The sequence below is a fragment of the Sceloporus occidentalis genome, unplaced genomic scaffold (assembly GCF_023333645.1).
Source record: "Sceloporus occidentalis isolate IW3139 unplaced genomic scaffold, rSceOcc1.0.p SCAF_17, whole genome shotgun sequence".
In the NCBI taxonomy this organism is placed as follows: domain Eukaryota; kingdom Metazoa; phylum Chordata; class Lepidosauria; order Squamata; family Phrynosomatidae; genus Sceloporus; species Sceloporus occidentalis.
This window is the reverse complement of record NW_028316997.1, coordinates 16,045,981-16,106,954: the sequence shown is the minus strand read 5'-3', so window position 1 is coordinate 16,106,954 and position 60,974 is coordinate 16,045,981. Positions and strand designations below refer to the sequence as shown.

The 60,974-nt window shown below is 41.6% G+C and overlaps 1 protein-coding gene across 1 annotated transcript; it reads left to right on the top strand.

Annotated features, from left to right (window-relative positions):
• Positions 1 to 35,563: 35,563 nt before the first annotated feature.
• Positions 35,564 to 59,172, top strand: LOC149302900 (histone reader KMT2E-like). Its single transcript, XM_089482064.1, has 24 exons — positions 35,564 to 35,634; positions 36,306 to 36,420; positions 37,690 to 37,913; positions 38,254 to 38,334; positions 39,263 to 39,321; positions 41,058 to 41,230; positions 41,593 to 41,631; positions 42,231 to 42,461; positions 42,629 to 42,759; positions 43,958 to 44,075; positions 44,529 to 44,638; positions 46,222 to 46,483; positions 47,127 to 47,225; positions 48,426 to 48,590; positions 49,121 to 49,441; positions 51,103 to 51,354; positions 51,605 to 51,749; positions 52,245 to 52,498; positions 53,127 to 53,183; positions 53,339 to 53,902; positions 54,928 to 55,229; positions 55,785 to 55,873; positions 57,563 to 57,674; positions 57,723 to 59,172. Exons 1-24 carry the CDS (start codon positions 35,564 to 35,566, stop codon positions 59,170 to 59,172), a joined length of 5,424 nt encoding a protein of 1,807 aa, XP_089338190.1.
• The last annotated feature ends 1,802 nt before the right edge of the window (positions 59,173 to 60,974 follow it).

The following is a 60,974-nucleotide window of genomic DNA, read 5'->3' as shown; positions in this document are numbered from 1 at the left end:
ACATAAAATGTACATGTCTCAGAAAAGTATCTGAATTATTTATGTTCTGAGAGTTTCTTTTGCTCTCTAGTGATTATGTTAAAATATTTAGAACCTTACACATTTTGCCCAAAAAGAGAGACTTCCTCAGAGGGCCAGAATTCCTCCACAGCAATGGCAGTTATCACAAACATCTGATTGCAGTTGTTGCCCCCAAGGGTGGCACAACCAGTTATTAGGTTTAGGGGGCATTCATTTTTCACATGGGTGATCAATTAAAAGCTGCATTTTGTGTTTACTCATGTTGCTCTTTGTCTTATAATACAGTTAATTGGATGATCTGAAACTGTTAAATAACAAATAATTAAAAATAGAAGAAATTGGGAAAGGACAAATACCGTATTTGCTTGATTATAAGACAATGTTTTTTCCAGAGCAAATTCTCTGAAAAATACCCCTCGTCTTATATTCGGGGCCGTCTTATAATCAGACCTCAAATATGTCTGACTATGAGACTAAGATCCAGATCCCCCGCAGCGATGCAGGGGACCTGGATCCTCCTGTGTTATGCCCCCCCAACTTACCGGTGCATCTGAGTCCCTGGTGCTTAGTCCGGGCAGCGTGTAGAGCTCTACGCGATTCGCGTAGACAACTTCCGCTCAAATGGAAGTTGTGTACGCGAATCGCGTAGAGCTCTACACGCTATCCGGACTAAGCACCGGTACGTTTGGAGGAGAGAGGGGGAGGTTGTGTTAAACGGAGGGCATAAGGCATTTCTGGAGGCAGAGTGCTCTGTGAAATGCCTTTTAACCCCCTTAATGCCACTCTGCCTCCAGAAATGCCTTTTAACCCTCTATACGCCACTCTGCCTCCTGAAATGCCTTATACCTCCCTATATGCCACCCTGCCCCATAATATGCCTTTTAACCCCCTAAATGCCAGAGTGGCATATAGGGGTATAAGGCAATTCTGGAGGCAGAGTGGCACATATGGGGTCAAAAGGCATATCATGGGGCACAGTGGCATTTAGGGGGTATAAGGCATTTCTGGGGCACAGTGGCAAGCCTGGGGGCAGATGTGCATAACTGGGGGGGCAGGTTGTAAAAAAAGGAAATAAAAACAAAATATTTTTCTCAATCATAGCTTTTATTAACAAACAATTGTTCACATAGTTTGCATGAATTAACATTTACTGGTAAAACTTTTTTTCCTATACGGTCGTCTTATTTTTCTTTTTTTCCTAAATTAATACTCAGATTTTGGGGGGTCGTCTTATGTTCGAGCAAATACAGTAATTTCACAGCACTGTAACTTTTTTGGTTCTTTCAATTTTATCCTAGATGGTGATATGTATCCTAGAAAGGGTGTAGTTCTCCTTTCAAAACACATTTCTCTGCTTTTGTGTAAAAACCATATATTCTTAGCCTACCAACACTCTTCCTATGTGGTTCCAAAGATTAAGAATAGAAACGTATACAATGGATGTACAAAACCACTGTGCAATCAGGTAACTCTCACACTTGATTGGTGTGTTATATTCAAAACGGCATCACCAGATATTCATTGTGTCCGTATTTTGTACACTCACCTGTTCTTATACGTACTAGGTTATAGGCACCTCTTAAGTCAAGCTTGAGAAAAGCTGTAGCACCCCTTCACTTCCACTTCTTCACAAACTATTGGAATGGTTGATACCTATGTTTAATAGTGACTTTATTTGTCAGTAACCTATGACTGGTCTTAAGGTAGAATTTTTGTTTTGTAGCCCTCCTTTCTCTTATATGTCAGTCTAACATTATGGAGTTTTATAAGGGCTTCTAGAGTTCTTAGTAAACCAACCCTGGACAGTCTGTCCTTTATATTACCATGTAATAGAGTACAGAATTGAACTTTTTTTAAATTCCTAGTTATAATCCTCTACAGGACTCTTCACTTGTACTAGGTGTCTTTAATGAAATTAGGTTTTCAGTTCACAATGTGAATCCTCATATAATAGGTTCATAAGCTCAATAAAAACTACCAATATCAATAGCGGGATCCTCCCTTACTAGCAATGAATGGGCCCATGCCATAGTCGACCCCTTAAGGAAGTTCAGCATTTTAAAATGATACTGTACTTCAGAGGTTTTTGTGTGAAAAGTAAATGACATGTATTTATGAAGAACCTCTTTCAGAATGATTTGCCTGGGAAAGGAACCTTAGGGTAAGGGTGAGAAGTAGTAACTGAATCAAGGAGAAGTCAGTTCTGTGTCTATCTATAATTTCTGCAACCCCCACTGCATTTGTGCTTGATGAGACTAACTCATGTATGCCGTAGGTGAGAAATTCAAGCGTTGTGTAAGTGTAACCTGTTTGGTTTGCAATTTTGGACCATAGCCAGGTAAAAGTACTTGAGAATGTGAAATGCAGTTTCTCTTTAACAAGTAATTAAATGTCACTGGCTGAGAGGGCAATCATGTTTCCGTAAGTAATAGTAAGGTTTTGAGCAAAGTAAATGTATATCTAACCTTTGTTATCGTTCCAAAACTCGTCTTAACTGGTGTAACGGTGTGTGATCCAGGCTACTTTCCGAAAAATGCAGCCGGCTCCTCCAGGTGATGTGACAGCAGGTTAATACAAAGAATAATCAAATAATCCAGTCGAAATACAGTACAAGCCGAAGTTGAAATCATCAAAATATACAGTCCATAAAGTTTAAAGGTCAGGTGAAACAGAGAGGTTATCACTGCAGCTTCAATAACCAAGCACTGCACAGAGGGTGAGTGTTCGTCAAATAGCCAAAATAATCACCACAAAAAGGCATCTTAACTCTTACATGCCACCTGTCATCTAACTTAACTCATAACAGGCTAGTGTGTGGTTGTAATATTTGGGCAGCAGGAGGTAGATATGTTGGAAAGGAGAGGCAGTGCAACATGTTTGTTGTAGAACTTTAAGCTCATGCAGGCTCCAGTAGGTTGTGATAGTGGAATGGTTGGGGTATGGTAGAAGTTAGGAGGTGGTAGTTAGACAAAAAGAAAAGAAGGGGAAGTTTGTGAAATGGCAGGAAGTACAGAGCTAAAAGAAAACCAGGTTGATTTTGTGGCCATCATGGTGCATGGGAGAGGTTGTCCGTAGTGTGAGAATAAAGAATTCTCTACAACAAAAAAATATATAATAATTCTGTACTTCAGCAAAGCTGGACATTGTATTTAGTAATTGGTTTCCCTTTAACTAGATGGATCAATATAATGCTGAGAATACTAAAACAAAGTATTTTATGATTACATTTAACAAAAACGATTGTTTTGAGTCAAATACTTTAGTCTATCTATTGACTAGTACATTTTAATCATCCAATCATGAACATTTCCCATTACTACAATGAGGTGGGCATAGGTTGTTCCCATTGCAATTCATGCAGTGTTTTCCTTCCTGTAGCTAGTAAGATAGTTAACGCAGCAGTGCAGACTGCCAGATATCAGATGGACTGACCTTCAAGCAAACAATGGGCAGAATAGAATTATGGTTAACGTAAACCTATGACTGATAGCAAACCGTAATTAAACTTATTGCACAGGTGTATCATTCCCTAAAGATGGGGGTATTTTGTTTACTTGGAATATAGTGTTCTCATTTACTAATTATGGCACCACAACCATGGGCTGCCACAAGGCAAGTGTCGGGAGAGCCCAGAAAGGGAAGGTATCATGTCGAACCAGGGGTTTCTGTAACGCTTAGGGGGTTTTTTATGGTGCCTATCACTGCGAATCAAAGATGACTTTTTTTTTTTTTTTTTTAATAATGCATGTATGTAGTGTAGGAAAGTTCATTCATGATATAGGCATTTTTTGAGGGACTCCGAATATATTTTGCTATTGTAATATATTACACAGATACACACCTTTCATATGGCGATAATCCACTTGTGGTCTATACGGACCTTGCAGGTCTCTACTGAAAATTTTCCTATAAATGCTAAATATGAGCATTTTTCTTGGAAACAGGCTTTACATGATCTTGTTGGACTATTGTGATGGTCAATGGAACAGGTAATGCTGTCCTAACTATTCTGATCAAAAGGAAGCAATTGTCATCAGTTGGGGCTATCTTTGAGAATGCTAACCAATTATTACATTAAATGGACTGTATCGCCAAGAAAACTGCATGAACCTATTTTAACTTCACTACAGTCTAAAAAAAAAGGCAGATTTTACATTTAAATACACACATTTTATTACTAAAAACGTCCCTGCCATTTTATTACATTTCTTTAGACAAAGCTTGTGTGTTATTTATCACACACTGGACTCCTGGAGACCCACGCACACACGTCTACAGAAGACACAGATTTTCACCTTGAATACATATCTAAAAATGTTACTAATATAGTTGAGTTGTGACTATGTTATGTTTTATATGCATATAGCAAGTTATGTACTTTTTTCATTGTATGGACGATATAGTTATCACTCTCCCATGGTAGTTACAATGGAATTAAAATCTCTTAACCTATACATATACCACACAGCTGTCAAACTGTGTTTAGCTGCCAACTACATAAATCAGATATTCTGAGGGCTTTACATAAAGCCTTACTATATTCAGGGTCAGATTAATGGCAGTGCACTGTTGGGCCCTGCAGCATTCTGACCGTCCACAACTTTTATTTATGCCACAAAGTGTCAATCTGACCAGTCCTCCCACACTGACACTGCTTTCTTTTGATACCATTTTAGATATATAGTCCAACATTTAGGATGAATACCACATTAATATAATGATTTTTTTCTGTGTGTGTGTGTGTGTGTGTGTGTGTGTGTGTGTGTGTGTGTGTGTGTGTGGTGGTTGCACTTTAATATCTTTAATATTCTATGAAAACCGTCCTCAAACTGGTTCAGTTCAACAAAAAAACAAAACAAAAAAAAGCATAGGTTGTGTGTGTTTTTTGGAAGTTAAATAAAATATAACATGCCCAAATTTTTTTTTCTGAAGCCTATGTCTCATTTGGGACCGTTTAGCAGGACACAAGCGCAAAATACCCCCCAAGTATTTATTTTTGGAGTGAAGGCAGGATGTTTCTCTAACAGAACGATAACATTAATTTTCATTTTTTCCTTCACCACCCATGTTTACTAGGAGTGTATGCTCATATTCACAGAATACCCCTTCTACATGCATAGGTTTTTTTTGCATATATATTTATTTATTTTTTAATCTAGAGGGTGCAACAGCAGTCAGAAAAAGGCAAGGTAGGCACACAGAAAATAAAGGATTAAATAATAGATTTTCAGATAGGTCAGCCTTTTGTGTTTCTCGTGCACCCGGGTTTGTGGAACACAACTTCTCACCCTACGCAATAAAAATACCTTAGACCAGCATTTTTAAAAATCAGTTATTTGCAGGTGGGGGTGGAGGCGGGCTGGCTGTACTATAAAGTCTGGTGCTCTTTCTGGTCCTTTTTTTCTGCACGTTATGGGGTAATAATTACTAGTAGCGTTTTGCCATTTCGAAATTGGCCCGAATATAGGCCACACTTTGAAGACCTAAAGTAGAGGTCAGGCCTATATTCGGGGCTTTACCCCAGAACATTACAAATGCTAGTATTTTAACTAGTTCTAATTCTACCACCAGTCTTTGCTAAACTTTGTGGGTTTTTTTTCCCCCACACACAATCCAGGTATGAACAGACATGTATTCAGCAACATCTCCCAAGTACAGTGATACCATTCATGGGTTTGCCTGGCTGTTTGAAAAATGAGCATGCCCCAAATGTGGCCCTTTTACCCCCAATGTGGAACTTTGACATTTGGTGATCCTGTGCCCATTCCCTATTTGGTAAATCTTTGAGCTTGGCCAATTCAATGTGCCCAATGAAACAATATATTTCTGAAAACTAGACACCCCAGGGTATTTCAAATGCTGGTACTTCACTCTTTCCATGCACACATTTTGCCACCAGCCTTTGTCAAATTTGTCAGTAGTATTTTGTGTATTTTAATTGGGACATGTTAAACATGGCCAATTCAATTTACCCCATCAAATCATACATTTTATTATTATTTTTTAAGGTAGACAGCCATTGGGCATTTAACATGCCAGTATTTTAACTCTTTCCATGTGAAATCTCTGAAATATAGCACTAAGGACTTGCTCATAAATCTTATATATACATATATATAAAAAATTCTTTTGGCCTGTTTTGGAACTGGAAGGTTCCCCTGATGGTGACATCAGTGGATAATTATTTCTGCATGTTACCATTGTAATATTTTTTATTTTACCAATCACATTGTGATTAAAAAGCTTGGCTTCATTGACTTGCATGGTTGAATGCAGAGTTCTCAGGAGGGTCTGGAGAGACCTCTTGGAAACTTTAAATGGCAATATCTCTGCTTCCTAGGGTGAGTGTTCTGTGTCACTGAATGCCTCGCTATCGACAGCCTTGAATCTTAGGAGGCCATTGTTGAATGCCTCTTAAGCTCTTCTGAAAAAGTGGCGGATGTTGACGCCCCAGGAACATGCGTCCCTCAAGTTCAGCTTGCATTACAGCAACACCATTTTGGTGAAGAAAGCAACAGTAGATTGCTTTCTACAACCGATTAAGGTCATGAGGTGCCAGGCACATCAATTGTCATTAACCGACATGCGTGACATGTGTGACATGCCTGGACCGTCACATGTTGTCAAGGGGTTAATGTCTTAGGATTTTTTTGGCCACTTTTTTTTTTTATGGACTGCATGGAATGTCAAGGGTTTTAAATGGTTAAAATGAGGTTCTATTCTGAAGACATAATGTTGCTAGTTTGTCTAATGTGGCTGCTTGCTACCATGGTAACCAGTTAAAAAAACAAAACATTCTGGTTTCTATTGTAAGCCTGCAAACATGTAGTAATTGCAATGTCACAGGTGCCCCCCACTGTGAAATGCTCTCCCATATAAAGAAAAAACAAAACATGCTTTCATCTACATAAGGGGAGGTTCCGGGCTGGTCCTCACACTTGTGTCAGACCACAAATCACATTGACACAATCCTTGAAGTTTATGGCTTGGTTGCAGAATTCCTAAATTCCCCCCTTCTGCACAATGTTCGTAGGGGGAAAACACAGATTATGCTACTTGATTACTTCAAAATCAGTCATCCTGATACTACATAGTTGCAGGCAGTAAAATGTACCTGGCACTTTCCCAATCCCACCATTTTACAGATCAGTATATTTTTCTGACTTTACACAATCCACCAATAATGAATTCAGGTGTTTGAATCAGACCCAGTGCCACAGGTGTATACAATCAGGCGCCTATCCATGCAGTCTGCATTTACAAACATTTTTCAAACAAATGTGTCTTCTAAAGAGCTCAGTGAATTCAAGTGAGGTACTGTGAAATTATGCCACCCTCTGCAATAAAGCCAGTTCTTAAAATATATTGCCTGCATGGTCAACTGTAAATGGTATTATTGAAAAGTGAAAGCATTTAGGAACAGCAGCAACTCACCCACAAAGAGGAAGACCATGTAAAATCAGAGCGTGGTGATGATATCACCACAAAAACTATGCAGTGGGAGCTTCATGAAATGAGTTTCCATGGCCGGGCAGCTCCATGCAAGCCTCATATCACCAAGTATAATCCCAAGAGTCAGATCGAGTGGTGTAAAGCGCGCTGCCGTTGGACTCTGGAACAGTGGAAACGTGTTCCGTGGAGCGCCAAATCATGCTTCTACTTGGAAGTCTAATGGGCGAGTCCGGGTTTGGCGGATGCAAGGAGCCTATCTGACTGCATTGTGATAACCGTAAAGTTTGCTGGAGGAGGGATAATTGTATAGGGCTGTTTTTCAGGTGTTGCGCTAAGTCCCTTTCTTCCAGTGAAAGGAAATCACAAACAGCAGGACACAATCTATGACACAGACATCTACACCAGGATGGAAATTCCACACTGCATTGTTGTTGACACCCCTCTTAGTGTTTTTGCCCCTTGTGTACTGATGCCTCAGCCAGAACCCTTTTTAGTATAGATTAATGTGGTGCCCCCACACCCTTGTATGATCTCCTCCAGCCAGCACTATTTGTATTAATGCCCCCAGCGAGCCCCTCCCTTTATTATTGATTTATGTGATGGCCCCATCACATATATGCGTTAGACATGCATTTTTAACTATCATAATAAGTACTTATCACTTGAAATTGAAATATGATTTCAAAATAACAGCTGAACTGGCAGTTTCTTTAATATATTATTTATTATATATATTAATATTAGGCCCTGCCGCCGATATATATATAGATATATATAGATATATATATAGATAGATATATATATTAGACCCTGCTGCCTATAGCAGGTATAGATCCACACATTAACATACAAGCCCAGCTTTGCATGTATAGATCAATTGAAATTCACTTGTGAACTCAGCATTGAGGGTATAGATCAAATAAACAGAATCGGACATAAAAATCCTTCAGGTATACAATTATAATGTATGGAAACATAGCATTGCAGGTATAGATCAACTGCAAATCACATGTAAACTCAGCACTGAGGGTATAGATCAAATAAATACATGGAAACAGCACTGCAGGTAATGATCAACTAAATATGATATACAACCCCTGTATTTGCAGGTATACATAAATAATGTATAGAAACATAACATAGCAGATATGGATCTATAGAATAACACAAAAGCACAGCTTTGTGGGTATAGATCAAATGGAATTCACATAAAAACACAGCATTAAAGGTATAGATAAACCCCCACTTGGTATTTAGAGCTCACACAATAAAACACAACAAAACAATTACACACAGAAAGCTCAGCTGGACATAAGGCAATGGATTCAACATGGTTTTGTGTAAATAGCTTCATTCTACAATATCATATTATTCACAATGGTTGCATAATTGAGTTATTGCATTTTTCCAGCATACCTGGAATGCATAAGGGAAACTGGGGGCAAAGGCAAACTCTGTCCCCAGTTTCCCATAGGCATCTTTCTCACTAAACATGGGACCAAAGATGCCTATGGGAAACTAGGGGCAGTGTTTTCCTTTGCCCCCAGTTTCCTATAGGCATCTTTGTCACTAAACATGGGACCATGGTAAGCTATTTACTGACAAAGATGCCTATGGGAAACTGGGGACAGAGTTTGCCTTTGCCCCCAGTTTCCCATAGGCATCTTTGTCACTAAACATGGGACCATGGGGAGCTATTTAGTGACAACGATGCCTATGGGAAACTGGGGACAGAGTTTGCCTTTGCCCCCAGTTTCCCATAGGCATCTTTGTCACTAAACATGGGACCATGGGGAGCTATTTAGTGACAAAGATGCCTATGGGAAACTGGGGACAGAGTTTGCCTTTGCCCCCAGTTTCCCATAGGCATCTTTGCCACTAAACATGGGACCATGGTAAGCTATTTACTGACAAAGATGCCTATGGGAAACTGGGGACAGAGTTTGCCTTTGCCCCCAGTTTCCCATAGGCATCTCTGTCACTAAACATGGGACCATGGGGAGCTATTTAGTGACAAAGATGCCTATGGGAAACTGGGGGCAAAGGCAAACTCTGTCCCCAGTTTCCCATAGGCATCTTTGTCACTGAACATGGGACCATGGGGAGCTATTTGGTGACAAAGATGCCTATGGGAAACCGGGGACAGAGTTTCTCACCAGTTTCCCATAGCCATCTTTGTCCCAGCCTCCCACTGCCAACCATGCCCCCAGTTTGTCAACTTACCTGACTGAAGACACGCGGCCTGACAGTGGACTCTGCTGAATTCCCGCTGCCAACTTTCTCCACCCACTTCACTGAACGGGGCTGGCACCGCCCCACAAAGGTAATTGAGCCGTGCTGACGCCTCCCACGAATGTTATTGAGCGGCGCTGGCTGACTCAATTCAATTTCAAATCAACAGGGGCGGCATTTTAAGAATACACCCTAGTCGATCCGAAATAGATTTGAGTCAGCTGGCCAGCGCGGCTCAATAACCTTCGTGGGTGATGACAGCCCCGTTCAATCCGGGACATCTGGATCCAAATTCGGCGGGGGGGCAACAGGGGGAACAGTTTGAGAAAGACCATATGTATTCCAGCATGACTGTACCCCCGTGCACAAAGCACAGTTCAAAAAGACGTGATTGGATGAGGTGGTGTGGAACAGATTGACTGGATCATGTAGAGTCGTGGCATCAACCACATTGACCACCTTTGAGATGAAATGGAACAGAGATTGGGAGCCAGGCCTTCCCATCCAACATCAGTGCCTGACCTCAGAAATTCTCTAATAGATAAATGGGCAAAATTCCCATAGAAACACTCCCAGATCATGTGGAAAGCCTTCCCCAGAAGAGGGGAAGCTGTTATAGCTGCAAGGAGGGACCAACTACATTAAAAGTCTATGTATTTAGAATACAATGTTATAAAAGTTCCTCTTGGTGTAACAGTGCCCCCAACACATTTCACAGGGCACTCACAAGTGGCACTAACCAGGTCTAGAGGGACAGGTCAGCCCTCTTGTTTCAAAACTTAGGGGCAGATCTCCCACTTGGAAGTTCAAGCTCCCCTGCTGTCCCACCGCTCGTTGGGCCAGTGGCAGTGGCGATCTATGATTTTCCCAACATGCTCATTTTCATAATGGAGGCTGTTCTGGCTCAGCACAGCCTCCATAAACTGCATTGGAAGGAACTGTGAACCTTTAACCCCTTCAGTCCCTTATGGACATACATGTACATTTCTTTCTTGTAGCGGCAGGGACATTGTTTGTAATGGCTACCGGCACAAGTGTCGGAAACTCAGTCGCACATTCCCTTCCAGGAGACATCACTGCCGACATCAGCATATTGCTTGCTGGGTCTGGATCATACCATATTTCCTTACAGCCGTGATGTGTGTGTGAGAATAAAACAGACTCCCTAATTACTCTCTTTGTTATTCCCAAGACTGCCCTTTCCCTGTCACCTGAGCAAAGGAATGTGAGTAGGGGATCAGCAGAGTATAACATCCTGAAGGCCCTTTTATATTTGCTCAACTTTTTCCTGGAATCACAAAATTTGCAATATGATGCCAGCCAAGTTTGATTACAGGATCATCATAATCCTCTGGTCCCAATAATCGTTTACATACTGGCAGGCTGACCAGATAAAAATTCCAAAAAATGTGCACCTCCCAAATGTGGCCTTTTAGTCCCACAAGAACGGGATAGGCCTATGCATGGGTGGTATCACTGAACACATATTTGGGTGTTTGGCAGCGACATATACCAGGAGCTGTAAAGTCATACCTGAAGTACAATGTGTGTGGAAAACAAAATATTTACCTGAAAATGTCTTTTTCCTTTTCACCTCTTGGTAACATAGGAGATAGCCCCACCTATCCGGACAGTGAAAGGAAAAAATAATCCCCCCAAACCCTGAGTGAATACAAAAGACCTATGAAATTAGGTAATCATTTTTGTGGAGGGCAAGGGAAGCGACAAGCCAAAGAAGCATAGGAGATATAACAAAGCTTATAGGGAAAGTCAAAAAATATTAAATGCTTCCCAAACTTGGACTCTTCCAAACTAGCCAATACAGCTTCCATACAGCTCTAGAGATCCGGTAAATAGGAGCCCCAGCTGCCTCTGGCCAAGATATCGATATGGCCCATGTGGAATGAGCTTTAAGTTTTGTGGAATGCACTTGGCGAGGTCCTCCTCCATACCCTCGGCCTTGCTCTCCACGGACGCCGAGAAGGCGTTTGATCGCGTGGATTGGACCTTCCTGTTGACCACCCTCGAGCACATGGGCTTTGGGGCGGGCTACCTCTCTTGGGTCCGCTCGTTGTACTCAGCTCCTTCGGCGCGGCTTCGGATTAATTGGCTCCTATCGGACTCTTTTCCTATTTGTAATGGAACCAGGCAGGGCTGCCCCCTGTCTCCGTTACTGTTTGTGCTTACCCCTGAACCTCTTCTACAGGCTATCCGAATGAATCCTGACATCGTTGGCATACCGGTTGGCAACACTCAACATAAGATCCTAGGCTATGCCGACAATCTTCTTTTCTCCATCTCTCGGCCCCGGTTGTCTCTGCCCTCCATCTTGAAGGAACTGGATCTCTATGGTTCCCTATCTAATTTCAAAATTAATATGGCCAAATCTGAAATTCTGGGGGTGGATGTTCCCGCGGCAGAAAGCATCTCACTCGCGGCCGCATTCCCATTCCGTTAGTGCGAGGCAAAATTGCGTTATCTCTGCGTTTGGTTGTCAGCAGACTTCTCCCAACTCTTTCCTATAAACTTCCTGCCTATTCTCTGCGTCGCGCACTGACCTTGCTAGATGGTCTCGGCTCACTATCTCCTGGGTGGGAAGGATTAACTCGATCAAAATGAATGCTATGCCTCGGGTCCTCTACTTGTTTCAGACCCTTCCCATTCACATACCACCTTCCTTTTTCTCTACACTTTGCACTCTCTTCCTTCGGTTCGTTTGGGGCCGTGGCTCCCCATGGATTAAATATAATGCGCTCGTCCTGCCGAAGGACAGGGGTGGCCTGGCTCTGCCCTGCCCCCGCACATACTATCGGGCCTGTCACCTTCTGCATGTGCTGGAATGGTCCTGTGGGGTGCGGCGTAAGCTATGGGTGGGAGCTGAGAGTGCTACACTTACTGTTCCGACGAGTTCATTACCTTGGCTCACCGCTGCCTGTGCCCATTGTGTAGCTGCTTCTCACCCTTTTGTTTCCGCGATGCTCGGGATGTGGCACTCCTTGCTCCGCACTACCACCATCTCCACCATTCCTTCCCCCCTTACACCGATCCGTGATAACCCTGACTTCCCTCCGGGGTTGGGAGTGGACCTCTTCCCTGAGGTGGCAGCTGAGGGGGTGTCCGGGATTCGGGCCTTCTTGTCCTCCTGTGGCTTGAAGCCGTTGGGGGACCTGGTGGTTGCTGATCCGCCGGCGCCTCTCGATCGGTTCCACTATGCCCAACTGGGAAACTTCTTTCGGACTTTGGTCCGTAAGCACGAGATCTTCCAGGACCTTACTGTCTTCGAGAATCTATGCGTCCGAGACGAGATCACGGCTCACAGTGTGTCCTTGCTTTACGGACTTCTTCTGCCCGCTGTTTACCCCGCCCCATGTAGGGAGGTGGGAGGGCTCATTGAATCTGACCCTTACGGAGGGAAAATGGCGTAAGATATCGATCCTCACTCACCAGTGCTCTATCAATAACAGGGACCAGGAGATGTCCTATAAGCTCTTGGCCAGTTGGTACCGCCCTCCCTCCACATTAGCCAGATACCATCCCGACATACGAGATGAATGCTGGAGGTGTGGGGCTTCCCCGTGCTCGATCCTTCACTTATGGTGGTCTTGCCCTCGGATGCTCTCTTTTTGGACTACTGTCCATTCCACTGCTCAAGCTCTTACCGACAAGCGGCTACCGTTCACCCCTGAGTTCCTCATATTGCTGCACATGCCCTATCCTGTCTCTTGGTACAAATCTACGATACTCCGCCATATCCTGGTGGCGGCCAAATCTATAATCCCACTACATTGGGGTAACCCTGCCCCGCCCTCGATTCGGGAGTGGATCCTGCGGGTGGAGCGGAGACGTATCCTTGAGGAGCTGATGTGCTCGGTGGACGACAGGTCTGATAAACATCTTCGTCTCTGGTTTAACTGGGTGCAATACCTATCTGGCCCCGAGATCTTCCCTCACCTGGCGGCCACACCCGCTCCATAGACCCACCTTGCTCCTCCCCCCTTTTTTTTTTTTTCTTTCCTCTCTCTCTTTCTTCCCATTCCCATCCGTTTCTACCATCAGCTTCCTGTCTCCCTTTCCCCTCCCCGGATCCTTTGTCTTATCGTCCCCTTCCCGGGCCGTCACGATACCGAGTTTTACCACTTCGTGGGCGCCTTCTTTACGGTTGCTGGAGGTGCCTCGTCCACTGTACTGTAGCCAAGCCCCGACTTCCTCTCGATGTCGGTCGCTTTTCGCCTTCCATATTTGTGACAGGGCCAGGCTAGCTGGCTCATATGTCATGTGAAGTTTGGCCGGGTCACGGAGCACTTTTGTGTCCGGTTCTGTGTACTGTGACCCGGTAATATGTTGTATTGTGTTTATTGTGTAACCGGCCCAGAGACTGATGTGGATTCAGCCCCAGCCTTCAAAGAGACAATCCTGTAGTCTGGCTGGGGCTCTTAATCGGCCAGCACAGCCCTGTCTGCCCAGACGGCACCCGCACTACAGGGGGGATAACACAGGTGGGGGAACCCATTGTATTCTGTAATCCCCTCACCTGATACATCTCCTGTATTCTGATGGGATTTGTGATGGGATGTGAGTGATGGGATTGGGGGTTGGGTTCGGTACACATTGCATTGAGATTGTATAAAGTTCTCTGTGTTTGTAATAAAGAGAGTTCTTCTTGGTTTACTACGAATGGTGGTCTGGATGATCCGTGGATCACCGTATGAGGGACTGACTGGTGATTCCTCAGCCCTCAAACAGGGGGACCCAGCCTTGGGTACGGTGACCCTGTAACATTGGTTGGCAGCGGTGGGAAGAATCCCACGACTTGGGTGAAATCCAAACCACCAACTGGGATTGCAGACGAGAGACACCGAGAGAGCTCCTGGAGGTTTGTAGCAAAGAAAAGGCTACTCTGATTGCGGACTGCAGAGAGATGGACCGGCACCAGGATGGCCCAGAGGAGAGCCTCGGACTGAGTGCTCTACAAAAGAACATTCTATGGCACCTATCCCTGTACCCAGGAGGGGCTACATCGGAGCAAGTGACGGCGGTGATTAAAATGTGTCACCAGGAACTGAGCCAGAGTGGGTCTGTATCTCCCAGACTAGGGGAACAGACCACCAAAATATCATACCAAGATATCCAACCCTTCCGAGAACCAGAGGGTGAGACAGACCGGGTTACAGCCGAGGTGTGTGAGCTGGAACACCAGCAATGGCAGTTAGAGTCTGCGCCTGCAGACTGGAGGGATGATTTCTCCCATCCCCACTTTGAAACGTACTGGGCACAGTACTGGACAATGTGGGATATACGAGTTCCACTCCTGGGGGAGAACCCGTTGCCGGAGTGGGAAGACGAATTGAGGGATCTCATATATGCAGAGCTCGACCTCCAGAGCCGCTACCAGGGATTCTCCCAGCAGTTAGCAGGTGAAGACCACAGCGACCCTCTGATGCTGTATAGCCCCGTAGACCCAGGACTGATATATGATGCCTTCCAATTTGACTCGTCCTTCGGAAGCCCCTGCCAGTACCGCAGGGATACAATCTGGGACAACCGTGCAGAAGTCCTGGTTTATGCTATTCCCCCCGAGCTGGAGGCTGTTATGGATTGCCTGGTCCAAGAGGAATGGCAGCTCGAGAGGGACTATAAAGAATTGCTGCGGAGAGTGGAGCTCCAGGAGTTCCAAGGAGACTGGGAGCATGGTACTACAACTTGCGGGAGTGGGACCGAGGTCCTCTTCACCTACTCCTCGGCCCCTGCCCTGGCGAGAAGAACCGAGGTCCTCGCCAGCAAAAAGAAGCGGAGGAAGAAGGCAAAAGCTCCGACCCAAGTCCTCACCAACAACCCTGGCTGCTCTACCCCGGCAGAAGAGATGACTGTCCCCACCGCCCGAGTAAGTGGCACAATCCCCCTCACCAAACCCCTAGCTATTCCCGTAGCAGCCAGTGCCCCAGACTGTCCCCCTGATTTCCCGAGTGTCCTGGAAGAAGCCCGGGTCACTGCCCCAGAGGTTCCCTATGAAGTCCCCGGTGACCCGGTAGAGGCACCGTTCCCTAACCTAGCGAGGACGCCAGAGGGGCTGCCGAGTTCCCCGGGTCCTCTCAGTAGCCTGGCGCAGGCCCTGGTTCCTATCCCTGTGTTTTCCGAAGTGATCCTTGATTCCCCAAGTGTCCTGGTAGAAGCCCAGGTCACTGTCCCAGAGTGTTCCTCTGACTCTCCCCGTGCCCAGGCAGAGGCACCTGTCCCAGAGAGGAAGATCGAGGGTCTGCTTAACCCTCCCGGTGGTCCAGTATTGGCACCTGTCCCTGCCCCGGAGTATTCCCCTGGGTCCCCTGAGTACCCCGCAGAGCTGCTTAGCTCGCCCAATAACCCTGTAAGGGCACCTGTTCCTGTCCCAGAGTGTCCCCTAGGTCACTCCAGTGTCCCGGTAGAGGCCTCGCTTACTACCTCTACGTGTTTCCCTGGTTCCCCGAGTGCCCCCGGCCCGATCAGCAGGGCTTTCCTTCCATGCAACCGCCCTGGCCTGGCAGCTGCCCCAGACTCAGTTCCCAAGACTAGGGAGCAAGAGTCTCCACGTGCCCCTGTTACCCCGGTGAGGGGGATAGCCATGTGCCCCCGGCTGAGCTGGGACCGTCCTCCAATTCAAAGAGGACTACTGACTATCCTTTTGGGCAACCAGGGCCCTGGCCCACCTTCAATGGATGATTCTGACAAAGGGGGCCATGAACTAAGGCCTGCACCTTTGAACTTTGTCCACTCGGACAGCCTGCAGCAGACCCGTGTGGATCTGCCTGGTCTGCCGGACCGTTGGTCAAGGGGGAGATCTGTGACAGGGCCAGGCTAGCTGGCTCATATGTCATGTGAAGTTTGGCCGGGTCACGGAGCACTTTTGTGTCCGGTTCTGTGTACTGTGACCCGGTAATATGTTGTATTGTGTTTATTGTGTAACCGGCCCAGAGACTGATGTGGATTCAGCCCCAGCCTTCAAAGAGACAATCCTGTAGTCTGGCTGGGGCTCTTAATCGGCCAGCACAGCCCTGTCTGCCCAGACGGCACCCGCACTACAGGGGGGATAACACAGGTGGGGGAACCCATTGTATTCTGTAATCCCCTCACCTGATACATCTCCTGTATTCTGATGGGATTTGTGATGGGATGTGAGTGATGGGATTGGGGGTTGGGTTCGGTACACATTGCATTGAGATTGTATAAAGTTCTCTGTGTTTGTAATAAAGAGAGTTCTTCTTGGTTTACTACGAATGGTGGTCTGGATGATCCGTGGATAGCTGAGTGCTATCCGTATGAGGGACTGACTGGTGATTCCTCAGCCCTCAAACAGGGGGACCCAGCCTTGGGTACGGTGACCCTGTAACAATATTGAGATGGCCCCTAGGTGTCCCCATCTCCATTGTTTCTCAGACTCGCCGGCCCCGCTCCACTCGGGAGTCCTCCACACATACTACATCCTGTTGTGTCACGGGCCGCGACGGTGTCACTTATCTGGTTAACTATTTTGATTGGTCCATTATGATTCTATTGTCATTATGCTGACCCAGATGTGTTATTCCCGAATGTATACCCACCATGCTGCATATCTCTATCTCTTCATACTGCATATGTCGTGATGGCCTTGGACTGTACCCTTATCTGTGTGTCCCCCCCCTTCCTTTGTTGGATATTTCTTTGAAAAAATTATTAATAAACATTGATTTACCCTAAGTTTTGTGGGAGGTTCTCCACCAGCAACCTTGTAAGTTTCAGAAAAAGCAGAGACTAGCCACCGGGCTATGCATGCCCTAGAAATCACTGGCTCCAGGAAAGGAAACAAAAAAGTAGTTCTTTCCAGGTAAATATCGAAACACTCAGGGACATCCAGGCATTCCTTGTCATTCTTTGGTTCTGGGCGACAAATGAAAAAAGGTAACACGATATCTTGATTTAGGTGGAAAGGAGAAAAGTACTTTTGGTAGAGTACGCATTACTACCTTAACAGCAGCCAGACTGGTAAAAGAGATCCAGTCTCACTACCTTCTGGTTTTTTGAGGATAAGACTAGCAATAGGACAGCCTTCAGAGTAAGCATCCTGATGGAAACGTCTTGCAAAGGCTCGAACGGCGCTGCTATGGTCAGACAGGAGAGGAACAGATTCAGATCGCAGGAAGGCAGGAAAGTAATCCAGCTGGAGGGAACTAATTGTCCCCCAAGAGCAGAAATTCTTCCAGCTCTTGTATCATAAATTAGTAACCCGCTTCCTACTCTTCATTAAGGGATCTGCGACCTCTTCAGAGATCCTCTTCCTTTCAGAAGCAATGCTGTTAACTAAAGGTACGAGGGATCTGGATTGAGAACAGGCCCTTGTTGTTGAAGTTCTGCCTTGACCTCTAGTTTGCTGGGTACCAAATTCCCTTGGGCCAATCCAGAGCCATCAGTATTACAAGACTTTTTTTTTTTTTTAGAACTCTGGTGATAAGAGGCAGAGGATGAAAAAATGTTAACCAGTTTAAAGACTCCTCTAGGAAAACATACCCAGGGTTAAAGGGTGGCCCACTACTGACAGGGAATAGAAGAAATCCAACTTCTTGTTGACTGCTGTAGTCATAAAGTCAATGTCTGGTATACCCCACTCTTCCACAACCTGTAGGAATGTAGAAGGGAAATTATATATGTGTGAGAAAAGGGTGATGAAAACCAGTGTGAAATAAGGTATATAGAGAAAAAAGAAAAATGTTCCAAATACTTTCCTTAATGTTACTGAACCGGATACCCAGCTGCAACCCGTAAAAACACTCTCTGGGTGTTTCGAAATTCCAACAAAGACCACTAGGGGGCGCTCGGGTATACTGGTTGGACAAATTTAAATAAAAAATAAACCAGAAAAAAAACAAAAGGTGATGAAGCCACACACTTGGCGAAATGCGTTGAGGATTTTATAGAGCTCTTTTAACGACCTCCTATTGGATTTTTCATTTGCTTTTTAACATCCCTTGGTGAATTATTGTTATTTAGTTTTTATTTTGGCTTATAGCCTCGAATAAATAGTGTTCACTTTTACCCCACTATATTGTGGATTCAGCTTAATTTACACTGGGAAGTATCCAGAGACGTTGGAGGAAAGCAGAGGAGCAGCACTTGATACATATGGGCATCATACCTTCACACTAAGTGTAAGTGTATTTCTACATTTGCGTGCTGTAAGAATTGTTTGATATCACACCATTGTGATCCCCATCTGTTTTCTGCTTCCCTACACATCTACCTGGAGGATTTGATGTTAAGGAAGCCTGAATAAGACGTACACATTGTGAGTGCATAAATATTTTTTATTTTAATTTGTCCAAGCGCCCTCTAGTCTTTGTTGGAATGTAGAAGGGCCCAGATTCTATCCTACTTAGACACTCCTTTGGGTTGGTTTCTGGGTTGTTTAAAAATGCCATGACTGTATGATTGTCCAAAACATATTCTGTTCTGCCAAGGTTGAAGGGCTTTCCAGACAACTAAGAGCTCTAACACACTGACGCCTAGGTATTGCTCTTGTGCTGACCACAGTCATTATCAGAAGTATTTCTCCAGGGCAGCACCCTAGCCGCTTAGGCTGGCGTCCATCAAGAGTACAATCCTGGGAGGTTCAGTCCATACTAGTCCTGTTTTTAATCTTCTCCCCTGCAGCCACCATCTGAGAGAATAACATACTATTTTGCTGAAAGCACATAAGTTATTGATAGAGATGGAATGGACCGATCCCAGGCATTTAGGATAAAATTTCAGAGGGAACAAATACAGGGAAGCGTGCCCAGGCCAGGGCTTGCCTTGTTGAAGGCATCATTCCTAGCAGGCGCATGAATAGTCTTCAACTGGAACAGCATCTTAAGACCAGACAAATGAGTTTGAAAACATTCTGGATCTTCTTGGTTTCTGGTAGACAAATTTTCTGGACAGAAGTGTTTATAATTAGTCAAAGAAAGGGGATTGTTCCGATCAGCAAAAGACAGGACTTCTTCAGGAACGACAGGACTTCTGACAGGAGCCTGGTAAAGATCCTAAAGCGGAAGCTAGACCAAAAGTGAAGAACACTCCCTGAAGGAATGGCCACATGCAGCAACCTTTAATTCTTTTCAGAATGAAGAGAAGCATCCTGAAGATTTAGTATTGCTATGACAGGACCTTCGCAGGAAAAAAAAACCAAAACAAAAAAAACACTGGAGGGTAAGGGGGAGGTTCTGGAGGTTTAAGTTCTTTCCTGTCCTATACGGATAGGCAGAACCAACTCCTACCCTACTGGGAGTGACTAGAAGAAAAAAAAGCAAAGTACTACCACAAAGTTTTACAAAGGCTGGTAGTAGAATTAGTGCATGAAAATAAAAATCGTAGCATTTGAAATACCCTGGGATGCGTAATTTTTAAGCATACCTGGTTTGATGGGGCTAAATTTAATTTTGGTGGCTTCATGACTTCAAAGATGTCACAAATAGGACATATATGCAGTATAACAAGATCTGAAAAAAATGTTTTTGAAATTACAATATGCTACTTCTCTATAACTTGCAAAAACAAAATCCAAAAACATTGGGTATGTCTAATCTCAGAAAAAACGTTAGAATTTACTTAGCAGATTTTGCATAGAATTTACATTAGCTTTTGTAGCCGAGAAAAAGATTTTTCAAGTAAAAGTCAGGAAAAGTTTTTGTATTTTCACCATATTTTATTATTTATCGTAAATTAGATATGATCAAAATACTGGTATCTAAAGAAATTACTTATTTAAGGACAAGAAGGGCTAAGTGTGTGCACGCGTGTATGGATACACTTGACAAGAGGAAAAAAATTACAACTGAACAGAAACACTGCAGAAATGTTAAGTATCATTGTCACAATGGGTGCAAAAAACACCTCGGTCCTTAAGCGGCTAATTTTTTAATCACTTCTGTACTCCTTTTGATTATTTTTCCCTCTTTTGTAACATGACTAAACATGATGTTAAATAAAATGTCATTTTCATTATAAAAAAAAAAAATAAACTAACTAAAAAAACCTTTGCTGTACAAACCCACACTCAATAGTTTGGCTGGAATGGCTGGTAAGATTCAGATCTTGCTGAGGTCATCTATAATTCAAGGGGCTGTAAGGACATTTTAGTTTTTTTGCATATATCTCGTATACTGTTTCAGTTTCACATATTTATATTTATTACACATACACTGAGACTCGTAATCAGTCACATGATCATGACCCTGACAGGCTGATTCCACCTCTGGGAGCTCATTCTCAACTTGCCTGGAAGAGATGTGATGGGGAATATAGGAGAAACATTTAAACCTTTAAAAGGTTGTATTTAAGCATTTATTCAAAGTAAGGCCTTCTTAGTTGGGTGCCAGAAGGATCTATACTAGGGCTGCAACTAACAATTATTTTCTTAATCGATTAGTTGGCCGATTATTTTTTCGATTAATCGGATAAAAAAATGAATGTAAATTTTCATTTATTTGAAATAATTTAACAAATTATGCCCTCCCCACATATGCCACTCCACCCTACCCCTAGATATGCCGTATACACCCCGATACACCACTCCGTCCTCCCCACATATGCCTTATATACCGTATATGCCTTATACCCCCAGATATGTCACTCTGTCCTCCCCAGATATGCCTTATACCCCCCAGATATCTCATAGTCCCCTCAGAGTCACAGACCCGTTCGCAGCACATTGACACCATACTTTTATAAATAAGTACTGGGTTAAAGCCCCCAGGATTTAGATTCCCCTTAGGTTGCCCCCCTTTATCTCTAACTGCACCTTAAGTTAACCTTATTAAATTAACTAACCCTCAGTCCTCAGCATTAACCCTAAACACCCCATTAACCATAACTACCCCTAAATTAACTCTAAATACCCCATTAAACACAACTACCCTAAATTAACCCTAAACACCCCATCAACCACAAAATCCCCTAAATAACCCTAAACACCCCACTAACCACAACTGCCTAAAAACCCCAAACACCCCATTAACCACAACTGCCCCAAATTAACCTTAGACACCCCATTAACCACAGCTGCCCCTAAAATTAACCCCAAACACCCCATTAACCACAGCTGCCGCTAAAATTAACCCCCAAACACCCCATTAACCACAGCTGCCCCTAAAATTAACCCCAAACACCCCATTAACCACAGCTGCCCCTAAAATTAACCCCAAACACCCCATTAACCACAGCTGCCCCTAAATTAACCCTAAACACCCCATTAACCATAACTGCCCCTAAATTAACCCTAAACACCCCATTAGCCATAACTGCCCCTAAATTAACCCCCACCTCCCCTTTCAGCAGCCCAAATATGCATATTATACTTAGATGAGTGTCACAGCCATGCGGTTCTGGCAGAAGGAAGGGGCGGGGCCAGTTGATTACAGGTTGGGACTGGTAAGTGGGAACTGATGCTGTGAGTCACTGAAACGGATTATATAATGAGGGGTATTTTTCAGAGCGTTTGCTCTGAAAAAACCCTCATTTTATAATCGATCAAAATCGATTCAACTAATCGATAATGAAATTCGTTGGCAACGATTTTCATTATCGATTATCATCAATTTTATCGATTAGTTGTTGCAGCCCTAATCTATACCTGGACACACATTTTAATATGTTTCTCTTTGAAATATTACAAAATATCTCAAACGGTAACGTGACAGATGATACAAAGGTCTGCAGCAAGAGAGACATTCCTGGTGGAATAAGTCTAGTGGCCAACGATTTAAGTAAATTAGAAAAGTGGTTGACGGTGTGGCAGCTGCAGTTCATGAACATAGAATAATGCACATAGGATGTGAAAGGCCAAAGGCAAAATATAGCATTACAGAAATTCTGAGGACTTAAAGTAAGCAATGCAAGTAAGCAGGATGTGCTGGGTTGTATAGCTAGAGGCTATACTAGTTGCAGGTTGGGGAGGTGGTTATGCCACATTATTGGTCTCTGGTCATTTCTCACAAAGTATTGTGCACAATTCTGAAGGCCCCATCTCCAGAACAATATGGACATTTTGGAGAAGGGATACTAGAATAGTGAATGGCTTGCAGTATAAAAGTTAGGAAATGCTAATCAATCTCAATATGTACTTACTATGTGTAACAATTTCTAAGCAGCATTGCCATTTATAAAAAAAATATATATATTCCATTAACTTTATATATTTTAGTGTTAATAACTGTTCTAAATATGCATCAGTATTCTTTCCAGCACCTGACATATTTAGTATTGGTTTAACCCCTTCAAGACAAAGGCCGATTTTTTTTTTTGTACCCTTCGTGACAATGGCCGTTTTAACATTTCTGCGCTGCTCGTGCTTAGCTGTAATTTTCTTATTTCCTGTTTACTGAACCCACACAAGTTATACATTGGTTTTTGTTCAGGACAAGAAGGGCTTTCTTTATGATATTGTTTTGTATTTGTATTGTTATTCTGATTGTACCATTATTTACTATTAAAAAAAAAAGAAAAAGTATAAAATATTGTGAAAATTTGAGAAATAAATGACTTAGTTGAAAAATCTTTTACTCATCTATAAAAAGGTAATGAAAAACCTGCTAAATAGATTCTACTGAGTTTAGAAATACCCAATGTTTTTGTTTTTTGCTTTTTTTCCCAGCACGTAATGGGGTAATAAGTACAGGTAGCTTTTTGCTATTTCAAAACCATTTTTCCAAATCTGGTAATTCTTCCCCCCATGTGCCATTTCGGGTATCTTTGAAGCCGGCCAATGCAATTTACCCCATCAAATGATATATTTTTGAAAACTACACACCCCAAGGTATTTCAAATTTTAGTATTTTAACTCTTTCCATGCACTAATTATACCACCAGTCTTTGTCAAACTTTGTGGTTTCCCACACACACACACACATTTTACTTCAGGTATGAATTAACAGGTCCTGGTACATGTCACTGCCATAAAACAGGGGGATCTCCTGAGTACAGCGATACCCCACATGAATGGGTTTGCCTGGCTGCTTGGGGGCAAAAGGGCCATATTTGGGGCATGCAAATTTTTCAATGTTGAACTTTGGCATTTGGTGATCACCCCAATGTGTGTTCAGCAACATCTCCTGAGTACAATGATACCCCACATACAAAGGTTTGTTGGGTTTTTGGGAACTAAAAGGCCACATTTGGGACATGTGCATTTTTCTAACTGGAAATTAGATGTGTGGCCATCCCCCCCCCCCCCCCCCCCCCCCGTGTTAATTGGGACATTGTTGAACCTGGCCAATTCAATGTACACCATCAAATTATACATTTTTTTTTATATAAAGTAGACACCCCATGGGCATTTAATATGCCAGTATTTTAACTCTTTCCATGCTTGAATTGTTTTAAGCTAATGTGCTAATTTTAGAACTTGCTCACATTTTTTATATTATATATAATATTTTGCCTTTAATTTTTTGGAACTTGAAGGTTCCCCTGATGGTGACATCAGTGGGAAATAATTTTTACTTTTTACAGTTTTTTATTTTTATTTATTTTACTAATCACACTGATTAGAAAGCTGGGCTCCATTGACTTGCATGGTTGAATGCAGTACCTGTATGCAACCTGCAAGTGGAGCCAGAATCTCAGGAGGGTCTGGAAAGACACTCCTGAGAAGTCTCAACTTGATTGTTTTTTTGTTGAAGGGCACCGCCATCTTGCAAGTGGCAAAACTACTCGCAGTGGCGGTTGTGACCACTCTCTAGAACGGTCACAGCGCCGCCTGAGGTGGGAGTTCAGTGTTGCTGTGTGCCTTATGATCATAAAATATTACTTTACACTTTACAGTGCCAGCAGATTCAGTAGGGCTCTTGAAAAATCAGTGGAATTATTTAAAGCCACACACAATAAACTAGTACAAAAGGAGAAGAGGGCCGTGCTCTTGCTCTAGTCAGTGGTTGAAATATACGCGTTATCGCACATAATGCATTATGAATGGCCAACTCAAGGATGAAACACCTCACTTCAGAGTTAATAGGTACTACTAACTGTTCTGCCCAGGAAGCATAACAGAACCCCAGTTCCTGGGTATGTAAACCCTATTTTATATTCGGAGGGCCACTGATGCAATGCAACACAAGTCAGCTTATTGAGAAAAGCCCTCATGACTAAAAAAGGGAGGAGGGGGTAAACCCCCACCACACTAAATGATTCTCTATTCATACGAGACAGGCTATAGGTTTGTGACAATGCTTTCTTACCCTGCTGTACCACATCGTAACTATGGTTAAAAATGGCCACACTAGCATTCCTTTAAGCTGAAGGTATACTGGCTTATATTACAGGACAGGGAAAGCCTGGAGTATCCAAAAGGATGACATAACCCGTAAAAGGAAGAGACGCTACAGAAGATTAAGAACAGAGTTGCAGTATTACAGAAACAAACAAGATATGAACGCCACATAAAGATATTTACCGACGAACGTTATGGACGCCCATTATGCACGGTTCTTGTTGTCTGGGCTCCCAAAAGCTCAAAAACTATGACTTCAAAGCAACATAATGTCCAATCAAGAATCCGTATAACGGAGCAGAAAATACAGCAAAACCTGCAATAAACGTCAATCAGCATCCAAGATTTTAACAGACCATGGATTTATTATACATTAACATATTTGCATTCATAAATGCTCACGTTACAAAGACTGAACATTAACATACAGAACAGAGAACAAAAGGGTGACGCCTGTAACCTACGGGAAACAATCTGCGCCCAATAAAATGCAGAAAGGCGCGTCAAGGGTTAACCGTAGTCTGGCATCTTGTCTACAAGCGGACGAGCGTTTACTAATCTGTAAAATGGTGAACTATAGTCCAGTCTGCGCGCCTCCACCCTTGCGTGATATTTCCTCCCCACACACCCCCTCCCATCCGTCCCTAACCACCTGGTTACCAGCCAAACCCCATTGCTACGCAACGCCACCACGTGACCCGGAGAGGATGTGCTGCTCCTTAACCTCTCCCAGGGCACCATATTGGAGTGACGCACTCAGAAATAGTATGACTACGTCCTCCGCTACAAAAGGCACTTTCACGGGGGGAAAAAAAACCCGCTCTACGCGGACAGTCTTATTTTCCTCGTAACGAATACACGACGCAATTCGCGGTCACCCGACCGGTATCTCACAGCATTTCGGGGAGAGGTGCCTTTCAGGGTATTGTTCTCCCTGCCAGGTTCGCGTTGTTACATAATGGCGCCGAACTCTCCCTCTGCACCCGCATCCCCAAGTAGCTCCTGACCCTCCCACCTGCTGCAGAATGATGTCATGATCAGCCAATCGTAGGGCACCGTGAGAGACCCATTCCGGTTGCTATTGGTTACTTGCAGCTTCTCCTACCCACCGACTCACGACAACACTGAAATGACAGCAAGACGCCATTACACAAGACTTACGAGTGTGAAAAAACAGAACGTTAAAAGTCTAAATACATTGCACAATAACAGTTTACTGTTTAACTCAAACAACGATAACAAAAAATACTTAGTCCTGTCGCTGTCCGTCAACTTAAAAAAAAAAACAAACAACATTTTGCGCACTGCTCTCTGAATAAAAACATGGCGACAAGTAGTAAAAAAAAAATGCATTGAAAATGCGTTAGTAGCCAGAGAGATGCCTCAGCCGTCCGTTTTCCGCTCCATTGTGAAAGGCTAAGCTTAGTCACAGCGCGTTTACGAGGTGCCAGTGTTTTCGCAGGTTTTTCAGTAGCCCCTGTACAGTCTGTCAGGGAGACCCCGGAAATCTCTTCCCCCTCCACCATCACCGCAGAGGTTGTAAGCACCATGGCAATAAGCCACAGACCTCAGAAAGGAAACGCCTCCATCTTCGTCAATAGTACCCTAAGACTGCTTAGTATTATCCAGGGACGAGTTCTACAAACGCACCCCTTTCCATACCTACTCCAACCTGGGACTAATTTACTTATATCTGGGGACATAAGCCCCGTACATACGGCATCAGAGCTAGGTTCGTTTTCATCCATGCAGTAGCCGTACTGGATGAGTTAAACCCAAGTAAACTGTGTGGGGGGGGGCAATTTAATGTATGAAGCTAGGAAGAGGACGCGCGTTCACGAGTTTAAGCGTGTCTCAAGGAGTCAAAAAGCCCAACGTGTACAATATATCGGAGTAGCTGCAAGTTACGGTTTGTCATTATGGACTAAACTTACAGGAGGCTAAAATCAGCAGAACACGCTTAAATACTTTTGTGTTTAGTATACATACATCATATGTAGGTATATATATATATATATATTTATACATAGCTCCCCATGTACACACGCCATCGCACGTTCCAACAGCCGCTTGAGAGTGGTCTCCTTCTAGTACACCGGAGGGCAATGGCTAGATCACAAACATCCTGCTATTGTTAGGCTCGACCGTTCACGGCTAGACTGTTGTTATTACGACCTTGGAATTACCGATAACCACACGGTTAATGAAGTTGTTAAAGTATACGCTGCGGACCAGCTTATAGGTTCATATAGCGCATAAAAATATGAGGTGTTTCCCTTCGGAATGCGACTTGCGCAGGATACCACATTCACGCCTTTTGAACATCACTAAAACACGGGTACGCCCTTTTGTAGCCATCCAATACCCCACAGTCAGCTCCATTTCTGCTTAAAGGGGAAAAAACCGGCTCTAAATTTCATTGCCACAGCCTCCTCAGCATTGCAGAGCTTTCGCCTTCAAATAAAATGGCGAGCGCTCTTCTGTATTATCTGTTGCTAAGTCAAAGATGGGCGTGTAGCCTAAGCAAGTGCGGTCCGTGCCCTCAACCAAGATGGAGGATTCGGAGCGACCGGATTCTCCATTTTACTTATGGGCACAAGCCTTTAGCGCTTGCTTTACACGCCCGCAGAGTCCCAGTATCCAGCCCTTGTCAGGCAAGCTAGTAAACCCCGTGTAAGCAGTCGACGCCATTTTCCAGAGAGAGGCAGTGACATAGAGACTTCGTAGGCTGAGATACGGGAGGAGTGGGGATTGTACACATTAGGGCTCTAGGCACCACGGGCACTGCAGTATCTTTTTAATTTTCGTATTTATTTCGTTTTGTTTTCCTTTTAGCAAATTAGCAGTAGGGCGTTTACTATTTGTGAACCGCGAAGCGCTATCTAACGGTTCAGAGGGCTGCTATTGACGTCGCTTTTCCTGTCACCTCGGTATCTGTGAGGAAGAGCTCGCCCGCCAGTAACTGCATTTATTCAGTGGAGAGGACCAGATAGGTTACAGAATAGGTCTTGTGTATCCACTTTAACCTGTTTCCTGGATTTTGCACACTGTTGGTAAGTCTCGTTAAACTCTTTCTTCCACTTAAAGTGCAAGGCTTGCTGGGGGGGGGGGATTTTACCGGTTGTTTGAATGCTTTTGATCATTCGCGTTGTGTGGCATATATTCCCACACAGCTCTCTGGTAGCGATACAATTCGTTGATCTCCGTGGCTTGTTCTTTGCCTGTGTATACGTGTTCACGTGTGAGCATTCGCTGGTATATTTACGTCTGCACACAGGTATGCATGCCTGGGACCCTCCATTTATTCAGTATGTGGAAACCTGCTAGAAAAGGGTCAGGAGATGTGACAAACATGGCGGGGTTTTCTGGTCAGCCTAGCTGTGTTTGGCAGTTATGGAATGGGGGTGGGTAGCCACATTGGATTAAACCTCTAGCGGCTGGACACAGCCTTTTGTGCTTATATTTGCATGGAATAATCGGTCTCGACCATCTCCTTATTGTCAATTTGTACGGAATAATGCCCGACATCTCTGACTAGTCCCCTCCTAGTAGGTTTGTTTATGTAGTGAAATGTCTTCCTTGCCAGGCCTCCTCGTTTTGTACCATTCTCGGTGGTTTCCTCTTACTTCCAGGGATGCTGTTTCAATAAAATATGGACATTGTTGCGGTTAATATTGTAATAAACGGTTATTCTAAAGTATAATTCGTGTGGTAGAAAGACTGGCTTTTGCACAGAACAATGACACATTCTGATCTCTAGGTCTGCACTTGATGTATAGCTTTATTTTTATCTTTGCCTTTTAGCAAGGAGGCTGTTTGAAAGCTGCAATAAAATAGCCCCTTTTATGTGCTTAATCATAATGCAACAAACTATTTTATATGCTCTGTATTCATTATGTACTAGACCATGCAGCAGTGTTATGTAAAAATAGTATGTCCATATGTAGTGTATGATTGTGTATTATAAGGCTGAGTAGATTTGGTGTTGCTAGTTGCCCACCCCTGGCAGAGGCTGTAGGTCTCTCATATTCCAGGGCTTTCTACTCGCAGGCTGCATGCGTAGAGGGGGGAGGAACAAGCAGTCCTCTGTGTGAGCCAGGCCAGCTCAGACACAACACCGACTCACAAAGAAAAGGGGGGCATTATGCTGCTTTTGCCCCTACTTCAAAATGATGGCTACCGCATTCAGCCTCGCCACTATCGCTGTATGTCTGTCGGGCCTGGTCTGCACTCTGCCTTGTTTTGGCTGGAAGCCTTTTATGCAATATCCTTGTTCCTACCACACCTCTCTTTCAAGGTGCGAGATACATTATTTTCCCTCGGGAACAGGGTTTAATTGTGTAGCACAAATACTTTGCCGGCCAGCGACCCACTACTTTTTTTCTAGTGTTGGGGTACCTATTGCTAAACTAAAACTATTTTTTTTTGTTTTGTTTTTATTGGCATTGCTGTAATGTAACCTTCCCCACCACCTTTGTTCTGTTAAACCTGAAGATATTGATTAGTTAGAGGAGATATGGGTAGGCTTTTACTTACTGCGTTGTAATTTGTGCTTGTTGTTGGTATTTCCCTCTTTTGTCCTCTTGTGGAGGCTAAAGATGGCGGCCCCTGATTTATGTTGTGGTAATCTAATCTGCTCTGGTTCTCCACACCCCGTGCAGTAGAATTGTCTGCAGCACAAATGTATTGCAAGGGAAATAGATGATTTCATTAAATAACCCCTCATTTTGCTGCCAAAGGAATTAAACATGAGGGAAAATACCCTTGTGATATCTATACTCGGTATTACCTAGTGCTTCTGCCAAGAAGCAGACCTGTGCACCCATCACTTTCAGCATGATATTTAAAGCACAGAAATAGCTAAGCAGGTTTTTCTCTAGGTTCCTCTCACCGGGGGTAGAAGAGGGCGGCGAGTAAGAAGTGCACGAGTGTGTGCGAGCGTGTGTGTGTGTGTGTTAGCGTGCGCGTTCCTGTGTGGATCTCTATACCTACCTTCTGGGGATTAACCCTTCTGCTGACTTCTCAGGTTGCAGTATACTGCAGTATGAATTGTGTGTGTGTGGATTTTGGGGTTCTGGGGATTTTAGTTTATTATGTAATGAATCTAAGGCGATAGCTAAACTGTCACTTGCCAGTTGTATGAAGGCTTATGTGTCCAAAAAAAATATTTCCACTAACCTGTTGATGGTCAGTAATTCTATAGATTGATGCATTAATCTCAGGTATACATATGTCTATCTTCATTGTTTCCTATGCGAGTAGTCCCATGTGGTATGTTTTTGGTACAGAGCTTTGAAGTGCACTTAAGTATATAATTATGGTATGACTAAGGCGCATTTATACTTTTCCCATGGACAGCTTAAAGCGTTGGTATTGTTGATAAGCATAAATTGGCTTACATGAAATATTGTAAGGCAACCATGCAGGCCTGGCTGGCTCCTTTTCCACAAGCTACCACTAAAGGTGCCTATTATTTTGTGTTTGTCTGAACACTGCTTGTTTAGCATGGGTATACTGAAGTGTAAAGCTCCAAAATATCTCTTCATATATCCATCACTATACAAACTGTATTATCACAAAACTGTTATGGCAGTCCTCTAAGTACCAAAACAGGCCATAGAATATAACAGCAGGTGTTGTGTGCTGTTAAGTCCAGGTCTTATTGGCCCCTTGTCTTTGAATCATATGATGGCCACATGCTTCTCCTATGTGTTCTTGTGTTTCTTGACTCTAATTAATTCCTACAGTGTCATTTTAGATGTTTACTCCCTAAACTGTTGTAAGGTGAAATATTCACACGGTCTATGTACTGTGAAGAAAGGACCCCGTATGTGTTCCCTCCCACAACAAGACTTAAGCTGGTCCTCCACAGTGCAAAGTTAAATCTGTTAGAATTCTTGAGTGTGATCTGCGATTTACCTATGGGTTATGCAGAGCTACTTGACCCTTGAAGGATAATTTTGACAATACCCTTAATAAAACTTACGAAAGCTTATAAGTTTAACCTCTCTGCACCTCATCTGTAAACTGTTTAGTGAATAAACCCCCTAGCCTCTGAATCTACATTTTGGCTACAGACTCCTTTTAACATTTTCCTCCTTTAATATATATTCTTCCTTGTATATTTTGCAACCCCTTTTAAAATTTCTTTAAAGCTATATGGATGCTGTCTTTCTTGGTAATTTGTATCATGTCACTTGTACAATCAGCATATTGCTCATTTGGTGCTGTACAATGTGTTATACAGACAGTATTAAGTTTAACACAGTACGCCATTTTCATTTCTCTTATTTGGCATTGTTCCAGTATATTTGTTTTTCTGGAGTGGGGGCCGTACTATACCCAGGGTTGAAAAATTCTTGGTCTGTTTAAAGTATTGTATAATAATTGTGAAGTGATGTATCAAGACAAGTTATTTACACGCAAAAACATTATTCAGGCACCTGCAGTAACATTTTAGGGTCCATAGCTAGCGTCCAGATCCTTTCCTACTCTGTTTATGGTACACTTAATGATTTATTCTGTTTCATTTTTTCTCAATTTTGTTGCTATGAAAATAACATTCTTGCTTTAGGATCTGCTGCCTAAAGCAGGAGATAACTGGAGACTCGAACCTTTCATCTCCCTGACGTATTTATTATGAGTGGCCAGTCCCCATTGAGCTTCTCCTGCAAGAAGTGCTGGGCTGGTCCTGCATGCATAAATCACATAGATGACATTCAGTAGGTCTCCCTGTATTAACTATGCATTATGAAGCGCCAACTCAACAGCAGGAGATGCTCTCTGGGGCTGGATCTTCATGATTCATAGCGAAGTCTGAGTTTGAATGTTTAACTCCCTGCAAGCAGCCACTTAGAAATAAACTCTTATCTTTCTTTCTGCGTGCGTGCGTGCTTGCTGGGACATTTGCATGTTCAATTATGATTTGGTTTGTGTTTACGTGACAAGCACTTTTATGCATTTTATGGGTTCTTTTTTTTTCTCCTGGAAGAAATTAGGATACCCCTTGTCCTACCTCTCATGGATTATTTGTCTGTCTAGTAATTCAGTAGCACAAGGAGGTCATGGTGACCTCCAGTTCTGCTTGGGAAGAATACAGTATTAGCTTTTTGACCCAAGAGTGCTGATTGACAGATGTGGATAGTGAAATATTAGCATAGGGACTAGGGGCAAGCAGCTTTCAATATATTTCTCCTCACAGCTAGGTTTAGGATTGATCCCTGCGCTTCCCCGTCATGTTCAATACACACGCCTGGTAGACAAGCAGATATGTTGGATCATGGAAATGCGAGGAATTCAGCACCCTGCTCGGTGTTTCAAGGAGAAACGTTTTGGTTCAGGGTTGTTGGGGGGGGGGGGGGCATACAGCTTTCCTGCTGAGGCGTGGTAATTCATCCTGCAACCAGACAAACGCTTAATGTCTTTCGCACATAGTGCTTTGTCAAAAGCCACACCATGTTTATGTGTGTGAATGCATAGTGCCAGAGTCAGTATGTCTATTGTATTGTAGTGCCGGATTGAGTGTGTATGTATGCATAGTGTTATAGTATTATAGTGTTAGCCATTGTGTTGGATAGTGTTTGCATGTGTATAAGCATGCAGTGTTAGTGTGGGTGTTACAGTATGGAATTAGCTTGAATGTGTATGTCAGCATATGATGTAAGCATGTGTGTAAATGAGTATAGAATGTTAGTGTGAGTTACTCTGAGGTGTTTGTGTGTGATGAGAATGGTGTAAAATACTCTTGTCATGAAGGGATGAACTGCGGTACTGTACAAAGTGGTGCAGCAGTAAAGAAAGTTGTGTTGTATGTCGTATTGCCCCAATAAACATCCGCTAACTGTAGACCAGGGGATAATATATGCAGTTGACGACAGGCTGTGTAATATTATGACCTGATAGCATCAGTGGGGCTAAATTCCTGCTGGTGCGCTGGATCACCAGGGATCCCTTCACCCTCCTAGAGACAGTCTGTAGAGACCCCGATAGGGTCTGCTTAGTAGGTTTCCCTGCTGCTGATCATACTCTTCAATGTGTTGAGGAGAACAGAGCTCTGCTTCCTGATCACAGGGAGATCACTGCCAGCGTTGTGACTGTTACTCAGCCTGCAGCTGTGTGAGGAGAGGGCAAAACGGAAGTGTCTCTTCAAAAACAAAAGTCTACAGTACTGTGTGATCTCTCCAAGATATCCCCGGTTTCATAAGAGAACCCTTATGTAGGAAGAGACCTCGTATGTTATCTCTCATTCTAGAAACAAGTGTAAAAAAAAAAAAATAAACACCCCACAAAAATAGTCCAACCTTTACCCCTCCGTTAACAAAATAAAAAAAATTGTGGTAGTAGTGAATGTTTTATACCAGAAATAGGTGGTTCATTTTCATTTTTGGGGAAAAAAAAATATAATTTTTGTTGGTAAGCTAACAGAGAGAAATTACAGTTGAACTAGGACAGCAGAAATGTTGAAAATCCCATCCTCCACAATGCCTTTGTCCTGAAGTTGTTAGGCCTGATTGTCTCTTTTTAATTGTATAGAATGTGAAGGGCTATTTTGTGCGAAGTTTATTTTTTATTATTGTACTGACTAATAAGTTGTGGAAATCCATGCTAGTAAGGTAATATGATTGTTTTTGCCAGTGAATAAAAGTTGTCTATTTGATGGCTAATAGCTTTAGATTATCAAATTACTTACTCTGCATTCTTTAGTTTATAAGCCCAGTCAGCAAAACATGTCTTTCTCTGGTGGACCAGCGAGTGTGTCTGTGTGTAAAATATATATATATATATATATTACAGACAGAAGAAACGGAAATAGATATAGAATATATATATTCTATATCTATTTCCGTTTCTTCTCTATTTCGTTTGTGCACGTACAAAGATAAGATTAAGTCTTTACATGACGGTTTCTTTTCCGTTCTATAGAAATCCAAATACTGCTTTGGGTTTGCATGAATTACAAAGGAGTCACTTTGGACCTGCAGATGTAGTAGCATTGTTTGGGGCAAAATAATTCATTAATCGGATTACAAAAGATTAATGGCTGCAGTAGATCCTGTTGCTATTGTAGACGCTGTGGATGTATAATTAATATCCGCAGCCGTAATGAACATCTACATCTGTATCTGTTCTAGGGTAGAGTTAGGTTGTTGCTCTTCTGTCTGTCTCTGGATACTTACAATAGTCAGTAATGATCACAATCCCATAACAGGATGGGGCTGGGGCAGTCATTTCAATATGAGAGCCCAGTAAATTCATGTGTAAGCATTACCTATGGAGAACAAGCATATACTGCATTGCTTGTAAATGATACATCATAAAACAACTATGTGACCAATTGCTTTGGACAAATTTGTCTGCTTTCCCAAGCAATCGTTTTCAGTGACAAAGCTCACAAAGCCTGCTCAATCATAGTGTACTGAAGATATTTTGATATGGGATGCAAAATACCAGTCTGTTTGCGGCTTGACAGCTACTGTAAAGTTCAGGGTTCTAGTATACGATCGCACAGTCCTATGAGCTAGCACAGATAAGATGGTTAAAACCCAAATTGTTTGTCTTTTTGAACAATAATTCACTGGTTTGTATCAACATCTTTGCTTTGAGGGAAATAAACAAAACCCTCAAGAATGTATATATGTATAAGTGTGCGGCCTACATTAGTAGTATGACCAGTTCCTTGCAAACAAAGGATACAAGTGTTGTCTTGTCTGGTTTGCTTTTAGTTGTGTTGTGATTTGGTTTTTCTTTTTCATGTGGAGGGATTATGTAACTCTTGGAGATGGTCTCATGTTGTGAGAATGAGTGTTGGTTTAGTAGGATCTTGGAAAATCCAAGTTGTAAAACCTGATCACAGAGCAAGGAGAAACTTGTCCTTTTTTGGTGCCAGTGACCCAGTGGTGTATTCTGGACTAGGTGCAAAGTGGCAGCCCCTGTCACACTTTACAAAGGGTTCTTTGACTCTCAGGTGGCAGCATCTTGGTGGCCTTGTTGGGATGTAAATGTCTGCAGTGCAAATGAGGGACACTGGAGGTCCTAGCAAGGCATGTCCATGGGGCCCTACCCTTCGTCTCCCCTAGGTCAATGCCTCTCATAAACAACTGTAGTTACCTTTTTACTTTTCTGAAGTAATATTAGTTTTCTAAATAATAGAAAAAGTATACAGAGTGTTCTCGGTCAAATACTTGCTGCTGCATTTGAATGTTACATTTCAGGCTGTAAGGGCCACAAAAATGCAAGAGAATTTGAGCTTAGCATCTCTACAAAAAGGTCACAAAAAGCATGCATATTACAGTACTTTTTTTTAATTTGCACTCTTTACCTGCAGGGATAAAACCTTGTGAAACTGCTGCAACGTACCACCCCCTCTGCTGTCAGATTTTTCATGCCAGTTTTATCTCCAAATAGATAAATGTGTTTTTTTTTAATAGCAACTAAATCATCTTATAAATGATTGCAAGAAAAAGGCTGATTCTTCAATGCATATATTTTGTTCCTTAGGGTTTGTGGATGCACTTAGATGTTTGCAATGAGCACTGTGGCTGGCATGCCCCAGTGTTTTGGATCCCGATGCAGAGGACTCCGTAGTAATCGAATTTATCAGAAACGAACGTCATGAGCATTGTGGTCCCGTTGCGGATTGAGACAGCAGAAACTCCGTATTTGGAAATGGCTGCAGGCTCAGAGTAAGTAAAACCTTTATTGTGTGTATCCAAGGGGCTAGGATGTGACTGCTCAAACCATAGATGTCCAGTTGCCATTGGACTGCAAAGTCAACATTTATGGCAATGCTTTGTTAATGACATGGCTGAGCCTGCTCAGCAGCGCACATGGATTGGTTACAGAAAGACTAAGTGGTATGATCTGTATATCTGTTAATGCCATTCACTTTGCACTGAAACCTTAAAATATATATATATATATATATATATATATATATATATATATATATATATGCCCTTGTATGAATGTAAATTTTGACTAGACTTCTCCTTATTTGTCCAGAGTACATAGTATTAGATCTTCTTTACATGTGCTTTGGTTATACCATATTTGCCTGATAAAAACAAAACGACCTTGTCTTATAATCAAGGTTGTCTTTTATTCATGCCCCTGATCTCCAGCACTGACGTAGAGCTGCCTAAGCTTAGGCTTGTCTTTGCCGCTTTCATTCACGCATTCAATGCCTCCCTACCTGATCCACTGGCTGCTTCCGTGTCCCTGTCTGGCAGACTGGGATACAGAAGTGGTCGTCGGAGAAGGTACGGAGACAGAGTGATCTCGGTTGTTTCAACATTATTTTGTAGTTGTGTGTACCATTAGATCATTTCACATTCAAACTTTTGTTTCTGAACAGACCAGAATCTGTAGAAGCTAGCCCTGTGGTGGTTGAGAAGTCAAACAGTTATCCACACCAGTTATATACCAGCAGTTCTCACCATGCGCACAGTTATATTGGTTTGCCTTATGCGGTAGGTATTTTTCTCATTACATAGAAATATAAAAAGATTGTTCTGTATTTTGACTTGGCAATACTTATCGTGTAAACGGTGCCTTTAAGATTAGTTGACATGAGATGAAGCCTCTGCATTAACTTCATACTATAGGCCAACCCTAGTGAGTTCCCCCTGTAAGAAAGTATGGGGCTGGCCCTGCACAATAATGAAGTCTGCAAGCTGGCATCTTTCATAAAATCCTTTGGAAATGTCCCATGTCAAAATATATATTTGCTCCCTAAATACAGTTCTGTATACAGTGATGTCGATTCTGTAATGTTAAACTTCCTTTATTCGCTGACCTGTAACTGTCCGTTGCAGGTAGTCACAATATTTTAGGTAACTTTCACACTATTTTTAGGATAAAGCTACCGTATTGGCTCGGATATAGGCCGTCCCCGTGTATAGGCTGCACCCTAAAAGTTTGGTGCTTTTTTAAAGAAATTTTTTTTTTAATAGACATGCTGCCACTCTGTCCCCCCCCCCCGAGAAGATATCCTGCCACTGCCCCCCCAGATATGCTGCCACTGTCCCCCCCCCCAGATATGCTGCCACTGTCCCCCCCGAGATATGCTGCCACTGTCGTCCTCCCCCCGAGATATGCTGCCACTATCCTCCTCCTCCTCCTCCCCCCCCCCCCGAGATATGCTGCCACTCTGCCCCCCCCCCCGACTTACCAGAGCAGGCTCCCTGGTGTCTTGCGGGGCCGGCGGGGGACATTTACGCAATACGCGTATTGCATAGGTGTCCCCCGCCGGCCCCGCAAGATACCCGGGAGTCTGCTCTGGTAAGTCTTGGGGGCAGAGGTAAAACGCATCGTGCGGACGGTCACTGCTGCCGGTGAACGTCTGCACGATGCGCTTAGACAATCTCCCGTGCCGGCACTCCCCCCGTGGAAAGTGCTGGCAGGGGAGGCTGTCTGAGCACATCCGAGAGTAGGATGCAGGTCCCCTGCACCGCTGCGGGGGATCTGTATCCTAACCCTGCTGCCTGCCTGCGCCCGGAACTGCATGTCACGGGCGTCGGGCACTAGACCCCGAATATAGGCCGCACCCCCACTTTAAAGACTTAAAGTGGGGGGGGGGAGTGCGGCCTATATTCGAGCCAATACGGTAATTAACTTCTTTCCTCCATGGACTGTCATAAATCAGAGGCTTCCTCTAGTGAATAGGACAGTATGAAAAACTTACTAATGCAGGTTTAATAGTTAGTTGTTTTTTTTTTTATATTTACAATAAAATTTAGGATCACAATTATGGTGCTCGGCCTCCACCAACACCTCCAGCATCTCCTCCTCCTGTACTTATTAAAAATGAAGTGAGCATTTTTACTACTCCTAATTTTGATGAAACCTCCAGTGCTACAACCATCAGCACCTCTGAGGATGGAAGCTACGGCACTGACATCACTCGATGTATATGTGGTTTTACCCATGATGATGGGTACATGATTTGTTGTGATAAATGCAGGTAAGGTATCTATTGTTTAAATTCTGTATACTGTGTCCTTCAATATTTACAATATGTTCTGTGTAAATCATTTTGGTAAATCATTTTGGCACCAAGATATTGGTTACCAAGATATTTTTATGTTTATTTTCTTATCCTTATGTGTGAAAGTGTTAATTTGATCTTCAAACCTACCATTTTTGCACATTGATAAAGTGTGTGGCTCTCAGGTTTTTGACAGGTGGAAATCGGTAAAAGGATTTTGGTAACGAAAAAGTGAAACCGTGTGTGTATATGTCTGTGGGGGTTCTTGTTATGTCTTATTTTGAACGTGCTAACTTATCCATATTACTTTTGTCAGTGTCTGGCAACATATTGACTGCATGGGAATCGACAGACAAAATATTCCAGATATCTACTTGTGTGAACGTTGTCAGCCACGGTAAGTAATTGTTAATCCTTTACTTTTGTCTTTTAATATTAAGTATACCAGCCATTGTAAAGTTAACAAAATGTCTCTTCATGTTTCTTAGTCGGATTTAATACCTTTTATTGAGTCATCATAGGATGAAGAGTTCTCTGATGTTACAAAAGCTTACGTTGCTTTACATCTTTCCCTATGTTGACCCAATAAAAGGTTACCACCTCGACTAAAGACGCCCATTTTCTTTGGGCGACTGTGGCTGTATAATTTTTTTTGCTTAATGCCTATACATAACCCCTATGCTAGCCCCAATGCTAGCAGATTTATAGGTGAAATATTTTATTAAATGAAAGAACCTTTTCTTGCCTTCAGCATCAGTCTGTATGATTTCAGGTGCTGATAGAGACAAGTTGTACAAATATGGCTGCCCAAAGGGGCATGTGTGCCTCTACTCTTGTGCATATAACTAGAATGTTTTATGCAACTGCATGCAAGGCATTTGGGGAGGGGACTGGGAGGATTGCAGACTCCACACTGAGAGCATTAAATGGCAAGGAGTGAAACTGTTGTTTGTTAGCGATTCAGGAAGCATTTGTATATTATATTTATCTGTGGCGGCTTTATCAACACAGTTGTGGATGACAGGTACACTTTAAGATCAAGAGTAGTTCCTTGTGTGTGTGTGCCCAGCTGCCACGTAGTCTGCTGCATGTTTATGGAGGTTCTTGTTTTGTTCCTGTATAATAAAAATATATATCTTGTAAGCGAGCTAGAAATTGCTGGCTGCATTGTTGTGAAAAGCTGTGTGCGCATTTGGGGCAGCAGCAGGCTTAAATTTTAAAGGGTTTAGAGTTTATATTCAATTTAGTCATATTTGTTGGAAAGTTGTTCATGTTACAACCCATCTTAATAACATTTTCTTTCTTCTTATGCTGGGATGTTACAGGGTTTTAGACAAAGAGAGAGCAATTTTGCTTCAGCAAAGAAAGAAAGAGCACTTGTCAGGTGAGTGTGATGTGTTTATATATGGCTTTCCTATGCAAATACTTTCTTTCCCCATTGTTAAAGGTAACTAACCCATATATGTCTTTATGTCTAGAGTTATTTCTACCTATGTTTTCAAAGGCAAAAATCATAAACCTGGGTATGGTTTGTCACCTAAGTGATATGTTTCATTGTAAACATTGGTAATAGCCTTACCACCCTACCATTTTATGAGCCATATAAAAGTACTACTGCTTCACAATAACAGGCATACAGAGCTAGATGTGGCCCTAAAATGTAATACCTGACATGGTTGTCTCCGTTTTGAATATAACACATATCCTTTTTATATTTAAAGATTACTGCAGTAACGTGTGTAAATGTTTATATATTTTTGAATCTTATCACCAAAATAGCTAAGCAACTTTGTGAGCTACCTACCATGTTATCAAATGTCTTTACAATCTTTAAGAGGCCTTTGCCAAAACGCATCATATCAAATGAAAATGTAAATTACTTAAATAGTTTAATGTAGTGACTTGAAACTTCAGCTCACCCCAAAAAATTTTTGGTGAATTAGGTTATACATTTTGCTGCTGATTGCATTTTCAGGCTGTTTGTAGGATGCTTTCCTGTATCATATCTGGGTAGAGTGAGGATGTCCCCATACAAAGCCATCTTAATTACCCTAGTAGGCTGTTTTAGCGCTTAGAAATGCGTTCCTATGTGCCATTGTGTGCTCTTTACCTGCCACATACATTGTGTGGTGAGTGTGTATTATTTTTATAGTGCTAAGCCTTTCCAGTTATATAGATCATCTTCATAGTTGGTACAATAGTGAAGCCTATGATGGAGGCATTACTACTTATTGCCAGCGGGTGCACAAATCTATCACCTGATGTGAAGAATATTAGTGCACTGATATATTACTAATCACTGAGTGCCACGTGCCTTTAGGCTATAACTTTTGTGACTCTAATGCAGATGATCTTCAAACCTGCTACAATGGTAGAGGCAACAACGGAAGCCTTTTATCTGGTAGGTACCAATTCAAGTGTGACACCCCCCCCCCCCCCCCAAACCCCTAATTACCCAGAATTCCTCTGTGCAAGGAGTTGCTTGACTTCTTACCGTTTCTTAAATAATTTCCAAGTAGTATATTTTCCCCAAAGATGCACTAGTATTCCTGTCTATATACCTCATTTGCTTTGTACAAAAAGACAATAGTTGTTCTGTGTTCAAATTAGTCAATCCGGTATTTTCATCTCCCAAAATACACTGAATTGAATACACACGTTTCTTTTTCGTTTGTGTATAGATGCTCTCTAGGGACTTGTAACTGACTCTTCCTCAGAAGCTTTGCTCTGCTAGTCACTGATAAAACATCATTGAAATCGGGGATGATTGCATGGAAAACAAAATGTGTAACCATGTGTTGGGTTTAGCTTGTATATATCACTGAAAAATAGATTGCAATAATGTTACTTATTTGGAATTGATTACTTTTTTCATTACATTCTTTGCTTTTATGAATACAAAACATTATATTTACAAAATTAATGAAATAATCGGCAGTACAATGGAAACACCAAAATTGTTATCCTAGTCGAATAAAACTTTAGGATTTTCACATTTGGTTAGTATCTTGTATTTGGAACCTACAGATTTCAAGTCTGCTTTAAAAGGAGGGCTTTCTGGCTCATACATGGTTATGTCTAAAGGTATTCAGTTTTGTTTTTCTTCTCTTGTTTTTAAAGATGGCGACACCAGTGCTACAGAAAGTTGTGATGAAGTTCCTGTGGAGCTGTATACTGCTTTCCAGCACACTCCTACCACACTTACGCTGACTGCCACTAGAGTAACTAAGGTGAATGACAAAAAAAGGAAGAGAATTGGTGAGAAGGAGCAGAATACCGCAAAGTCCAAGAAGGTACGTGTATGGATGCACTGACCTTACCAAAAAAGTAATCTTAAGTGAATTTGGCGCTGTTGAATAAAAACAAATATCCATTGAGCAATGGCTTGCACATCTTACAAAAAAGATTTACACTATGATCTGTGTACTGATTGGAAGTGTTTCTGTTTTGTTCGACAAATTTGTACGCTGTTTTTAGCGAGTGATTAGAAGAGCAGTCAACATTGTGATCCAATGAGATGTACTGCTACGTATTGCTTAATACTGTCTTTTAGTATTGTTAACTGTCATTTTGTGGTATACATCTGCATTTAGATTTAGTGCTTTGGAAATAATCTCTGTATATGAAATCATTCTTTAATGAAATCTCTCCTCAGGCCTTCCGTGAAGGATCTAGAAAGTCATCCCGTGTTAAGGTAATGTATGCTCTTTCACTTATTAGGAATTGCTGAAAATTTGGAACGGCATTATTGGCTGTTCAAAAGTACCTGTGCTAACTGTAGTTGATAATCCGTGGGCACATGGATAAGGAACATTACTACAACCCTTTTGGCACTTAATGTTGGGATTAGGATTACATTGGGGTTATTGGTGTGTACTTTAAAGCAAGAAGTTAGCCTTTGTTATACCCTTCCTCTACCCCCCCCTTTGTACTTACCTTTTATCAGTCCTCCAGCGAGTCTCCCTGCTCGGTCTCGGTGCCGGCTTGTAATGACGTCCTCTTCCGGCGCTCAGCATTACAAGCCGGCACCGAGACCGAGCTAAAGGAGAGAGAGAGAGAGGGCGCCGAGCGGGTACTGACAACTTGGTAAGTGAAAACCACTCGGCGCCCTCTCTCTTTCGCTTTAAAAAAAAAAAAATGTGTCGCCTGGAGCAATTGCCCCACTCTGCTCCATGGTAGGGCCATTGTAGACTTAAAGTTTTACATTTTATGGGAACAAGGTTTTTTCTGTTCATTAACACCACTTGCTTTAGTGTGATTTGTAAAACAAGGCGTTTCATGTTGTTTTTTTAGGGCTCTGCTCCTGAAATTGAACCATCTGATAATTCTGCGTATGGATGGGAGAGTAAGATCAAAGCCTGGATGGACCACTATGAGGAAGCAAACAACAATCAGTACAGTGAGGGCGTTCAAAGGGAAGCACAAAGGATTGCTCTAAGACTTAGCTGTGACAGTGACAAGAAGGAGCATATGGTGAAGTCTAACTTCAGCACCAGCAGTCTAATCTTTAAGCCACCGGTAGAGGTGAGTCATTCCCAACTTATGCCTATTGTTTGCAATGACGTGTTAATTCTGTTTTGAATTTGCCCAAATAATAATCGGTAAATATATATATATCAGAAAATTTAGATTTTAGCATTTTATAGATTTGCTTTCAGGATTTGTTTTTATAATAGTTTTCGCATTTACAGAGTCATTTGCAGAAGAACAAAAAAATTCTGAAAGCTGCCAAAGATCTCCTTTCTGAAACACTGATTATAGAATACAGGGGAAAGTTCATGCTTCGAGAACAATTTGAGGCAAATGGATATTTCTTTAAGAGGTATGTATGCCAATTCCAAACTAGTTAAACTTTGGTTGTAGATGGTGTACCCCAGACTTTTTTTGTAATGTGGTGGATCTCCAACTGGTAAATAACCAGTGGTTTGTTACTGCCCCTGTGAATTATGGTATGTGGTTCCTACTTTAGACACAGTCGCGTCGGGTAAGGTCCATGCAACATAGTAATAGTAGGTTGTACTTGATCCACAATCACCCAAGTGCATTAACTTTAAAAGGAAAAACATTTTAAACCATCAATTTAATTGGCACTTTTATTTGAAATTCTACTCTTTAGCTGACGTTTACCAAGAGGCTGAGCTATAAAAAAAAAAAAATATATATTTCATGAAAAACCATTACACTGACTGGTGCCCGATCTCAGAGTGGCAGCATATCTCGGGGGTGGGGGGCTTGTGGTACATCTTCGGGACAGAGTGGCAGCATATCTCAGGGGGGGCAGAAATTTTTTTTCTTTAAAAAAGCACCTAACTTCTAGGGTCCGGCCTATATTCGGGTGCGGCCTATATCCGAGCCAATACGGTATATAAAAAAAGATAAAAAAAAAAAAAGAAATGAAACATTACATCCCCTTGCCCCATTAACAACCTCCAAACCCGTTAAGCCATGTGCATAAAAATTCTACGAATAATGTACACCTTATAGTATGTTCCCTATAAGTGCTGAGAAAGTATGGAAAATCTGTGTAAAATAGGTATTTCTGAAATCGGGACATGTGAATTGATAAACTTGAAGGGGATTTTCCATCACTTTACATAATTTTGTGAGGATTTAGAGGGAAAATATATATTAAAAAAAAGGGGTTTTTTTATTTTCATTAGTTTTTACTAAATTTCTCATCCTAAATTTTCAGCTAATCATCTAACTCTGGTATCAAAAGAAAGCTCTCTCCTTGAGAAAAAAATATATAATTTACAAGGGTACAGTATTCACAGGAAAAGAGAATCATCGCTGAACCGACAGCGCAAAAATGACAAAATTGCTCTGGGCTTTGAGGTACCAAAAACCCCTGGGTCTGAAGGGGTTAAACCTGCTAAGGTTTTATTTGTTTAGCACAACAGAGAGTGCAGTTAGTGTGGACCAGAACCTCTTAATGGCTTTGGCTTTCTATGTTCGTTATTTCTGCTGCTGTTACTCCCCTCCCCCTGTTTGTCTTAAGAAATATTTTTTTTCTCTTTTAGGCCATACCCATTTGTTTTATTTTATTCAAAATTTCATGGATTAGAAATGTGCGTTGATGCAAGGACTTTTGGCAATGAAGCACGATTCATAAGGCGTTCATGTACTCCTAATGCTGAGGTAAGTTAGGTCTTAGCAAACGATAAATTCATTTTCGGAATCAGATGTGGCTAGAAACAGTGGAAAACTGTGGGTACCGGAAATGGCAGCCCTTAACTATATATATATATATATATATATATATATATATGTGTGTGTGTGTAGAGATTATAAACAATTTTCAGCTGGGGCCAGCCAAAAGTAACAATTTTTGCTCTAGACAAAAAGTGTGTGATGGCAGTCACGAACAAAGCAACCCAGGAAATAAGCTAAAAGTATCTGCCAGCGCTTTGGATCTGCACACATTAATGCTTTACTGCTTTAGTCACGGAATAGTGAAATAAGAACAAACGGCTACCCTTACTGGGCCATGGTACCCTTGGCTTGCAAGCTGTATAAGGTGAAAAGTTTTTGAGTACAGTATTAGAGTAAAAGTATTTTGTGCTTACTGAACTTGAACCCCTTTTCTTGCAGGTGCGACATATTATTGAAGAAGGAACAGTCCACCTGTATATTTACTCTGTGTTAAGCATTCCAAAAGGAACAGAGATCACTATTGCTTTTGATTTTGATTACACAAATTGGTAAGATAAAAATCAAACCATATCCAAACTTCTTTGAGGACGCTTTTTGAGCTTTAGAGCTTCTAACAGTGAAGCTGTGAATATTTGTACTTTTTTGTATTAGTTACGTAGTGTCGGCCATGGCACTTTCCTTAAAGGGATGGAAACAGTTCTGTCAAGTGTTTTGTTTGTTTGCCCCCACTGTTGCAAACACAAACAATGTTCCCCACTGAAGCAGGGGAGAACAGGTTGACGAAAGACAGCCTGGACTCTTTAGTGTAAGTGACAGCCAGCGTTCCATCGCACGCCAGTGCACGTTCTTTGTTTAAATACACCATCATGCAGTTGGGCAATCCCTTCCTGCAGGTATCACTCCTGACAGGACTGAGGAGTAGAGCCCAGCTCTTCCGGGAGCAGTGCTTCGCTTCCTGATCACTGTGTAATCGATGAACACGGAGATGAAGCAGAGGGATAAACAATATAATCTCCTTCTGAGAGACAAAAAAGACAAAAAATAAATACGCATTAAAAATAGGTACTGCAATGATGACTACAGATACTGGAATAGATCCTCTATTGTATCTACTGAACCCTAGTGATATGGCCACCATACTGCAGATATAAATTGAGGGGGAAAAAGAGCCCTGAATTAAGTATGTTTTTTTTTTTTAAACCACATATAGGGTACTATGTAAAGAAGCGATTTGAGCCCCTAAAACATTTTTTAAAATATGTATGTGGGACATTTATTATATTTAGGGCATTCGATAAAGAGAGCCCGCTCAAGACCCTCCACACCACACTTGTCAAACCATGTTTTTTTGGACCTTGCTTTGTGCACAGGGGCACAGTCTTGCAGGAAAAGAAAAAGCCAACTGGTGCCAGTTGGGAGCATCCGATTATCTTGCATGCTGTGGCACTAACATTAGCCTTCGCTGGAAGTAAAGGGCCTAGAGCAAATCCTGAAAAACGGCTTTAGACCATTATCCCTCCTTCACCTTACTGTAGGTGCGATGCATTCCGATATCTAGCGTTCTCCTGGCATTTGCCAAACGCATACATCCATCAGATAGTGAAACTGGATTCATCGCTCCAGAGTTCGTTTCCACTGGTCCAGAGTCCAGCGCCGGTATGCTTTATGCCACTTCAGCCACTTGGTGTTGCAAATAGTGATCTTCAACTTGTGTGGAGCTGCCCGGCTTTGGGAACGCATTTCACTAAGCGCACAGTGCTGACGCTGATTTTGCTTCCAGAGGCAGTGTAACTTTTTTTTATGCTGTACTTCCCCGCTCTGTGCATTTGCGTAGTCTACCGCTTCATGGCTGAGCTGCTGTTACAAACAATGATAGCTCTTACAGTGACCACGGAGCAGATCTATCAGGCAAAACATTTTTAAACGGATTTGGCAGGGGGCATTTAAAGTTACCGAGCTCTTCAGTACGACTCATTCTACTCCCATTGTTTGTCTATGGAGATGGCCGCTTATGTGGCTGTGGCTGAAAAACTACACAAAATAAGGATCATGGTCTTTAAGATTTAAAAAAAACGAAAAAAAAAACAACTTGTTCATGGAGGGGATTTAACTAAGGCTGTTCGTTTTTCAGTAAATACAAGGTGGATTGTGCATGTCTCAAAGAAAATCCAGAGTGCCCTGTTCTCAGATGCAGCTCAGAACCAACTGAAAATCTCAACAGCGGTTATGAAACGAGGAGGAAAAAGGGGAAGAAAGAAAAGGAGCTTTCTAGAGAAAAGGAATCTCAAAATCAAAACCTCGTTTTGGACTCGGATGGAGCAGTCAGCAAACTGAAATCGCCTGATAAGCAGAGGAAGCTGTCCCCACTTAGGCTGTCAATATCCAATAACCAGGTAATATGATGAGCCTGCATGTTGTGAGGATTTAATTTGTGCATTTTAAAAGATAGATTGATATCTCTCTTATTACATGTTACGATGCCTCAAATGTGTGTAGAGTTCTGAGGCTGTTGTAGCTTCCTCTACCGCCAAATATGTAACATGGAAGAAATGTAAATAAATTGCAGTCAAAATGTGTTTCACAAGGAAAATTGTATTTGCGTTTAACCAAAGCATAACGTTGTTTGGTATTATTAGCACATAAGACATTGGTGCTTTTGTTGGATAATAAATCTGTTGTAAACAGTGATGCAGTAGGACTAATGCAAAAGCGTCATTTTGTATCAAAGAAAGAAAGTAATGCAGGTATGACTGTGTAACTACAAAAGCTTTGTTTTTGGCTCTGTCTCTTTTGTCTAATTTGTAGTACACCTGTGGTGTATTCATATTATATACTCTGTGCAGAGTAGTAGTCATTTGATGGATACTGCTATTTGTGGCAAGCTAATGATCTAAATGTGCGTCTAGTTGAGGGGATGAGTTTACAGAACTTGTCTGTTCTCTAAGGTGGAGTGGTTATGTTCCTCCTTTAGCCCTGAGATCCCTGGAGGAAGTAGTGCAGTAGAGCTTCTGTAAAGCAGTCATTTCCATCTTTCAGGAGCCAGATTATATTGATGATATAGAAGAAAAAAACCCTATTAGCAATGAAGTAGAAATGGAATCAGAGGAGCAGATTGCAGAAAGGAAAAGGAAGATGGTAAGTCGGGAAGAAAGTGGCTACTTAAAATAGTCACTTGTCCTTCGTGACACCTGGTCTTCCCATGCCACCTGTTGCTTCCTCTTAGGCATTAGAAACAGATTATTTAATGGCTTACTTGCATTGTTCTCTAAGGCTTGCATAGCGCACTTATTTCGCTTGGGCCCAAAACTCCTTTCTGTTTGAAAAAAAAAAAAAAAAAAAGGCTTTGTAATGTACATATGTTGCATATTTGCAGTGCACTAATGGTTTTCTTCTTCTTACCAGTATGATGGTGCGTGTTCTAAGACTTATTGGCTTTTTTGTGCTGCTTAAAGCTATTTTATGCTATGTTGATTTTTTTTTTTACCACATTTATACTTTGAGCTGCTGTGAAGGGGGCAGTTTCCCTGTTGACCCGGTTTTAGGACTTCAAGCCTTTGCCGGTATTTTACCTTGATTCGCTCACAAGTCTAATTTACTGGGTAACTACATTCTTGCGTACTACAAGGCTTGCAAAGTTCCGAGTTGGATGAGACAAAGAACCTTCTGTCATGCCTATAGTGTGGGTTAGACTTGGGAGCTGTTGGTTTGTTTCTTTCTAATATTTTTCCATTGCTTGCAATTTATGTCTGAATAATTCAAACAATAACACCTGCAAAATGTTGACTTTAAAATGCTTGCATCGCTATTGTCGCAGGTAAAAAAAATAATAATAAATAAAAAAAAAAAAATCTGTATGCTGCTTTTTTTTTTTCTTCTTCCCCATATATCCATGAGCTGGCTGTACCCACACAGAAAGCACCATTAAAGTTATAGTTTCAGCGTCAATAAGGTATTACACAAACGGCATAATACATCCCTAGGATGTTCTTGATTAACTGGCACATCCTCCTGCGACAGCAAGACCCTAGTGGCAGTAGATCAATGTGTGTATGTGTGTCTGTATTATATATAATATCTATCCACATGATTTATTTAAACTGTTTCTAGTTAAACTTTACCTTTTTTTTCTTTTTTTTTTTTGATATATATATTATCACAATCCATAAATCCAGGTAGTTATATCATGTATCCGGTAAGCATGTGCTCTTCAGGTGTACTCACAATTTGCGTATTTGTGTATATATGTGCAAAAATATTTCATATGAGCTTTTGTTTTTATCTTCCATGATATTTGTTTTCTAACAAAGTGCTTGTTTTTGTGATTTATTCTGACAGACGAGAGAAGAAAGAAAAATGGAAGCAATCCTTCAGGCTTTTGCAAGACTGGAAAAGAGAGAGAAAAGGAGAGAGCAGGCATTAGAAAGAATTGGCACAGTTAAACCGGATGTCAAAACTGAAGCCAAGGATGCACAGGTCCTCAGTGAAACTGAACTTCCCCAGGTGAGTTTGGTTAGTCGGGTAGGAATGTGTTTTCATTTTGTAATGTACACTGAAATGCCTGTGGTTTCCAGAGGAAGCACATATCTTCCCTGAAAAAGATTACAATATAATTTTTAGTGCCCAATACATTAGTAATTTGACTATATTTTCTTCTTTATTCCTAAGACTGTGCCACAGCCTGCTTTTAACAGAACTAGTTTTCAAGTTTAAAACAAGAAATATGGGGTAACCAATCTCTGACGCAGCTATTGTCTTAATCTATATGACTTGTGAAAACAGCATTTATTGTCGGTAATACCCGATACACATGTTTTTACATAGTTTACTGCTGGGTGCCTTTTTTAGTTTAGCATATTCTGTAATAGTGTGTGTTTATAAATACATTCTACATAAATACTACACAGCTAGCACACTACTGATGTTAGTAGCCGGCTTAGCTTTCTTATCTACTCTGTTTTATTTTAGGCCACACTTATCCCTTTTTTATTTTTTTATTTTTTTTTTTTATTCTAAACTTCTGTACGCAGCAGGAACCTGTGAAAGAGGAACCTGTCAACAAGCCTACACCTGCCAAAATAAATCGTACCAAGCAAAGGAAAAGTTTTACTAGAAGCAGAACTCATATTGGACAACAGCGTAGACGTCACAGAACAGTTAGCACATGCTCAGATGTCCAACCGTCTTCTCCAGATGTTGAAGTTGCTCCCCAGCAAATTGAACCGGAGAATGATGTTCTTCCAGAAGAGCCCAACAATGAAAATGTTGCTGCGCCTGTTGAAGCTGAAGATGTTCCGGAGATCGAGTCCACAGCACCTAACAAATGTTCTGTTAAATACCCTAAAACAAAAAAGGTATGCTTTCCTGGGCAGTGCATCCTGCGCTGTGGCATTTAACACAGCACATCTGAAGTTTTTGCTCTGATCATTACAGTCTAGTTTTCAGATAATCCCTGCTTTAGAATATATGCAACAAATGTGTTTTTATTTCATGCCACTCATGAAATTATTGGGACCAGTCAGTGTTATTTTTATTTTACTTGCAGCATTACTTTGTGCATCAGACTGCTGCCTACATGTGGCAATGCATAGAAAACAGTAAGCGTAACTTTCCCAGCTTCTTACCATATGTTTAGAAACAGTGTTGGAACTCAGCCGATGAACGAAAAGATTTTTGTTGTTTTTAATCCATTCCATATTGTATGTTAATCACACTCTGGGAAAAAGCCATCCAGTGTATGTGTTTAAAACCTTGGTGTTACCTAAGTGTAACGGGTTAAGTGGACCAATTTTTTTTTTTTAAAGCAATCAACAATTGTTTTTGTAGGCTTTTTTGTTATGGAATTAATGCAATTCCTGTTATGTGCTTGCCAGGGAAACTGACTACTGTATGTTTAAGAAATGTTACTGATGGCATGCTTTTGCTACATGTTTCCCACATGAGTGTGTATCCTATGAATAATACATACATTGCCATTTTGTTTGCAGTCTTGCGTAGGCACTTGTGTGGCACTTCAAAAATGGAAGGACACTCTTGTTACAGTATGTATCAAAGGCAGTTTCGTGACTTTTTTTTTTTCCACACAAGTATTGTATATCAACAATAAACAAACAAATTTAGGTTTAGTAGAAATAAAATTATCATTTATTTGATGTTTTTGTACCTGAAGAGCTAGAATGTGCATATGACATTGATGCCAGAGGTTCCGGAACAGTTGAGTGTCTACAACTCTGGGCTACATGTGCTTGTAGCTTGTACGTTATGCTTTCTTTTTTAATTTACATTTTTTTTTGGGGGGGGGGAGGGGGGCGTATTGAAGGAAATTGTTGAACAGATGGGTCAGATCTTAGGTAACACAAGGCTGAAACACAGGGAATATAGAATTAGAATCTTCCAGCCGGAGGTGGATAGTCGATGGTGGATATATATATATATATATAATATCTCACTGCCAGTGGGTGGTAACGTGGATATATGACGCAAACATTTGCATTAGCTGAACATCTTGCAGTACAGAAATGAACAGGTTTTTTTACTGTTAAAATACATTTTCAATGCAATTTCTCTTGGCTATTTGGATAGTGCCTGAGATTTAGTATAAATGTCTTGTCTGTGTTGGATATGAATAGATACCCTGGAAAGATTACGCTCCTTACAATAATAATTCTCTGAATGCAAGTACAGTAACTATTTCATGATAACTGTGGTTTTAATATGTAAAGGCATTTCTGAGATGGCCTAGTCCTGCCTCTGGTATGACTGTTAAATTGGTCGACTTAAGGCTACAGCTGAGTTTTGGGAGACACAACGGATTTTTTTATTTTCAAGTGTCTTAATGTAAACAAAAGTTGGTACTTAACATTCTTGCAGATGTATTCTTTACTCGGCTCATTGACTTTGTAGCTGGGTGACACTAGATGTTACTGTGTTAGATCAAAAAGAGGTATAATTACCACCACAGTACATAGTAATTTTTTGTGGGCTGCAAGTATTAATGCTGGTTTATTTATTTTAGCACTTGGTCAATGAATGGCTAAATGAAAAACATGAAAAGCCAGGGAAACCTGGTGAGGTGTTCCACGAACGACCGCTGCGTATTACCACTGACCCAGAAGTTCTTGCAACACAGCTGAATTCGCTACCAGGCCTCATCTACAGTCCCCATGTGTACACCACTCCAAAGCATTATATCCGCTTTACATCTCCATTCCTTTCAGAGAAGAAAAAGAAAAAGGAGGATGAAAATGTTTCCAGCTGTTGCAAAAAGGTATTTTCATTCTGTGCTATAGGAATAAAATTAGATTGACACTTTTCAAAAGAAATCGGTTGGTAAGCATGGCATGTTCAAGAATACCATTTTTGGGAATTCTATATTGATCATCATAGTTTTGTTGAGAATCTTCTCAAATGTAAATGAGGTTATAGCAGGCCAATGAATGTTAGATTCTCTAACAATATTACCTTGTCTGCTATTTATATCGAGTCATATTTTTATTTTGCTTTTCTGATTTCTGTAGCGGTGGTTAAAGCAAGCTTTGGAAGAAGAACATTTGGCTCCATTTAATCCATTTGACTCTCCTGCACAAGAAAGATCTCAAACCCCTCCTATATTTAATGAAGACAAGTGCCATTTAGTAATGAATGGCAGCTGTCCTCTAGCAGGTAAGACCAAAAACATAACTTCTGTAGGTTACGTTGTTGCTGTAGAACAGGAATGTGTACAACTACAATGCCCAAGGGCCTCAATCAGGCCTAGAATTCTGTGTATTGTTGCTTCTTTCTGAAAAAGAGGCCTCCGATGTCCCAAAACCTTACCAAAAAAAAAAAAACATTGGCATCAATTTGATCTTAACACTCCATTTTGCATTGTTAATATAGTAAAACATGCAGAATTTCTCTTTAGTTGGAAAATGGGACTATTTTAGCCTTTTTTGAAGAGCTTTTTAATGTTAAGTTTTGGTGCTAGCTGGCCATTTTATTCATTGTAGATCAGTTTAATTTTCATATCTGCCCATGAATTTTTATTCATTTAAATGAGTGTCTTCCAGCATTTATAATCTGGGAGGTATGATAAATGAAAAGCAAATATTATTCAGATTATTAAACGGTACGGTGTAACTATCACTTTTAATGATTGTTTCAATTTTGCTTTTCTAGATCTAACAACTCCGTTGAAAAAACGAAGATTGTTTCATTTGTTGGACTGTGCTTATTCAGAAAATTCTACTCCTACCACATCTCCTTATGCTACTCCAACACATACAGATATTGCCTCTACGGATACGTCCTTGTTTGCCACTCCGCCCAGAGTGAAAGTGGAGGATGAAACCTGTCGCAGTGTTTGCAAACAGATCTATTCGCCAGTCACTCCTGTAACTCCTTGCATCCGGGGAAATAACTTGCATTTTGAGGTGAGTGCTTTCAGCATAGAAATTTGATTTAACACTTGCCTGAATGCAGTAAATTGTTACTAAGAAGGCAACATTGCGCCACTTGCTGTTTATAAATATGGCCACAGTTGTATGCGTGTGGCAATCAGAATTTTTTATTGATTTCCCTGATTTCCCCCCCCCCACACACACACACTTAGATTTAGAAGCAGTCACAGTTTGAGAGCACACAAAAACAAGAAACCTTGTAAATGTTCTGTTCATAAAATATTTTTCTCCCTGAGCCGCTCTCCTTCTATGAGAACTAATTCCTTATACAAATAACATTCCCAAGTTTAACAAACCTACAGACAGGGGCTTGGTTCATTTGGTTGAATTAAACGTGTATGGCCTGTTGTATTGTTACTTTGAGAACAGTTAGAAAATATTTGTTGTAATAAAGCATAATTGGCCATGTTAATAAAATGCTGTTCTGAGGCTAATTGGTAAATATTCAGCAACATAGGAGCAACATTCCATCTGTTGTTCTCATGTCTGTAGTACAGTGTAATGGAATATGATGGTGCTATATAAAACAATTATATATAGTTATTCTAAAGGTTTTTTTCAGTAATAAATAATATTGAATACTAGTCAATTTTATTTGCAGAGCATTTCGTCGCCTGATAGTTCACCCGAAGTAAATAGAAGAAACTGTGGTCAGGAGGTAAGCTGTAATGATAGTATTGTAATTTTAATGTGCTTATTCCAATGCAGTATCCATATAAATATTTTGCACGTTTATAGTATGGTGTATATTTTTTTCTAACTTCATGCTGAAAGCATTACAGTTTTGGTCACTAAACATTTGTTTGTTTGCAGATTAATGAAAGAGCATCTTCAGGTCTGGTGGTGAATTCCTTCAGAAATTCTAATCTGTCTGAAATAGGACTACAAGAAATAAAGACTGTTGGCTATTCTAGCCCAAGAAATAGGACAGATGCAAACCGACAATGCCCTACAGAAAATGACACTGCACCAGACCTGAACCCAGGGCTGGAAACAAGTGAGCAGAACACATTGCAAAAAAACATGGAGCCTGTGTCGCAGGATAGGACTGATTCAAACAGCCAGCAGGAAACTGCTCTCTGCACTCGAGGCACCATTTATCCAACTTGGATTAAAAGCCCAGATAGAACAGGTGTGAATTTCTCACCAGTAAATTCTAATTTAAGAGACCTGACACCATCGCATCAGTTAGAAGTTGGTGGTGGTTTCCGAATGAATGAGTCAAAGTGTCTGATTCAAGAAGACTCAAGAGGCATGTTTTTAGATGCTTCCGTTTATTCAGAAGAGACACTTCTATCTGGTTTTGGAAGGACACTCAGTGTTGATGGCGTTCTGGATGGCAATGGAACACAGCTTAATCCCCCTCAAAAGAAAAAGGTGATTACTTTCTTTTAGTTAGAAGTAAAATATTTTACTATTTGAAGGAAAAGTCTCATGGGGAAATTTTTTTTTTCAAATACAGTGGTACTAAAGAGAACTAGTCCTTGAAACACACTTTTAAAGAAGAATGCATACTCGCATTGTCAGGGAGTACTTTAATATGCATGCTTTAGAAAGGGGAAAAAAAACACTTATCTGATGTAGAAGCTGCTGCCCTCCCACCCAGTTGTATTGCAATTCTCCCCACTGATTGACTGCTTCACAGGAATGTGTCCTTTATTGAAATTGGTGGCTCTGTGCATGGGAGTCTGAACAGCCCCCCTGCACACAGCGTTCCCTAAGCCCCTGCTGGAGCTGACTGGAGGCAAATCTACACTATATGACCAAAAGTATGTAGATTTCACCTATATGAGCTTTATTGGATATCCCATTCCTAAGCCATGGGTACCAATATGGAGTCCCTTCCTGTGCACCTATAACCTCCTAAACTATTCTGAGGAGGCTTCCCGCAAGATTGTGGAGTGTTTCTGTTGAAATTGTTGCCCATTCAGCCAAAAGAGTGGTGGTGAGGTCAGGTACTGACATTGGATGAGAAGGCCTGGCTCGCAATTGGTGTTCCAATTCATCTGAGAGGTGTTGAATGGGAATGTAGGTCACTTGAGTTCCTCCACACTAAGCTCATTAGACCAGTGGTCAATTAGTTGCTGAGACAGGTTTTTTTTTGTGTGTAGTGTAATACTGGTGTTGCGAAAAGGAAAACTGAGGTTTTTTTGTTTTTTTTTACTCTACTGATAAAAGCTTAGACTGGTTTACAACCGATTTATCCTGAACGAGTATGCTGCTCCAGTTTACTATATGTGATAAGTTGTGAATCATAGCTTGGGTGACTTTTAAGGATATCTTAAAAATGGGCATACATTGACTTTCTATTTAAAAAGCTTACTTTTGTATGGCACATTATCGAATTATTAAACATTAGTGACCTCTGAATTAACATGCTGCAATGTGTTTTTCTTTTGAAGGTATCTTTGCTAGAATATCGTAAAAGACAAAGAGAAGCAAGAAAAAGTGGCTCAAAACCCGACAATTTATTGCTGGGAACTCTGTCCCCTCATCCTGATGGGATTGGAGGTCTAGCTGCTAGCTGTGTTGCTTCTGAAAATTGCAGCAGCACTTCAGAGGTTATTGAGCAGTCTGAAAACGATGCTGGTTTTGCATTACCGCTGCTTTCTGAAGCCCAAACGTCCCCTGCAGAGGATATGGAGCAGAATTCTCCAGCAACAGATGCCACCTCTAGTGAAAAAAATGATCCAGAGGTTCCGTGGTAAGTCATGTCTGTCCAGTTATATTGCGTGTATATCTGTTTTTGTATGTGTGTGTATATAATATAAAAAATGGGTATAGGATTTTCAAAGGCTCTGTTGTCAAACATTGGAAAAAAAATATATTTAAAACTTGAGGTTAAAATTGCTTGGCAGAGGGATATTTTTAATGTAAGAAATACGTATGTTCTACACTGACCATAGAAGACATGTTTGTAAAGATTGCAACTACTTTGGTGCAACTTGAATTATGATCTTATGCCCTCGATAACTAATGAAGTGGTCCAATCGGCAGGTGTGCAGATTTTAGTTGGTGTGCAGACTGAACCACTTATGCTTTAACCAACCCCCCCCCCCATCAATTCTTGTGGAAGCCAAGCAGACATGAATGACTGGTGTTGCCAAACGTCTTGTGGCTTGTACTGTTTTTAAATTCTAACTAGTCTGTATGCTGAGGACAAAGGGTGCATGGTTAGAATGCAGAAGCCACATCTTAGACTGGTCCATTGCAGGCCAACCACTTAATACAGTTTTTATAATGATGTCACTCTTCACAGGACTGCTTCAACATCGGTGGAACAAGTTCGAGAAAGAAGCTATCATAGAGCCTTGCTGTTGAGTGACCACAGAAAGGACAAGGATACTGGTATTTTTATCATTACTTTGTATTTTTGTTATTGGTTTGTGAGTGACACAAATGGTAGCTTCTTGACTCTTGTTTTTAGGTTTCAATTTTAAATAATTTGCTGGCATTAACAAGAAACCCTTAAAATATACCTTCCATGACTTTGTAAGGGTACACAAGATTGATAGAACAGCACCTTTAATTTCCCCTGATAAGCATATGCATGATTATTCATGCCCATTCCTAACATACACTAATTGACAAAAGCACAAGCTGTAGGTAGTTCTAAATAATTAATTTAGTGCTTCTTAAATGAGAACTGTCATACTAGGTAAACATAACAAAATGTAATGGAAATTACCAATATTGTTTGGATTCAAGCTTTTGTCACTTACCTGTAGGGTGTGTGTATATATGTCAATGGTTGTTGCTAATTAAAATTCTCGGACGCTCTTGCCGTCATATGCACTTTAATTTTGGTGTGGTCTGCTTTGCAAATGTATGGTGGGGATTTTGCAGAACCCACCTTTTCCACACTCGGCTGAATACATCGCCCTACATGTGATATATTCAGTCAGCTCCAGATCTGGTTCTAGGGAAAGCTACGTGCAGGGGCCTGTGTAGACCCCAGTGCATATGTGTAAAGTCTTCTCATTGATTTCAGTGGGAGCACTTTCCTGCCCCTGATTGGCAGCTTCAAGTAGCCAATCAGTGGCAAGAAATGTCAGATCATGAAGGAAGATTTTGCAGCATGGCTGTAAATTCTGTCGGGTAAGTGCTTTACTATACATTCTCCCAAAATGGAAAGTACACCCAGATTCTTCTATACCGGGGATGTCAGATTCATTAGACAGTCTCATTAAGTAATGTTAGTCTTGAACAGTTAAATGTTTAACGGATATCCAATTTCTTTTTATGAAAGAGCAGTTTGCAAAACATGTTAATATTTTTAATACCGCGTACATGCCCATCATTAAATGACATGCATTTTTTTTCATTCACCCTTCTCTTTCTCTCTCCCCACTGTTTCTTTCTTATCTCTAGCCCTTCTCTCCTCACTGCATGCAGCTCCTCACTTCACACAACACGATACAGCAGCCCCTCGCTTCACTTAACACTATGTGGCAGCCCCTCTCCTCCCTCAGCACAACATGATGTGGCACACACGCTGCCAGAGCTTTTGGATTATTGGTCGCACTGACCAAGCAAAGGTCCAAGGTAAAGGACAGTACTTAGCATTAAGCTCTGTCCGACTTGACCAACAACTCCCACAGAAAAAAAAAAAGCTTTCTATATGAATTGAAATGGATCCATTTTAAGTTTCATCTTGCCGCTTAGCTGTGGACAGCTGGGGTAAATAGTGTGCTTTGCTTTAGCCCTCCTCGCTCCCAGCAACACAGTTAGAAGTTAAGTCACTCATAGGGCTGTATTTTATTACACAATTCCAGGAGGATTGTTACGTTTTGAGTGAATAAATCAAACTTTCTTTTGGCTCCTATGTTGATTTCCCCCCGAAAACAAGTCCTTGGACAGAAACACATGATTTATTTTAATTGTTACAAAATTGGTATTCTTCACAGTGATAGCTTGAATTATAACAAAATCCCTATAGCAGCAAATAGCCATATAAGTGAACCATTATAGTGTTTACTCTTAACTCATTAGAAAGGTTTTGCTTATTATTTAACTGTGCAGTTTCATGTTTTCTAGATGCTGACCCAGAAAACGGGGAAAGTGGCAATCCAAAGGAATGCCAGTCTCCTGATAACCGAGAAAAGGACTGTAGAAGTCCTCAACAGAAAAAGGTAAGAACCGGGTCTTCATTTATATCCTGTAGCATAAACAAAAACCATTTGGCATTTTGTAAGACTAAGCCGTATTTTATCATTCCCTTTCAGGATTGCTCTACACCATCCTATGGCAAGGCTACTTTAAAGCCGGAACCACCTCAAGAACCTATGAACACTCTGGTAAATGAAACTGTAAACCAGTCTAATCATGACCAGAAACAGATTGCACTTTCCAAGTCTCACCTTTCTCAACCTCATTCACAGAAGCTGCCTTCTACACCTTTAAAGTTGCATTGTCCTTCTTCTCCACATCTTGAACATCCTCCAAAGTCATCAACCCCTCACACCCCAGTGCAGCATGGCTATTTGTCACCAAAGCCTCACTCACAACAGTTAGGGTCTCCTTATAGGCCTCATCAGACACATCAGGTTGGAACACCACAAAGAGAATCCCATGTAAACTTTTATCCAACGCAAAATCTACAATCCTCTGCTAATCCCCAGCCAGCAAGTGGGCAAATTTTTTCCCAGGCACAACCTGGGCAGTGCTCAACGGTTTATGCTCCCTTTAACCAACAGACTGGAAACAACTCTGCTCCACCTCCTCCACCCCCTCCTCCTACGCCAAACTATTATCAAAACCAGCAACCCGCTGTAAGCTTTCAGAATTACAGTCAAATAAAAGGAAGCATTCCACAGCAGGCTGTGTTTACGCCTTGCTCTAGCCAAGGCCATCCTACTAACACAGGGCAACCAGCAATTCAAGGACACCATGTGAATTCAGGACATTACCTGCCTTCTCAGAGTTCCACTGTGCATATCCAGCCTGCACCGCCTCCACCACCGCCGCCGCCACCACCACCAGGCTGTCACCAACAGCACCCTGTTCCACATGTGACAGGGTCAGTTCATGCAGTACCAGTTGCCAGTGGCACACTTATTCATCCTCAAAATTCCAGTCATCATTTACCACCACCACCCCCTCCCCCACCTGGTCCCAGTCCCCATCACCCACACTTACAACATGTAACCGCCGGGCATCAAAGCCTCCAGCCGCAACACCAGCACGCTATAAATGCAGCTCCTCCTCCGCCCCCGCCTCCTCCGCCCCCGCCACCTCAGGCAGTAACTGTTTTAGGTGGATCTGGACACCATTCTGCATCAGCACAAGGATTGCACATACAGACTCATCAAGGGCCTCCTATTTTCTCTTCGGGGGCTCATCCTGGTGTTGCATCATACTCTGCACAGGCTCCCCATCATAACCCAGTAGGACCTGTATCACAACACCAACCTTCTACAGCAGGACCACACCACCCACTTTCTGGCCAGAGCCCTCATATCCAGCCACAAGGACCAAATAGTATTGCAAACTCTTCTGGATTCTGTCCTCATCCTGGGTCTGTAAACATTCCCCATGGGGGGCAAGGATCGCAACAGGCATCGGCAGTGCCTGGGCAGATACCCACTCACAGACCACAGGTGCCACCAAATTTCCAAAACAATTACCATGGCTCAGGCTGGCATTAGAATTTGGACTCTACACGTAAAACATTTTTAAAATGTTATGTAAATTAACCTGTATATTTTATATGTACCTTTATAAAGGTACTTTTTAAAGCCTGTACATGAAACTTTGTAAATTCAAACTCCAGTGCTCGTTAATTGTTACTTTCTTTTTGTCTAAAAACGATGTGCTTCTAAGCCAGTATGGAGTCTTTATAGTAAGTAAACATTCCAGTTTATTTTTGTTTTGCTATTTTTTTTTTTTTTTAATCCAGCGTAGAGAACGCTGCACAACATGTACATTTACTTGTTGTAGTTGAAATCATTTAGTGAATGTTTTCTATTGTCAGTTTTTTATACATGTGGTTGCTGGCACTAACAGTTTTTAGAATTTATTTTCTTTTTGTGTTGTGTGTGCAGATAGATAAGCATAACGCAGGTTTCAATGTTACATTGCTCCTTTCATTGGTTACTTACAGACTTGTAATTTAATGTATAGTTCTTTTAAACTTCTTGAGAAGTTCTGTAAATATTGTATCTTGCTTGTATATGGCTTAAAGCTTCCTCATTTGATAAAACATTGTACATAGGTTTTGTTTTTCAGAAAAATGTATGATGCTTGTGGAAGTAGTACAGTATATGACATTTAATATTTGTAATATACTGTCACATTGCAGCACTGGTTGGGCATTTTAATTCATGTTAATAAATCACAATTATGTCAGTTTTATCAGGTTAGTCCTTTCATACATTTTACAAAAGTTGATGCAGATACAGCACTTAAATTGTACATTAAACGAGTTGTCAGCACTTTTTTCCTGACTTACAAAGCATGTTTCACGTGTTGTGTTGTCTTAACATTTTAATGTTTTCAAAATACATTGGTGGTTGGACGTCCGATGGCATGAAATGATCTAGCCTCATAATTATTATCTTTTATTTATATAGCGCCAACAATTTACGCAGGGCTTAATACAATGCATATATTCAAGGGGTATGACAAGATGAGAATTGACAGACTAAGACAAACAGATACATTGAGGGAATGGGATGACAAACATAAGGCACAGAGAAAGGGTGAGAGGAAGTTCTAGCAGCCAAGATGGTATGCTTCTCTGAAGAAGTAGGTTTTGAGATGTTTCTTATGTAGAAGCAAACACTCATCTACAGACACCAGACGAGCCAGAAGGCTTGTTGTTCCCTCAGAAATCTCATGGTGCTGCCACAGACACAAAGAATTCTGGGTAGGTGCATGCAAATAAGGTTAACAATTATCACAATTAAAACAATTGTTAACCTTATTTGCATGTGCCTACATATCCATCACCTTTACCCACCATAACATGTAATAGAGATGTTTCTTGAAAGTTGGGAGGGAGGGTGAATGCTGAAGGTTCGTTGGGAGTAGATTCCAGATATGGGGCAGCTTGAGTGAATGAGAGGGAGGGCTTGGTATATGCTGGAAGGTGCAGGGGGGGGGGAAAGGATGCCTACACAATCAACCTTTCGGCCATCAGGCCTAGGAGTGTGGCTGAAGTGTAGTCATCCGAAGGAGCGTGTGGCAGAAGTGGTAGTGTCATCGGAGGGGATCCAGGTTTCAGTAAGAGCTAGGAGGTTAAATGCATGGGAGAGAAAAAGGTCATGTATACAAGTCAGTTTGTTGCATACCAAGCGGGCATGCCATAGGGCACAGTTGAAGACGGGAGGGAGTTTATGGTTGGAGATAGGAATAAGATTGGTTAGATTGCGCATGTTGGTTGAGTTTGGTGGGTGAGAGTGATATGAATAGGCAAGAATATGTGCATATTCCAATTCATTAGGGAGAC

Bases quoted from the DNA above. Each gene is read 5' to 3' on its own strand.
- LOC149302900 (XM_089482064.1), top strand. From the start codon at position 35,564: ATGAGCATTGTGGTCCCGTTGCGGATTGAGACAGCAGAAACTCCGTAT. The intron at 41,231-41,592 runs GTACGTGTATGG...ATCTCTCCTCAG, and splicing joins ATACCGCAAAGTCCAAGAAG to GCCTTCCGTGAAGGATCTAG. The intron at 53,903-54,927 runs GTGATTACTTTC...TTTCTTTTGAAG, and splicing joins ATCCCCCTCAAAAGAAAAAG to GTATCTTTGCTAGAATATCG.